The sequence below is a fragment of the Neofelis nebulosa genome, chromosome 9 (assembly GCF_028018385.1).
Source record: "Neofelis nebulosa isolate mNeoNeb1 chromosome 9, mNeoNeb1.pri, whole genome shotgun sequence".
Taxonomy (NCBI): Eukaryota; Metazoa; Chordata; class Mammalia; order Carnivora; family Felidae; genus Neofelis; species Neofelis nebulosa.
The window spans coordinates 87,552,009-87,624,097 of record NC_080790.1 but is presented as its reverse complement, the minus strand read 5'-3'; positions in this window follow the sequence as shown (position 1 = coordinate 87,624,097).

The following is a 72,089-nucleotide window of genomic DNA, read 5'->3' as shown; positions in this document are numbered from 1 at the left end:
TCTGTTTTGGATTCTGTTAGTTAATACTTCCAATAGCTTCTTAATGCAGGTATGAATTATTCCCCCTTTACCTCAGAGAAAACCGAGGCTTGGACCAACGAAATGCTTTAGCACCGTGCAGTTGGCTGAGGCAAGATGTGCAGCCTGGCTCTTGACTTCTGTAGATAGCTGTCTCCACTTCCTTCAGTTCCAAAAGACAAAAGGGATGCCAAAGGAAAACTTCAAAATGCTTATTACTTCCTGTATACTGATGTTTAGTAAATATTTTCTAAGATTTTTGAAGTCAATTACCAGTTCATTATATATATATATATATATATATATATATATATAGTAACTTACAACCCATTACATATGCAAGAATAGGTAGGTCTAAAAGCGTATTTCATAGCTACTGAGGCTGCTTTCTATTTAAAAGCAAAACCAAGGGACACCTGGATGGCTCCGTGGGTTAAGCTGCTGACTTCACCTCAGGTCATGATCTTGTGGTATGTGGGTTCAAGCCCCATATTGGGCTTTGTGCTGGCAGCTCAGAGCCTGGAGCCTATTTTAGATTCTGTGTCTCCCTCTCTCTCTGCCCCTCCCCTGTTTGCTCTTTGTCTCTCTCAAATAATAAATATTAAAACATTTTTTTAATAAAAAAATAAAAACAAAAAGAAAAAAAAATTGTCAGACGCAGTAGAGAATTGTAGTCCGGCTGCAGCCAAATGTGGCGCGGAGGTAAGGTAGCAGAGGGAAAACGCGCTGACTAAATAGCATGGAAGTACTGCGAGCCCGGCATAGTATGAGTTTATAATGAGTCAAATAGGATCCTGTTGCAGAAGGCGATTTAATGGGTAGTCTCAGTACACAGCAGTGCAGGCGTGCCTTTGGGAGGCTGATCTGTTTATCTTCTCCAATGCAGCATGCAAAATGCACCCGGCACCGCCTACAAAGCAGAGTTCCCCCTGGGGTGTGCGAGGCTGATGAAGAGAAATGACACCATCCTCAGCGCGGTGACGATGCCACCGCGCTTACATTTGAACCTTCCCACTTCCCAGATTGGCACCAACTCTGATGCAGAATTCGATGTTTTTTCAAGATTGAAGGCAAATCCTTCATCTGCAAATAGCTGTGGTTCTTAATGACTTTACACGACCCTTGTAAAGAGAATTCCCTGACAAGCACATCTCTAGGGCTTCAGTGAGTTTTCTCTTATCTGTCACAGTTCCTGAAACAAAAACTGTTGAGCTAGCTGGAGGCCCTTTGTTTCATTGCTTGTCACCACTTCACAGCGCGGGGCTTAACTGAGAATTCCCTAAATTTAGATCCAACCTAGATCACTGCAGACTGTAACCTACATAATTTGTCAATTGGGTTGAGATGTGCAAAATTGCCAATATGTGACTGTTTTTGACCTACAGAAATGGTAATTTCTTATGGTTCAACTTAACAATTTGTAAGATTCCAGTTTCCTAATTTTTTCCTCCCAATCACTAACTTTGAGACAGGCATGCTGTTGTTACAGACATTAGTGAGAAAGTCTCTGTCATCTTCCAAATCAATCTATAAAATCCCCTAACGTCCTCCCACAAGATCTTCAAGGGCAAACTGCACATGCACATGCACACTTCCTGTGCTCCTGTTTTAGGGAATATATTTATTTTTAGTCATTCAAGGCAATTTTAGCATTTGAGGTTACTGTGCCTGAGGCAGAAAGTGTCAATTTTGTATACTGTGCGTGGGCACAGAGGCCAAGGTGAGCCTGTACATTACTCAGAGACCTCAACTTAAATTTAAAATAGAAAAGCACATTCTTTCCATCAAACACATATGCTGCGTTAGGAGCAACACCTTGTCCCAGCTTAGCATCTGCTCAGGAAGAAAAAGCACCAGCAGGTCCTATTCCAGGAGAGCGTGCTTGTGAGCCTGTGCTGTTTTTTTTTCTCTCGGCAATGTGGGACACAGCAGGATTTTAAATGCAGAGGCTACAATCAGGAGTCAGCTTCCCAAGATCACATCAACCAGTTCAGGGAGGGAAAGCCGGGGGAGCCTGCCCCAGAAAGCAGCATTTTACTGTTCCTTTCATTTACACCCCTCCTGTTGTCATTCCAGTGACATTCTTCCCCTATTTTCTCTCTCCCAAACACCTCTCAACCAGATTTTTGTTGCAATTACTGTTGGAGAGAAGTGAGTCTGTGTGTCCATAGGACTGGTCACAGCAGTCCTCATTAGCAGACCAACGGCACTGACTCAGGCCTGTGTTCAGAGAAGAGGAATCCAGCTAGCCATGGTCAACGGACATGTATATCCTCAAGGATCACAGTCACTCAGACTAATGTTTTAGCAGCACATGAATAGACAACATTTTAAAACACATTAACGACAGCTTGACCTTGAACGTGCTCTGCAATGGAAAACTCCGGTTAATTTTTATCAAATTAGGATGCAATACTGTAAGAGCTCTTTCCTTTAACTCTCTTTGGAGGACCCTGTAATTTATTGAGAGTGACAGAACTCTTCTAGAAATGAAACAGCCTTAATGTGGGACTAAAAACACTGCAAAGTGAATTTATATATATAATATATATTATTATATATAATAATTATATAATATATATTTATCATATATATTATATATATTAGGATGCATTTGTCTGAGAAACATTTCTTAAAATCTTAGAAGATATAATATCCTTGGAATAACTTATCAATTGTGTCAATGACTCTGAAAAAGATTAAATTTTGTATTTTTCCTCTTTTCTACCTTGTTGGGTTGCATGTTTCTAGGAACGTATTTGATTTTTACTAAGTTGTCCAATCTGTTATTGTGTAATTGCTTATAGTAGTTCTTTATGATTTTTTTAAAAATTTCTGAGACATCAGTTCTCATGTTTCCTTTTTCATTTCTGATTTTATTTATTTGAGTTTTGTTTTCTTTGCTAGTATAGCTAAGGCTTTGATGATTTTATCTTTTGAAAAAATCAACTCCATTTTTGTCATTTTTTCTACATGGTTCTATTCTCTGTTTATTTTTGCTCTAATTTTTTAAACAAACTTTCTTCCACTAGCTTCCAGCTTAGTTCTTTTTCTCTGTCTTCAAGGTATAAATTGAGATTATTTATTTGAGATCTTTCTTCTTTTTTAATATGGGCATTTATCACTATGAATTTCCCTCCTAGTACTGTGTTGGCTGCATCACATAAGCTTGGTGTGTTGTGTTTCATTTTTATTCATTTCAAGATATTTTCTAATTCCCTTTTGATTTCTTTTTGACTCAATGATTATTCAAGAGCATATTGTTTAATTTTCATATATTTGTGAGTTCTCTCATTTTCCTTTTGTTTCTGATTTTTTGTTTCTAGTTTCATTTCACTGTGGTCAGAAAAGATACGTGGGATCATTTCAATGTACTTAACGGTGTTAAGACTTGTTTTGTGGCCTAGCATGTGATGTACCTAGAGAGTGTTCCATATGTACTTGAGAAGAATGTGTACCCTGCTGCTCTTGGGTGGAACGTTCTATATGTTTGTTAGGTCATATGGCCTCTAGTATTGTTTAAGTCTACTGTATCCTTAGTGATTCATGTCTGGATGATCTATTAATTATTTAAAGTAGGCTATTTAAACCTCTTACTATTATTGAATTATTACCTATTTCTTCTTTCAGATCTGTCAATGGTTACTTCATATATTTAAATACTCTGATATTGGGTGCATATATGTTTGTGATTGTTATATTTTTCTTTGAAATTGATCCTTTTATCATTATGTAAAGACCTTTGTCTCTTGTGACAGTTTTTTATTTAAAGTCTATTTTATTGGATATAAGTATAGTCAACTCTGCTCTCTTTGTTTTCATTTGCACAAAATATCTTTTTTCATTCTGTCACTTTCAGACCATGTATGTCCTCAAATCTAAAATGAGTCTTTTGTGGAAAACATATAGTTGGATCTTATTTCTTATTTATCAGCTTTTCTATATATTTTGATTAGTGAGTTTAACCCATTTACATTTAAAGTAATTAATAGATGAGGACTTACTCTTGCCATTTTTGTTCATTGTTTTCTAGTTTCTAGTTCTTTTTCTGTGCTTTTCCTTTCTTAATCACTTCTGTGACTTGATTTTTTGTAGTGATATATTTTGGTTATTTCCTCTTTATCTTTCTTGTGTCTACTATAGGTTTTACCTTTGTAGTCTCTATGGAGTTTACATACAACATTATTGTTGTAAAAGCCTATTTTAAGCTATTAGGAGCTTAACTTCAATGAAACTTCAAACTAAACTTTTACTTAGCCAACATGCAAATTTTATGTTGTCCATATCATAATTTACTTTTTTAATATTGTGTATGTGTATCCCTAAAAGATTTATGTGGGTTATAGTTATTCTTAATACTTCTGTCTTTTAACTTTTATTCTAGGGTTAAAAGTCATTTATGCACAACTTTTACATTGCTGCAGTATTTTGTATTAGTATATATATTTACCTTTATCACTGAAAGTTATACTCTCAAATACTCACAAGACCCCAAATAAACCAAAACAATCTTGAGCAAAAGGAACAAAGTGAGAGCCATCACACTTACTTATTTCAAAATATTATCACAAAGCTACAGTAATCAAAACAGTCAAAATGGTGTAAAAACAGGTACACAAACCAATAGACTGGAATAGAGAACTTAGAAATAAACCTACACATATACAGTCAACTGACTTTCAACAAGGAAGCCAAGATCACACAATGGGAAAATGATAGTCTCTTCAATAAATGGCCCTGGAAAAATTGGATAGTCACATGCAAAAGAATGAAACTGGACACTTACCTTACATCATACACAAAGTGTAACTCAACATGAATTAAAACTTAAATGTAAGACCTGGAACCATAAACTCCTCGAAGAAAATATAGGGAAAAAATTTCTTGACATTGGTTTTGGCAATGATTTTTTTTTTCTTGGATATGACACTACAGTCAAAGACAACAAAAGCAAAAATAGACAAGTAGGACATCAAACTAAAAAGCTTTTGCATAGCAAAAGAAACCACCAACATAATTAAAAGACAATCTTAAAAAGTGTTAATATGCAAAGTAAATAAGGAATTCCTACAATTCAATAGCAAAAAAATAAATAACTCAATTAAAAATGGGCAAAGCAACTAAAAAGACATTTTCCCGAAGAATATATACAAATAGCCAACAGACTTATGAAAAGGGGCTTAACAGTAATCATCAGGAAAATGTAAATCAATACACCAATGATATATAATTTCAAAACTTTTAGTGTGCCTATTATAAAAATAAATGAAAACAAAAACTACTGTTGGTGAGGATGTGGTATAAAAAGAACCCTTGTGCGGGGCGCCTGCGTGGCTCAGTCAGATAAGCATCTGACTTCCACTCAGATCATGATCTCACAGTTCATGGGTTCCAGCTCTGCATTGGGTTCTGTGCTGACAGCTCAGAGCCTGAAGCCTACTTCAGATTCTGTGTCTCCCTCTCTCTCTGCTCCTCCCCCACTCATGCTCTGTGTCTCAAAAATAAATAAATGTAAAAAAAATGAAAAAAAAAAGAAGAACCCTTCTGCAGTGTTGGTGGGAATGAAAACTGGTGTAGCCACTGTGGAAATCAGTATGGAGTTTTCTCAAAAAATTAAAAATAGAACTACCACATTATCCAGCAATTTCACTTCTGGATATGTATCCAAAGAATTGAAGTCAGGATTTTAAAAAAATTTTTTTGTTTTCAACATTTTTTTATTTATTTTTGGGACAGAGAGAGACAGAGCATGAACGGGGGAGAGGCAGAGAGAGAGGGAGACACAGAATCGGAAACAGGCTCCAGGCTCCGAGCCATCACCCCAGAGCCTGACGCGGGGCTCGAACTCACGGACCGCGAGATCGTGACCTGGCTGAAGTCGGACGCTTAACCGACTGCGCCACCCAGGCACCCCGAAGTCAGGATTTTAAAGAGATATTTGCACTCCTGTATCCATGTCCATAGTATTAATAGTTAAGACATGGAAACAACCTAAGTGTCCATCCATAGACACATGGAGAAAGAAAGTGTGGTATATGGGTTGAGAAGATGGCGGCGTTGGAGGATGCTGGACTCAACACATGTCCTGCTGATCACTTAGATTCCACCTACACCTGCATAAATAACCAGAAAACCACCAGAAGACCAGCAGAATGGAGTCTCTGGAGCCAAGCACAGACGAGAGGCCCACGGAAGACGGTAGGAAGAGTGGAGAGGCAGTATGCACTACACGGACTGGCGGGAGGGAGCCGGAGCAGAGGGGCGGCCCGCCGGCCAAGCAGAGCCCCCAAGTCTGGCTTGCAAAAGCAGAGGGGCCAGACGGAGTGTGTTCCCCAACAGCAAGAAGGACTTGACATCTGGAAGGTTATAAGCTAACAGCTCTGCTCAGAGAAAGGGAGGGCTGGAGGACAATGGGAGGGAGAGTTGTTGAGCCCCGGGATGACAGAGCTCAACTTGGTGGGGAACAAAGAGGCTCGCCGGTGCCATCTCCCTTGCCCATCCCCCAGCCAAAATCCCAAAGGGAACCAGTTCCTCCCAGGGAACTTGCTTGCACCACACAAACACCCAAGGCTGTGCTTCTGTGGATCCATCACTCCAGCGGGTCTGACTCCCTCCCGGTGCCACAGGGCCCCTCCCGAAGCGGATCTCCAAAGGAAAAGCGAGCTGACCTGCCCCTCCCACCCCTGTGCACCTTGCCGATCCACCCCAGCTAATACGCCAGATCTCCAGCACCACAAGCCTGGCAGTGTGCAAGTAGCCCAGATGGGCCCCACCACCTCACAGTGAATCCCGCCCCTAGGAGAGGGGAAGAGAAGGCACACACCAGTCTGACTGTGGCCCCAGCGGTGGGCTGGGGGCAGACATCAGGTCTGACTGCAGCCCCGCCCACCAATGCAAGTTATTCAAGACAGCACAGGGGAAGTGCCCTGCAGGTCCTCACCACTCCAGGGACTATCCAAAATGACCAAATGGAAGAATTCCCCTCACAAGAATCTCCAGGAAATAACAACAGCTAATGAACTGATTAAAAAGGATTTATATAATATAACAGAAAGTGAATTTAGAAAAATAGTCATAAAATTAATCGCTGGGCTTGAAAACAGTATAAAGAACAGCAGAGAATCTCTTGCTACAGATATCAAGGGACTCAGGAACAGCCAGGAGGAGCTAAAAAATGCTATCAATGAACTGCAAAATAAAATGGAGACAACTACGGCTCGGATTGAAGAGGCAGAGGGGAGAATAGGTGAACTAGAAGATAAAATTATGGAAAAAGAAGAAGCTGAGAAAAAGAGAGATAAAAAAAACCCAGGAGTATGAGGGGAAAAGTAGAGAACTAAGTGATGCACTAAGAAGAAATAATATACACATAATTGGTATTCCAGAGGAGGAAGAGAGAGGGAAAGGTGCTGAAGGTGTACTTGAAGAAATAATAGCTGAGAACTTCCCAGATCTGAAGAAGGAAAAATGCATTGAAATCCAAGAGGCACAGAGAACTCCCTTCAGACGTAACTTGAATCGATCTTCTGCATGACATATCATAGTGAAAGTGGCAAAATACAAGGATAAAGAGAAAATTCTGAAAGCAGCTAGAGATAAACGTGCTCTCACATATAAAGGGAGACCTATAAGACTCGTGACTGATCTCTCTTCTGAAACTTGGCGGGCCAGAAAGGAATGGCAGGAGATCTTCCATGTGACGAACAGAAAAAAATATGCAGCCGAGAATCCTTTATCAGGCAAGTCTGTCATTTAGAATAGAAGGAGAGATAAAGGTCTTCCCAAACAAACAAAAACTGAAGGAATTCGTAACCACTAAACCAGCCCTACAAGAGATCCTAAGGGGGATCCTGTGAGACAAAGTACCAGAGACATCGCTACAAGTATGAAACCTACGGACATCACAATGACTCTAAACCTATATCTTTCTATAATAGCACGGAATGTAAATGGACTAAATGTGCCAACCCAAAGACATAGGGTATCAGAATGGATAAAAAAACAAGACCCATCTATTTGCTGTCTACAAGAGACTCATTTTAGACCTGAGGACACCTTCAGATTGAGATTGAGAACTATTTATCATGCCACTGGAAGTCAAAAGAAAGCTGGAGTAGCCATACGTATATCAGACAAACCAGACTTTAAATTAAAGTCTGTCACAAGAGATGAAGAAGGGCATTATATAATAATCACAGGGTCTATCCATCAGGAAGAGCTAACAATTATATGTGTCTATGCACTGAATACAGGAGCCCCCAAATGTATAAAACAATTACTCACAAACATAAGCAACCTTATTGATAAGAATGTGGTAATTGCAGGGGACTTTAACACTCCACTTACAGAAATGGACAGATCATCTAGACACACGGTCAATAAAGAAACGAGGGCCCTGAATGATACATTGAATCAGATGGACTTGACAGATATATTTAGAACTCTGCATCCCAGAGCAACAGAATATACTTTCTTCTCGAGTGCACATGGAACATTCTCCAAGAGAGATCACATACTGGGTCACAAAACAGCCCTTCATAAGTACACAAGAATTGAAATCATACCATGCATACTTTCAGACCACAATGCAATGAAGCTTGAAGTCAACCACAGGAAAAAGTCTGGAAAACCTCCAAAAGCATGGAGGCTAAGGAATACCCTACTAAAGAATGAATGGGTCACCCAGGCAATTAGAGAAGAAATTAAAAAATATATGGAAACAAACGAAAATGAAAATACAACAATCCAAACACTTTAGGACGCAGCAAAGGCAGTCCTGAGAGGAAAATACATTGCAATCCAGGCCTATCTCAAGAAACAAGAAAAATCCCAAATACAAAATCTAACAGCACACTTAAAGGAAATACAGGCAGAACAGCAAAGACAGCCTAAATCCATCAGAAGAAGAGAAATAATAAACATCAGAGCAGAAATAAATAATATAGAATCTAAAAAAACTGTAGAGCAGATCAACGAAACCAAGAGTTGGTTTTTTGAAAAAGTAAACAAAATTGATAAACCTCTAGCCAGGCTTCTCAAAAAGAAAAGGGAGAGGACCCAAATAGATAAAATCAGGAATGAAAATGGAATTATTACAACCAATCCCTCAGAGATACAAGCAATTATCAGGGAATACTATGAAAAATTTTATGCCAAAAAACTGGACAACCTGGAAGAAACCGACAAATTCCTAAACACCCACACGCTTCCAAAACTCAATCAGGAAGAAATAGAAAAGTTGAACAGACCTATAACCAGCAAAGAAATTGAATCAGTCATCAAAAATCTCCCAACAAATAAGAGTCCAGGACCAGATGGCTTCCCAGGGGAGTTCTACCTGACATTTAAAGCAGAGATAATACCTACCCTTCTCAAGCTATTCCAAAAAATAGAAGAGGAAGGAAAGCTTCCAGTCTCATCCTATGAAGCCAGTATTACTTTGATTTCTAAACCAGACAGAGACCCAGTAAAAAAAGAGAACTACAGGCCAATATCCCTGATGAATATGGATGCAAAAATTCTCAATAAGATACTAGCAAATCGAATTCAACAGCATATAAAAAGAATTATTCACCATGATCAAGTGGGATTCATTTCTGGGATGCAGGGCTGGTTCAACATTTGCAAATCAATCAATGTGATACATCACATTAATAAAAGAAAAGAGAAGAACCATATGATCCTGTCAATTGATGCAGAAAAGGCCTTTGACAAAATCCAGCACCCTTTCTTAATAATAACCCTTGAGAAAGTCGGGATAGAAGGAACATACTTAAACATCATAAAAGCCATTTATTAAAGGCCCACAACTAACATTATCCTCAATGGGGAAAACCTTAGAGCTTTTTCCCTGAGATCAGGAACACGACCGGATGTCCATTCTCACCGCTGTTGTTTAAAGTAGTGATTAAGTGCTAGCATCAGCAATCAGACAACAAAAGGAAATCAAAGGCATTAAAATTGGCAAAGATGAAGTTAAGCTTTCGCTTTTTGCAGATGATATGATATTACATATGGAAAATCCGATAGACTTCCCCAGAAGTCTGCTAGAACTGATACATGAATTCAGCAAAGTTGCAGGATACAAAATCAATGTACAGAAATCAGTTGCATTCTTATACACTAAGAATGAAGCAACAGAAAGACAAATAAAGAAACTGATCCCATTCACAATTGCACCAAGAAGCATAAAATACCTAGGGATAAATCTAAACAAAGATGTAAAAGATATGTATGCAGAAAGCTATAGAAAGCTTATGAAGAAAATTGAAGAAGATATAAAGAAATGGAAAGACATTCCCTGCTCATGGATTGGAAGAATAAATATTGTCAAAATGTCAATACTACCCAAAGCTATCTACACATTCAATGCAATCCCAATCAAAATTGCACCAGCATTCTTCTCGAAACTAGAACAAGCAATCCTAAAATTCATATGGAACCACAAAAGGTCCTGAATAGCCAAAGTAATTTTGAAGAAGAAGACCAAAGCAGGAGGCATCTCAATGCCAGACTTTATCCTCTACTACAAAGCTGTCATCATCAAGACAGCATGGTATTGGCACAAAAACAGACACATAGACCAATGGAATAGAATAGAAACCCCAGAACTAGACCCACAAACATATGGCCAACTCATCTTTGACAAAGCAGGAAAGAACATCCAATGGAAAAAAGACAGTCTCTTTAACAAATGGTGCTGGGAGAACTGGACAGCAACATGCAGAAGGTTGAAACTAGAGCACTTTCTCACACCATTCACAAAAATAAACTCAAAATGGATAAAGGACCTGAATGTGAGACAGGAAACCATCAAAACCCTAGAGGAGAAAGCAGGCCTCAGCCATAGCAATTTCTTACTTGGCACATCCCCAAAGGCAAGGGAATTAAAAGCAAAAGTGAATTACTGGGACCTTATGAAGATAAAAAGCTTCTGCACAGCAAAGGAAACAACCAACAAAACTAAAAGGCAACTAATGGAATGGGAAAAGATATTTGCAAATGACATATCGGACAAAGGGCTAGTATCCAAAATCTATAAAGAGCTCACCAAACTCCACACCTGAAAAACAAATAATCCCGTGAAGAAATGGGCAGAAAACATGAATAGACACTTCTCTAAAGAAGACATCTGGATGGCCAACAGGCACATGAAAAGATGCTCAACGTCACTCCTCATCAGGGAAATACAAATCAAAATCACACTCAGATATTGCCTCACGCCAGTCAGAGTGGCCTAAATGAACAAATCAGGAGACTATAGATGCTGGAGAGGATGTGGAGAAATGGGAACCCTCTTGCGCTGTTGGTGGGAATGCAAATTGGTGCAGCCACTCTGGAAAGCAGTGTGGAGGTTCCTCAGAAAATTAAAAATAGACCTACCCTATGACCCAGCAATAGCACTGCTAGGAATTTACCCAAGGGATACCGGAGTACTGATGCATAGGGGCACTTGTACCCCAATGTTTATAGCAGCACTCTCAACAATAGCCAAATTATGGAAAGAGCCTAAATGTCCATCAACTGATGAATGGATGAAGCAATTGTGGTTTATGTTTATATACACAATGGAGTACTACGTGGCAGTGAGAAAAAATGAAATATGGCCTTTTGTAGCAACGTGGATGGAACTGGAGAGTGTGATGCTAAGTGAAATAAGCCATACAGAGAAAGACAGATACCATATGGTTTCACTCTTATGTGGATCCTGAGAAACGTAACAGAAACCCATGGGGGAGGGGAAGAAAAAAAAAAAAGAGGTTAGAGTGGAAGAGAGCCAAAGCATAAGAGACTGTTAAAAACTGAGAACAAACTGAGGGTTGATGGGGGGTGGGAGGGAGGGGAGGGTGGGTGATGGGTATTGAGGAGGGCACCTTTTGGGATGAGCACTGGGTGTTGTATGGAAACCAATTTGACAATAAACTTCATATATTGAAAAAAAAAAAAAAGAAAGCCACTATGGAATATTATTCAGTTTTTAAAAATAAGGGAATCCTGTCATTTCCAATGTAATGGATGAACTTGGAAGATATTATGTTAAGTAAACTAAGCCAGACACTAAAGGACATATACTACCTGATATCACTTATGTGAAGAATCTAAAAAAGTCAAATTCATAAAAGCAGAGAATAGAGCAATAGTTGCAGGGGACAGGGGTGGGGAAAATGGGCAAGTTTTAGTAAAGGGTACAAAGTCAGTTATGCAAGAAGAATAGGTCATAGACATGTATTGTACAGCATATTGTCTATAGTTAATATCATATTATACACTTGAGCATTTGTGAAGAGAGTAGATCTTATGTTAAATGTTTTTATAACAATAATAATAATAATAGTATATATATAAAGAAGGAAGGAGGTTCGTTTTGGAAGTGATGGATATGTTTATGTCATAGATTGTGGTGATGGTTTCACAGATATATACTTATCTCCAAATTCATCAATTTGTATACCTCAATTATGTACAGCTATTTGTGCATCAACTATATTTCAATAAAGTGAATTAAAAAAACAGAAACTGAGGTTTTGGACTTGCATTTTTAAAGAGTTACCATTGTCCTTATAGCAAACTTTTTTTCCAGTTTATCTTTGTAAAAGACATGAAGGAAATGATAAACCATGAAAGTCTCTGACCTTAGTAAGAGCTGACCAGTGCCTTTTTGTTATTAAGGTATCTACTAGTGGTTAAAAGAAAAAAAAAGCAATATTATGCCTATATTATATCACTCTTTATATTATTTACAATAAATAATCCTGATTGAATCAGATTCAATTTATGTAGAAGTTTGTAGGACACAACTACTCCCAAGCACCTTTATATTTTGGCTGTTGTCTGGGTAGTTTGTTCCATGAGACCACCCACACACCATGCAAGAAGATGCTTCAAATGCAATGCTTCCTTGATTTGAGATGGAATAGACCCAGCAGCTTTGTGAAAAGGATGCCTTATGAGTAGGAATGCTGAGCTATGCTGGCAATTATGGGGGATTTTAGTGGGATGGGCTCCTCAGCAGTGTGGCACAGGCTGTGTGTCATTCCTAAAGCACAACACCATCACAGAAAACATGCAAGTATTAGATGACCCTCTGTACTTCCTCCATGCAAGACAGAAGCCCATTTCCTATAACCTGGGACCTGAAAGGCCAACTTGGTTTATGTTCTTCTTTCTTAACTTAAATCTTTCCCTTGCCCAGTAGGATCAAAGATCTTTTTTACTTACACTAGAAATTTTATTTTATTTTTAAAGTTTATTTATTTTGAGAGAGATAGAGAGAGCATGGGTGGGGGAGGGGCATAGAGTGGGAGAGAGAGAATCTCAAGCAGTCTCCATGCTACCAGCACAGAGCACAATGCAGGGCTCAGACTCACAAAGCTGTGAGATCATGACTTGAGCTGAAATCAAGAATTGGAGGCTTAACCAACTGAGCCACCCAGGCCCCCCTCCACTAGAAATTTTAGATGTTGTCTCCACCTTGCAGAAGGCTTCATGGAGGCCTTTCAGACCCAAGTCACACATTCAATTGTGTGCGCTGAAAAAATGAGTAACTGGAATAAGAATTTTAAAATATTTGTGTGTGTGTGTGTGTGTGTGTGTGTGTGTATACACACACATACATATATATATGCATATGTATATATATATATGTATATACATACATATATATACATATGCATATGTATACATATATATACATACACATATATGTATGTATGTATATATATATATATATATAAATAAACAACATATACATTCTTATAGTTTATTTTTGCATTTTTGGAGATTTTGTGGTTGGTCTGGGCATTGGATTCTGTGAAACAGCCCCTCCTCCTCCTAACACCAAACCAGTCTGCAGTGAACCATTTATAGACGTTGTGGGGAAGAAACCACCAGTCCCTTTAACCACAATTAAGTAAAAAGTCTTTTTCATACTATTCACTGGCTTTTATTAACTTTTACTCACCACTATTTGGCCTGCAAACCTGCAGGAGATCTTTCAAACCAAAACACTTAGTTAACCCTCCAATGGAAGGATCTCATCTGAAAGAGACCCAGTGTAGTCTGAAAAAGGACTGTCATCTTCAGCACGGAGTCTGTATGCTCCAGGTAAGAGGCATGTGTGGCAGAAGACAGAGAATTTGGACACAGAATATGTTCAGAAGGGTGGCACAGAGGATGCCAGTCTGGGAGGGTCCAGCAGGGGATAGTCTAACCAGGGGAGCAGTTGAGAGTGTCCTTGGTGTGAGGCCAACAGTATCCCATTCATAGGCTCTGGCTAAGATAAGCCATACTATGCTGAGTCTTTGCAGGTCCTGCTTGGATTCTGCAAGGGCAGCAGGTAGCAGGGGGCCATAGGAAAAGGCAGTGATAGAAGACAAGATAGTGAGGGGGAGAGTGGCAGACAACTAACTGAAGAGGACAAGTTAGGACCCCAACTTGAGACTGATTTTCTCATTCTTATTCCCAAGGCTCTAAGTTGTAGGTCCTCTCCACACAGCTTGTTGTCTTGGAGTCAAGATTGGCTAAGCTGCCACTTGCAGGGAACTTGCTGCTGTGAAAAGGCATGAGGATATGACAGGAGAAACTGAAATGCGTAGTGTTCTCGCCTTGAGTTGAACAGAAAGCTGAGTGAGAGTTTCTGATTTTTTTTTAATTTTTTTTAACATTTATTCATCCTTGAGACAGAGAGAGAATGGGGGAGGGTCAGAGAGAGGGAGACACAGAATCTGAAACAGGCTCCAGGCTCTGAGCTGTCAGCACAGAGACCGACACGGGGCTCGAACTCACGGACCGTGAGATCATGACCTGAGCCGAAGTCAGCTGCTCGACCGACTGAGCCACCCAGGCGCCCCGAGAGTTTCTGATTTCAAACAACATATTGTCAGCCCCATCCACCAGAATGTGGCCTACATGCTATTCTACCAGCTCCAAGGACTGTCTGTGGCCACATGTGACACTAGATTGTTTATCATCATCATCATCATCATATCAGTATTATTATTATTATGCTAAGTAATCAAAGGATCTGCAAAGTTCTACAAAGGGGGTGTTGTATGTAAGCTTTACCAGAAAGTGGAAGCTGCCTCCATCTCTCTGGGCCCACAAGGCTCTGTGTAAGTTTGGAGGTACCATTTGGAATCCCCCACCACTCCAACCTCACATCCTGTCCTCTACTCATGGGTACTACCTGGGACCAGGACTCAGCCAAGTCGCCTGAATACACACTTGCTTTGTGATTGCCAAGCAGGCAAAGGAGAGCTACAGAGCATCACAGGGAGGCTGGCCACTGGGTAAGTTCCAAGACTATTGAGAGCTATACTTATTTCAGGAAAATTATCTTTTCTTGCTGGTAGAGGAAATGGAATAATCCCTATTGGCACCACCACTGTAAACTCGCCCACACTCCCCAGAAAGCATCCAATGTCACTATGGAATTGAGGGTAGTAGGCCAGGTTTGCACTCAAAGCAATTATTCAGCTATGAAAACTAAGTACACAGTTGGCTTAGATACACCCCATCTACTACTGGGGTCTACTGTGAGCTGGTACTGCCCATCAATGATTGTCCATTTCTTCTTAATCCTTAGTGTTTCCAGAGCAGAGATCCACAGTCCCACCATTGCTTGAAAAACCCATATCCTTTAACTTGATCTGGGATGCCATGGCCAGCATTGTCTATATTTTAGTTCCTACTAGCAAAGATAATCCCGCCTCAACATGCTCCATTATCTGAAAGGCACTGGCCCCACACTCTTTGTAAAAGGATATGCTGAGATTCTAATTCCAAATCAGAGACTCCACGTGAAATCATGAGCATTACACATGCTAGTGCTTCACAAACACTTCAGCCACTCTGGCCAGGAGCATGATGAATTTAATGAAGATAAAGAGAGAGCTCAGGATGTGTCAAAGGAAATAAATCAAAGCACTGGATGCTAAAATGAGACTTAATAACACTTCTTGAGGTTTCTTCTAACAAAATGGTTGCTCTGCCTTATCTTGACTTATATTGACTGCCTTATTACCAGGAATATTGGCAAAAGAGAATGTACCAGCAGAGGTGATATTTATGAAACTAATGATATTGTGAAACCTCTATGAAAGTGTACTTGAAAGGATATAGCTGCGCTTCTAGCTACTGATATAATATTAACTAATAATACATGTAGAATAAGTGTTTACTAAACGTATGAAAGAATATTAAAGATAAGAAGACATGCTAAACTGAAAATAATTGTCCTTTGTCTTGTTTTAGAGTTCCTGTTTGATTGCCTCTCAATTTAAGGTAGCTAATTCCATGCCACATAGATTGGACACTATAGGTTTATTGGTATTAATATCAACCAAGGTCTTTCCTGTTCGCCATGTGAGTCTGGTAGTCAATCCATACTTAAACATTAAATCCTCACCTTGTGTATCACAGAGAAAATTGAGGCTGTGTATTCCCTTTATTTATCATATCCCTATGTTCTCACTTTGAAACAGATCTACGTGACTTATCCTTACCACCCTCTGTCCTATCTCGTAGAATTTTCTCCACTTACCTAAGATACATTGCAGTGCCTTACCATGCTCTGGAAATCACTGATTTGTTATACTTCCTCTCAGCCCTCTCTTGGTCCATCAATTATGAATTCAGCTTAGTGTGTCTTTACTGTCTGCATTCTTATCTTTAGCATATCTCACATTTTAAAAAATGCCATCATATACAAAGTCATTTTTCCTCTGAGACCCTGGCTCTCTTCTTCCTTTAATATTCTAGGAAGGATTTAGTATGTTCACTGATTTCAGTTCTCCAACATCCACTCATTCCAGAAACTATTGGAACTATAAGAACGAGTGTTACATATATCTCCACTGACCTTTCTGAGGCCAAGCAAGACAAGCACATTCAATCTTTATTATTCATAGCCTCTTTGCATATTGGAAGCTGCTAATCTTCTTCTCCTTGATCTCCTTTAGATTTTTGGCATTATTCTTTTTGGATTCTTTTCTTCTAAGTCTCCATGATCTTCCTGGAACCTATTATGTATCACCTCCTGGAACCATTCCACCTCCCCCCCCCCCCACAGCACTTTTCTCTAATTCCCTCATTGTCTCATCCATCTACTGGCTTCAGACACCATCCACATACCAGTGGCTCCTAAAGCTGGATCTCCAGATCCAGTCTCTCTCCTGGATCAAATCTATGGTTCTACAACCTGTGGGGCTGAAATTTAATGCATTATCTCACCATATCTATCTCCAAAATAAAAAATATTTTCCTTCCTATCTTGATTAATGAATGATACAACCATCTATCCAGTTCTTTTCTTTATACAACTCTATATGCATTTAGTCAATTATCAGTTTTTGTTCATTCAACATCTGAAATGTCACTCAGACCTTCCTTCTTTCCCATTTACTCTGCCTAGCTGAGTCCTAACTGATCTCCTGCAATTAACAATCTGTACTACTGTTTGCCACACTATGACCAAAATTTTCTTTCTAAAACCCATATTGGGTCATGCTATGTCTACTTCTAGATAGCTTGTGAGAAGATAAAAGGCCCCTGCTGTGGCAGCTTTGGTGACTCCTTCCCTGCCACAAGAGGGCAAGAGATGTGTTTGAAGAAATTGTTTTGAGTGCGTGGGGTGGGGGGGATTATTATTGCCTTTATCTGTCTTTAAAACCTACCTAATGTCTTCAAATAGGATTTGGTTTCACCTATTGATGTTGGAAACCTCTCTCCCCAGGAATCACTTTCAGTATTCCTTTGTCACCCAGCCCACCCACTGCCTTTCCCAGTTATGGAAGCTCTATCATCCCCTCATGATACCCATTCTGGACTGTAGTCTATACCTGCTATGTTGCATATGTTGATACTAGGGCAAAGAGTAGGATTGCTAAAAATTGTCACAAATAATGAAAATCACTATACAGTCGCTATCATTAGAAGCATTTTCTGATAATCTGAAATAAATTAAGAGTATTTTATGAAAGTAATAAAATACAAAATGAATTGTAGTCTTGGATACAGCCAAGTTTCCTAAAGAAGAAAACATCTTATATTTTGATAACTAAAAGAGGCTAATAACAAAAAGTGGATTATATAATTCTAATTTCATAAAACTTGGAAATAGAGTGTGTATTTATGAGTGGCTGACTAAAATAATATAAACAAATTGTTGAGAATACTATCTCTGGGTGATAGGGTTATGGGGATTTTATTTCCTCTTTATTGTTTTGCAGATTTTCTAAATGTTCTACAAAGCTATAGTAATTGAATAATCTGTAAAAAAAACCCCAATAAATGTAAAAGAAGACTTGATTGCAATACATGAACGTGAGTTATTGATAACAATGCTTATTTGTGAATGGTGGAGTTGTGGATGACTTATAATTTCATCTTTATAATTTGGGAGGTTGTCTGATTTTTAAATGTTTATGAAGTGAGCTATTTATAATTCATTAAATGTATTTTTCAATATAATTCTAAGTTAAAAGCATTAAATATTATTTTTATACAAAAAATTAGGAGTATTTTATCCAGAGTTTCATGGAACTTCTGAGCTAATGGAACTACATAAGTTGCTAAGCCCCTTCTTAGAATTTTCTTTCCAGATCAATTACTGGGAAAAGCCCAGGAATGATGGAAAGGAAACTGAAAATGGTGAATGTGTGGCTGGCTGGGGAATATTAGGAGTCATGAGACCCAGTGAGTAGATAATTTATACCTTCTCATGTGCACCAAAACTTATGATGCCTGGAAGCTGACTTCTGGATACTGAAATTGCTCAACAGATATTCTATTCACCTGCCTTTGGCCCTTTTCTATCTACCATTCAGAAGCAAGAAAGAAGTTTTCTGCCTCTGAATGTTCCCCAGACCGGGATCTCTCCCTTACCTCGGTGCCGCAAGATTGGATATAGGAGATGAGACAATATCTCAGTGTCATTCCTAATGGGAAGGAGACACAGTACTTTCTGCCTTGTGACCAGTGACCCAAGAAGCAAGTCACATCCCCTTTGCCTATGGCGTGCTCTTCTCCTTATTGCTTTCATACATGGCAGAACACATTCATGTTTCATACATAAATCTTTTGTTGGTCTAGGACAGGGAAATCCCCATGATGATTTATCTGTGGCAGATTGTCAACCAAGGCTTGTCAACCAAGGATTGTCAACCAAGCCTTCTCCATATCACTATGCACATGTATGGGGTATCTGCACCAAGTCTGGATAGTTTAGTTATCAAGGAATGAAAATTAATTTTAATGTTTAGCTTAAGACATAACTAGAAAGGTGAGTTGGAAAATGCATCAATATATTGTATATTGATAGAATAATTCTTCTATATGGAACGTCATCAAAAAATTTACTTGTCGGTATAGATTTTCTTATAACTTTTATTTGAAGCATTTTTACTGTTCCCCACCCCCCAACACATTATCATATACAATAGTGCACAGGGAAAAAGTTAACCTTTTAATGGTCATAAAAGCATCATCATGAACATCAATCAATTCATGGACTAAGTTCTAAATCTATGTGCCTCCTTCATAGGCTATTGAAAAGGAAGAACTTTCAGTTACTGCCACATTCCCAGGGAAAGTGGAAACTTAGTCCCCCTCATGTTCATCCAATACAGCTCATTATGCATGTGAGGATGAAAGAGAAATACAGTGCTATTTGCTCCTAACATGGAGAGTTGTGGTAGTAGATTTTTTCGGTTAGTTAATGTAGACATTTTGTCTACATTAATGTAGTCAGTTCCCTCTTCCTCTACTGCAGTATCTCACCACTGCTATTACCAACAGCTTAATTTACCTTCTTTTCTTGTAATCATTTTCACTTCTGTGCCCATAAGGTCTGATCCTTGTGCTTTTTCATGTTCTCTTCCCTGTCGTCTCCACACACGTCCCCTCTGGTTATTTCTTCACATCTCTCATTCTTATCCATGTGACTTCTGCTGCCTGTCTCAGCCTTCCCCGAAGTGAATCTTCATAAAGATCTTCATATTTCCTTCCTGTCAGTGAGATCCCTTCTTTCTTAACTTAGTAAAACTAACATATATGTCATATCATGGGCTACCTTTGCCTTGCTGTTAGTTTTAACAATATTTGGTGTTTGAAGACTCTCAGTTATTCTCCTAAGGGTATAGTGGTTGGGAGTCTTAGAGGTCTGAGCTTCAAATGAAGGTGTGACCAATAAAATATTAATGTTTCACAAGTCATTGTAAGTGATATACAGAAAAGTAGGTTCATCATTGATGAATAGGTTTGGGAGGCTATGTGCATGGAAATGGGTGTGTAATGGAAAGGTTTCCCAGATCCAAGGGTGTCTGCTATGATTTTCCAACATGAATCATTGAGTTTCCCAATGTGCAATTGTGAAAGCTTGCATTTAACATCTCCAGTGCACCACTCACCATATAGTCACTAAAAGCAAGGAGGATTATGACATTTTTTCCTGGCAGATGGCAATGAAGAATTTTGAGGAAACAGAATTTTTTGCTATGTTATAGAAAGCCTTTGAATCAGGAACAAGCAGAGTTTCCCAAAATTCCTTTATCCAAGGAATATCTATGGAGAGGTGTTCTGGGGACAAAAATTTGGGAAAGTGGCTGTAATACATTTCAAAGCATATGTAAGTATTTCCCTCCTTATCTGATGGCCGTTACCATCTCCTTTAGTGGTTGGGTATGCATTTTATAGAAAAGGAATACAATAGTTATAGCAGTATTATCAACCATAGCCAAACTATAGAGAAAACCCAAATGTCCATTGACTGATGAAAGGATAAAGATGATATGATTATATATACATATACATGTACATATATATATATATATATATATATATATATATATATATGTAAAATCAAAAGCCATAAAAAATAATGAAGTCTTGCCATTTGCAATGATGTGGATGTATCTACAATGCATTATGTTAAGCAAAGTAAGTTAATCAGAAAAAGACAAATACCATATGATGTCACTCATATGTGGAATTTAACAAACAAAACAGACAAGCATATGGAAATTGGATGAGGAGAAAAGAGAGAAAAACAAATCACAAGAAACTCTAAAGATAGAGAACAGGGGTGCCTGGATGGCTTAGTTTCTTGAGTGCCCAACTTTGGTTCAGGTCATGATCTCACAGCTCATGAGTTTGAGCCCTGCATTGGGCTCACTGCTGTTAGCAGTGCAGAGACTGCTTCAGATCCTCTGTCCCCCTCTCTCTCTCATAACCCCCAACTTGTATTTTCTCTTAAAAATAAATTTTAAAAAACATAGAGAACAAACTGAGGGTTGATAAAGGGAGGTGGGTAGGAGATGGGCTAGATGGGTGATGGCACTTGTTATGATGAGCACTGGGTGTTTCATGTAAGTGATGAATAACTGAATTCTACTCCTAAAACCAACATTGCACTGTATGTTAAGTAAAATTTAAATTAAAAAAGTAAATTTAAAAAAATAAAAAGAATAGTCTAGGCAGTAACCACATTTCTTTGTGAATGGTCACAGGCATGAGGAGATCTGTTTCTCAATTCTTTCCTGTCCATTATCTGCTATCAAATTTTCTATTTGTTGCAATCTAAATCTAGCAGATTTAAATGTAGGCAACAATGGCAGCCAATGCTACCTATACCTCCTCCACTTAGAGGTTCACAAAGCACACAATCTGTATCAGAAGCTCTGAGGAATTCTGCAAAGCACCCATTTTACTGTTTTTAACCCTGGGACTTCCAAACGTTGCATTATGGAATAGTGCTATGTTCACTGTTTAATACTTCATTATAATCTGTTGCATCTGTGTTCATTTTGCAAACACTGGCACAATATATTTTTCCTCTTTTCAAATTAACTTCCTTTGTGTCCATTATCTGCAAAATGCACTCCATTCTACTGCACAGTGGCACTTCAGGATACTTTTTATGCATAAGAAGAGAAGATTTGGGAGTGCCTAGCTGGCTCAGTTGGTAGAGTATGCAACTCTTGATCTCAGGGTCATGAGTTCCAGCCCCATATTGGGTGTGGAGCCTACTTTAAAAGAAGGAGAAGGAGAAGGAGAAGGAGAAGGAGAAGAAGGAGAAGATGAAGGAGAAGGAGAAGAGGAGAAACAAAAAATATTTTAAAAGAAGCTAATTAATCTCTTTGCAGGATGATTTGAGACTATTTATGCCTGACATAGAGAGATGTGTTAGCTTTCACATCCAGAAATTTTCAAGTCCTGTTGTTTTATGGTGAGGTATTTGGGGAACATGGAAGTGAATTACTGCACAAATTTTGCTTATAAATTTAATCTGCATTTATAATTTTTGCAAGGAAAACTTCAGAAATAATAATGATTTAGAACACTGAGGAGGTAGTGTCCTGACTAATCAGTTAAGGTTTGTGGAAACAGGCAGGTTATCAATATTTCATAATGCACTTTTCATATTCAAGGCTCCAAATCTTTATAAGTATTAGTGCAGTCTTCAAAATATCTCTCTTAGATAAGGAAGTGGCAAACATGATTCAATAAAGAATTACACAGTTTGGAAGGTGAAGCCACCTAAAAGCTTATTCTTTGACTTTGGTTGTTGAGAAAAATTAGTTGCAGAGATTAATGTTGAACAGAAAATGAGGTGCAGCTCTAATGGAGAGTTGAAGGAAATTTCAAAAGAAGAAGGACGTTCATGCTCATGATACAGCAATGCTTCTCAAGGAAGGCCCTGAGTCAGGTCATCTGGGGAGCTTGCTAAAATGTGGTGCCTCATCTAATCACAAGAGCTTGATCATGTAGGTCTGGGTGTAACCTAGAGGTCTGATGATGAAACAAGATTTACAAATGATTCTCTGTTGCCTTGAAGTTTGGAAACCTGCCACTGAGAAAGAGATCAATGATCATGGTGCTTCTATTAAGTATTACGGTGGCTTTAATTTAAACACTGGCATAAAAGGAAGATGTTAGCAAAAACACAAAATATACTGTTGGATTTGTGGCCTTGGAGAAAGGTCAGCAGTAAGGACATTCTCCTGAAGGTGCAAGGTCCATTGAGGAATGGGAGTTCTTCACTGTCATCCTTCACCCCCACCAGCTTATGCTTTTCCCAATAGAAGTCATCCTGGATGAAACAACACACAGGATAAGGATTAACAAGATGTTAAAAATGAGAGTCTTTTAGAAGCATCCCAAATCTGAATGCAGAACAAGGATGCCAAATATTCCCATCATCTAAAGTGAAGTGGCAGGTAACTATTCAGGCTTTCTACATGCAGGGAGTTCTTGGAAGGCTGTGCCTCTGACAAAGGAGAAGGGCTTTACTTGGATACCTCTCCCCAGATTTCTTGAAGCTGATGCCAGGGCAGAGTCCATGGTTGGAAAACCTTCAGAGGGGCATTCTCTAGTGATAACACTGTAATGATTCAGCATGGAGGGGCTAGTGCTGGAAATGTCTTTCTCTCCCAGGGCCCTCATAGGCTATTCAAAGCTTCAGCTAACCGAAAGAATCCCATTGTAACCTTCTTAATATACCCATTTATTGCAAGCATCCTGTAAATTGGAAAGTACTGAACCTATAGTGACTAATCCTTCACAAATCAGAAAGTTAGACTCTCTTGCAGAATCTACTATTTAACTTGGCAACTATGCAACCTTGGTCTGACAGTCCTCTATAGATAAAGTAGGTGGTTGGGTTAAGTTTTTGAACCCCCTAGCTTGTCTGCAAAGCAATATAATAACCTGAAGAAGGAGTAAAACAAGGATTTTTAAAAAATATCTTTCTAGTTGACTTTAGGAACCTCAAATGTACACAGTCCTGAAAGCCACTCCCCATGCTCAAATTCTATCAACTTTTAAAATCAGATTTATTGTCCTCTGAACATACAGCTTATAAAGTGCATGGCACCAAGGAGCACAGCACACAACTTGCACGGGTCTGGATTGTGGTCAGTCTGAACATAGCATTGACCAGTTAGGACCAGTCTAAGGGTGGGGCCCAGAAGAAAGCAGGGCTGAAGGGGGCACTTCAGCTCAGCATCCCAGGACCATTCTGTTTGGTAATGTTAAAAATCATCAAGAGGGATACATGGGTGGCTCAGTTGGTTAAGTGTCTAACTTAGGCTCAGGTCATGATCTCGCAGTTCATGAATTCAAGCCCTGCATTGAAGTCTGTGCTGACAGTGCAGAGTCTGCTTGGGATTCTTTTTCTCTCTTTCTCTGTCCCTTCACCCACCCTCTCTCACTCTCTCTCAAAATAAATAGATAAATAAATATTAAAAAATTCTAAAATGGTAATTATAAAAAATTCATCAAGAAAATAAGACTATAGCATAATGTTTAGAGGAAAAAGAAGAATTCACTCTGTTTCAGCTGTGCTCGACTTGAGGTGACAGCAAGTTATCCAGAAAAACATGACTTTTGACTGGTTAAATCATTTGGACAAAGATTGGATAGGAGGGCACAAAATACCATCCTATGTAAGCCTGAGGAGGTGGCTGGGAGCCGGACATGAAGCTTTTATCCCATCTCCCACAGGGAGTCATTCCAAATTACAAAGGCTGTGCTTGCAGGGTAATATGTTTACGAAGTCTGTACTACGTGTGAGAGGTGGCCATCAGCTATGGGATGATCTGGCCCTGTGCCATCAGTGAGTGGACACTCCTGTGGATAATACAACCATATAGGAGCTTCATTCAGCCCTTATCATTGTTATGGGAAAACCTGATGGCAGAGAGGAGCCATCTAACCCAGACTGCAGAGGCCAGCAGAGTTTTCTGTGCTCCTGCTGTTTACCTGTCCTTCCTGTCCCTGTCTTGACATTTGGTCCTCTGTTAGGTATCAGGTGCTAACCAGATGAACAAGGCCTCCAGGGCCAGCCTCACACCAACAGTCTTACAGCAGGAAAACTTTTGCATTTCTCTTTTCTAATTCCCAAACCACTACATCAGCAAAAACTCATGTATGGGAATTAAAATTTGGAAACTTTTGGACAACTCAGTATACCTATCTGGGTGCTGTTTAGCGTCCAGAGGAAATTTTAATTCACTGAGAATTTCCCCTAGGCTAAGAGCACATTCTCCCTAGCTTCCCGGGACTGGTAGCCTACATTTTTATTTTCCTTTTACAAACAGGCAAGCTTTTCAAATGTCTGGGCTTATGCAAGAGTCTCTGCTCTCACTGCCTGCCTAATACAGTCAAAGCCATATCTGGTCTCCTCACATGGGCACTGAAGTCAGGCCACAGTCCTGAGGCCTGAACATCAGGGCCACCAAAAGGTCAGCTCCCTCTTACCATTTCTTATTGGCTATAGTTCCCTCTTTGATTTTGCTCTGGAAACATCTTTTTTTTTTTTCTTTCTTTCTTTCTTTATTTTTTCTTTCTTTCTTTCTTTCTTTCTTTCTTTCTTTCTTTCTTTCTTTCTTTCTTTCTTTCTCTTTATTTTTCGTGTTGATATCCACTCTGACTCTACCATTATCTTTGAATCTTTTTTCTGCTATTCATTTGTAATATTTTGGGCAATTTAAAAAATATCTCTATGCTTAAGTTGGTCATCATGGGTTTTTTGTTGCTGTTGTAGAACAGTTTTAGATTTACAAATAATTGCAAAGGTAGTACAGAGTTCACTTATGCCCCATATTTATTTTTCTTAATCATACCATCTTAGATTAGAATGGTGCATTTGTCCCAATCAATGAACCAATATAGATACATTATTATTCGCTAAGACCATATTTTATTTGGATTTCCTTAGTTTTAACCTAATTCTCAAACTACTAGAGTGTCTAAGGATCCCATCCAGAGGACTATATAACATTTAATTTTTTGTTTTTTTAAGTACTTCTTGGCTGTGACAGTTTCTGAGACTCTTTGTTTTGATGACCTTGACAGTTTTGAGGAGTGCTGGGCAACCATTTTGTAGAATGTTCCTCAGGATGGGTTTTGTTGGCTGTTTTACTCATGATTAGACTGGGTTTGTGGGTTTGGGTAAGGAAGACCACAGGGGTAGAGTGCCATTTTCATCAATCATGTCAGCAGTGCCTACTGTCAACAAGACTTAACATAGTTGATATTGACCTCGGACACCAGGCTGAGGTAGTGTTTAATGTAATGTGGTATCCTAGATGGGATGCTGAGCATAAAAAGGACATAAGATAGAAAAAATAAAGTAAGCTAAAAAAATAAGGTAATCTGAACAGAGGATGGATTCCAGTTAGTATATCAATATTTGTTTGTGACAAACACCAAAGTAAAATAATAGGAGAAACTGGGTTTGGATATATAAGAATTATCGGTATATTTTGAAGATTAAAATTTTTTTTTAAATGTTTATTTATTTTTGAGGCAGAGAGAGTGCACACAAGTGGGGAGGGGTAGAGAGAGAAGAAGACAGGATCTGAAGCAGGCTCCCTGCTGATAACAGAGACCCTAATACAGGGCTCCAACTAGTGAACCGCAATATCATGACCTGAGCCGAACTCAGATGCTTAACCAACTGAGACCCCCAGTGTCCCAGGAATTCTCTGTATTTGCAATTTTCCTGTAAGTCAGAAACTATTTTAATTAAAATAAAAAGATGTTTATTTAGTGGAAGAAATAGAGAAAATCATGAAGAAAATCTTCTTTTTTCCTCTGACTATTCTCTTTCCTCAAGGCCCTGACAATCGCTGGTCTGTTTTCAGTTCCTACAGTTTAGGATTTTTTCTGGAACATCATATATTAGAAACATACAATAGATTCTTTCACTTGGCAGTGTGAATTTAAGATTCCTCCATTCATTTCATGGATCGATAGTACATTCCTTTTTAGTGCTGAATATTATCGCATTGTATGGATTTTATCCATTCACTTATTGAAGGACATCTTGGCTTGCTTCCAGTTTTGCTTCCAATTTTTGACATTTAGGGATAAACATTTGCATGGAGATTTCAGTGTGGACATCAGTTTATAAGTCAGATAAATACCTTGGAGCATAATTGTTGGGTCATATGGTTATACTTTTTTTAGCATTTTAAGAAACTGTCTTCCAAAGAGAGTGTATCATATTGCATTCCTACTAGCAATAAGATAGTTCCTGTTTCTCCACATCCTCTCTATCAATTGGTATTTTTAGCTTTCTGGATTTTACCTATCCTATCTAATAGGAATTTAGTGAAATTTCACTGCTATTTTCATCACAGTTTTTTTTGAGAATATATAGGTGATTGACAAAAGTTTTGTTTTTATTATTGGTATTATATTTTATTCAGGATTTCTATGTATTTCAATGGATTGAGTGCCATCCAACATGTTGGATTTTCTTTCATGTAATGTTTTGCTGCCATTTAGCATGAATTTAATCAAGACCATTTATCAAAGCCAATCCTCACATCTCTCTTCACATTATTATTTCAGTACAGACATACCTGAAATTAAACATTGGGGATGTTTGCTACTCATATGGTACCCAGCTCTCTAAAAGCTTATCAATAACTGTTTGCTAAATGATCTAGTTAACTGATACAGTAATTGTGTGTGTTTTTTTAATTTATCCTATCTTCTTTCTTCAGTCCTTTGTTCTACTGAGTAATTCAGAGTATTTAGGCTTCTGAAAATTATTCAGGTGAATTACACACGTGCAGGATACAAGTGACACCATAGAATCCGCCTGCAGACATGTTCACACAATGAATGCTGTCTTTGTCTTTGAATAGTTTGTGATGAGTCACCCTCTCATCATTACAAATGACTGAGTTTGTTAAATATGTCATCTTGTCTCTGAAGTGTTAATTTAGTTGTGGCTAGTGCAATACATCACAATACATCTTACTGAAACCAGCATCAATATAACTGTCATATTCTTTTCTATGTTTTTATTCAAACAATTATTTTAAAAATGCTTTCAGTCAAGCAGGGTTTTAATCAACAACTCCAGAGCTCTGTTGAGAGTGGTTGAACTTAGAATTTGTCTACCTACATGAAAGAAATGAGAAAATTGCAACAATGTAAAGTCTCCAAGGTAAAACAGTATAGTGTCCGAGTTTATTGAGCAAACGATCATGAACATCCCTCACTCATAATAAAATATGTGGAAGCAACAGCTAAATAACATGAGGTGCTTCTGTTAGCCATGACAAAGCTTGTCATGAGAAATTCTTCTTGACCTTTCTCCAGGGAAAAATAGATGAAAATAATCTTCTGATTCACTGTAACCAAATAAACTTGGAACATCGTGTGTGTTTCTGTAGTTAATGAGAAAGCCAACGTTTCCTGCTATGTCAAGGCAGACCCATAACAGGGAGTAAAAACTAAATCTAGAGTCTACCAGGACTTTATATCCACAGCAATTCAAACTTTCTCTTCATTAAAGTCCTAGAGATATGATTTCCCAGTGTTTCAAAGAGCTCATATAAATAGAAAAGAACACTGTACTATGGGTATTAGTTAAAGCATTACTTTTCAGGTGATGAGATGAGCTTCATTCTATTAAAAGACTGAAGCCAAGAGATAATCTACTCAGAAATAACATATCAAGGAATTATCAGAAAACAAAAGATAACGAACAAAACATTGATAAGACTACATAGCCTGTCATCCACGCAAATAGCACCAAGTCTCATAAACATTTTAAAGGTGAATAGATCAAAAGCTGAAAATATAGAGGGGATTTTTATTCCAAGGAATGGTATAAGCTGGGTTGGAAGACATCAATCTATTATGTTTGAAGTAAGATCAAAAATAATTTTTATATATGCACTTTCTGAATTAACTCTGATACTGCTGATGTAACACAGAGATCTTTGAAGAAAGCAGACAACACTTCTGTCTTTAGTTTGGGTGACCTACTTTGGACCCAAGTACATGTATAACAGATGAAAAAGACAATATGTGAAGGCAGTATTATAGTTGAGATTTTGTACACACAAAACCCCAGAAAATCAAATTTATGGTTCCCATGGCAACTGTAACTCTGCCACACTGCACATTACAGTAATCACTGCAGTGAGCTCTGTAGTTATAGTTGCAAGATATTTTGGGCTGCAACTCCTTATTTTCAATTGCTTGCAATAATTTTCAGAAAAAAAATTCATTCAGGGCTCTAACTTTTAACGTTTATCTCTACAGAATGGAGAATAATATTGGAGAGTGTGAGACAAATAGTTTGAAAGACTTGTGGAAGAGAAACCTGGAAAAATTGGTTTTAGTTTTACAGTTATATATATATATATATATATATATATATATAGTCACAAACTGTAACTCTGTGTGTGTGTGTGTGAGAGAGAGAGAGAGAAAGGGGGGGACAGAGAGAGAGACAGAGAAAGAGAGAGAAAGAGAGAGAGAAGCTGAAGTGAAGGAGCCAGGAGATAAAGTTATAGAAGATGACATAATTAATATGATAAGAAAAAGTGGTTGTAAGGGGAGGGGAAATGTGAAAGACTCAATCTTAAACAAATGGCCAGTATATTTTTCTCTAAGATATAAAAAGAAATGTTAATTTCTGGTGTAGACTTGGATATATTTGTAAATTAGCGAGGAAGCTGTTGGGGAAAAAAGAGATAAAATCACCTAGGAAAACAGATAAATCCAGAATAATAGAGATGTGTGTAAAAAAAGAGATCCAATTTAAAACTAAATCAAATGCATAAAATGAATAATTTACAACACAGGCAGAAGGGGAGGCAGTGAAAGAAAATGCAGAATAGCAAGAAATGTAAGACAAACCTGTGCCATAGAACCCAAAGGAAAGGGAAAAGGGAGTTAGAGAAGGATGACATGGTCCACAGGTGAAAATGCTACAGAGAGGTCTGTTAAGGTTAGGAGAGCCAGCAGTTTGTTCATCAGAGCCAACATTAGAAGCTACTAGACAGGTGAGGACAGCCAGGTACTAATAAGTGAGAAGAGAATGGGGTAAAATTCTAGGGAAATTCAACGTGTGTACAAGTAGCTTTGTGGCAGAAGTTGGGAGACAACAGTCTGTTGTCTCCAAGAAGACATTTTCTAGATCCTTCTTCCTCCCCCTGAAAACAAGCCTAATCACTGAGAGGTTTGCCCCTCACAGATAATACATTCACATTTCAGTGAGGATCTCCAAAGGTGAAAGGAGATACACAGTGGAGGCAGGTCAGAAGAATATGAATTAATTTATATCTAAAACTCTACCAGGTGCAAGTCTATATACTACAAATAAAGAAAACATGGACTCTGTGTACATATGGGAAATACTCTGTCAACTCAACTTTTTCTTTTCAGTAAAAACCCACAACTAGGTTCTGGATCACATTCTCTATGGTTAACTCAAAAAATATTCCCAAACTTATTTATAAAATAAGTGTACCATTTTATATCCCCCCACCAACATATGAGACTTCTAATTTCTCTATATTTATCCCAACACTTAAAGTTTTCAGACTTTTAAATTTTAAGCATTCTACTGAATGTGCAGTGTTATCACACTGTGGTTTATATTTTCATTTCCTTAATGATTAATGTTGTTGAGCATATATTTATGAGTTCATTTGCCATTGATGTACCTTTGAATGTTCCAATCTTCTGCCTATTTTTATCGAGTTATTTCTTTTTTTCTTATGGAGTTGTAAGAGCTCTTTATACATCCTTGATACAAGCCTTTTTGATATGATACATACTGCAAACATTTTCTCCCAGTCTGACTGTTTTATCATTTTTTAAACGTTGTGTCTTTTAAAGGGTATAAGTTGTTGGGGCGCCTGGGTGGCTTATTTGGTTAAACGTCCAGCTCAGACTCAGGTCATGATCTCACACTTCATGGGTTCAAGCCCCACATCAGGCTCTGTGCTGACAACTCAAAGCCTGGAGCCTGTTTTGGATTCTGTGTCTCCTTCTCTCTCTGCCCCTCCCCTGCTTGCACTCTGTCTCTGTCTCTCAAAAACAAATAAACATTAAAAATTTTATAAGGGGTAAAAATTGTAACTTTTTAAAGGCTTATTTTTTTTCTTTTATGACTCCTGATTTTTACATCTGACCTATGCAATTTTACATACCCCAAAGTTACAAATATTTGTTCTATTATTTCTACTATTGTAGTTTAACTTTTATGTTTAGGGGTATGATCATTTTGAGTTAATTTTGGCATATGGTAAGACATAAGGGTCAAGGTTTATTTATTTATTGTCTGCATTGATATCCAGTTATTTCAGGACCATTTGTTAGAAAGATGATTCTCTATCGAGTTACATTTACCCCTTTGTTGGAAATCAGTTAAGTATATAAATGGTCTATTTTTGGACTCTCTATTCTTTTCTAGTGATCTAGTATTTATTCTTTTTAAAAAATGTTTATTTACTTATTTTGAGAGAGATAGAGAGTGAGGGAGGAGCAGAAAGAGAGAGAGGGAGAGAGGGGAGAGAGAAAGAATCTCAAGCAGGCTCCACATTATCAGTACACAGCCTGAAGTGGGTCTCAACACCACCAACAGTGAGATCATAGCCTGAGCCCAAATCCAGAGTCAGACTGAGCCACCCAGATGCCTCTACTATTTATTCTTATTCTGATATCACAGTTCCTTAATTCCTGTAGCTGCAAAATATGATTTGAAATACAGTAGTGAAATTCCTCCAAATTTGTTTTCTTTTTTCAAAATGTTTTTGGCTTTTCTTAATCCTTTTTTTTCATATAAATTTTAGAATCAGTTTAATAATTTCTAAAAGGAATCTGGGATTTTTATTGAATTGTTCTGGATATATAAATTAGTTTGATCAATAGATGCAGAAAAAGCATTTGACAGAATACAGCATCCTTTCTTAATAAAAAACCTCAAGAATGTCGGGATAGAAGAAACATAATTATATATATTAAAAGCCATATATAAAAAGCCCACAGCTAATATCATCCTCAATGGGGAAAAACTGAGAGCTTTTCCACTGAGATCAAGAACATGACAAGGAAGCCCACTCTCACCTCTGTTGTTTAACATAGTGGAAGTTCTAGCATCAGGAATCGGACAACAAAATGAAGTAAAAGGCAACCAAATTGGCAAAGAAGTCAAACTTTCACTTTTCACAGACGATATGACACTCTACATGGAAAGCCCAACAGACTCCACAAAAAAGACTGCTAGAACTGATACATGAATTCAGCAAAGTCACAGGGTATAAAATCAATGTATACAAATTGGTTGCATTTCTATACACCAAAAATGAAGCAACAGAAAGAGAAATCAAGAAATTGATCCCATTTACTATTCCACCAAGAACCATAAAATACCTAGCAATAAACCTAAACAAAGATGTAAATGATCTATATGTTGAAAACTATAGAAAGCTTATGAAGGAAATTGAAGAAAACACAAAGAAATGGGAAAATATTCCATGCTCATGGATTGGAAGTAAATATTGTTAAAATGTCAATACTACCCAAGCAATCTACACATTCAATGTAATCCCAATAAAAATTGCACAAGCATTCTTCTCAAAGCTAGAACAAAAAATCCTAAAATTTATATGGAACCACAAGAGACCATGAATACCAAAACAATCTTGAAGAAGAAAACCAAAGCAGGAGGCATCACAATCCAAGACTTTAGCCTCTACCACAAAGCTGTAATCATCAAGACAGTATGGTATTGGCACAAAAACAGACACATAGACCAATACAATAGAATAGAGAACCCAGAATTAGACCCACAAATGTATGGCCAACTAATTCTTTGACAAAGCAGGAAAGAGCATTCACTGGAAAAAAGACAGTCTCCTTAGCAAATGGTGCTGGGGGAACTGGACACCAACATGAAGGGGAATCAAACCAGACCACTTTCTTACACCACACACAAAAATAAAGTCAAAATGGGTAAAAGACCTAAATGTGAGATATCAAAACCGTAGAGGATAAAGCAGGCAACAACCTCTTTGACCTCAGCTGTAGCAATTTCTTGCTCAACACATCTCCAAAGGCAAGGGAATTAAAAGCAAAAATGAACTATTGGTACCTCATCAAGATAAAAAGCTTCTGCACTGCAAAGGAAACAATCAACAAAACCAAGACAACCAACAGAATGGGAAAAGATACTTGCAAATGGCGTATTAGATAAAGGGCTAGTATCCAAAATCCATAAAGAACTTACCAAATTCAATAACCAAAAAACAAATAATCCCGTGAAGAAATGGGTAGAAGACATGAATAGACACTTTTCCAAAGAAGATATCCAGATGGCAAATAGACACATGAAAAAAATGCTCAACGTCACTCATCATCAGGGAAATACAAATCAAAACCACACTGAGATACCACCTCACACTCGTCAGAGTAGCTAACATGAACAGCTCAGGAAATTACACATGCTGGCAAGGATGTGGAGAAACGGGAACCCTCTTGCACTGTTAGTGGGAATGCAAACTGGTGCAGCCACTTTGGAAATAGTGTGGAGGTTCCTCAAAAAATTAAAAATTGAACTACCCAATGACTCAGCAATAGCACTCCTAGGAATTTATCCAAGGGATACAGGAGTGCTGATTCATAGGGGCACATGTACCCCAATGTTTATAGCAGTGCTTTCAACAATAGCCAAATTATGAAAGACTAAATGTCCATCAACTGATAAATGGATAAAGAAGATGTGGTTTATATATACAATGGAATACTACTTTGCAACAAGAATGAATGACCTCATGCCATTTTAAGCAACGTGGATGGAACTGGAATGTATTTTGCTGAGTGAAATAAGTCATTCAGAGAAGGACAGATATCATATGTTTTCACTTATATGTGGATCTTGAGAAACTACCATAAGGGAAGGGGAAATAAATAGTTACAAACAAACCGAGAGAGAGAGAGAAACCATAAGAGACTCTTAAATACAGAGAACAAATTGAGGGAGTGGGGGAGAGGGGAAAATGTCTGATGAGCATTGAGGAGGGCACTTGTTGGGATAAGCACTGGGTGTTGTATATAAAAGATGAACCACAGAATCTACCCCAAAAACCGAGAGCACACTTTACACACGATATGTTAGCCAATTTGACAATAAATTATATTAAAAAAACAAAAATTTAAAAAATAAAGACTTAAATAACTCTTCAAAATAAATAAATAAATAAATAAATAAATAAATAAATAAATAAATAAATAAAATTTGAGGAAGAATTGACATCTTAAGAATGTAAATTCTTCTAGTCCATGAACTTTGTATATTTCTTTATTTGTTTGGATCTTTAATATTTTTCTCACCAATGTTATATAATTCTCACTGTATAGCTTGTGTGTATATGTGTTAAATGTATCTCTAAGTATTTTATAACGGTATTCTATTGTAAGTCTGTTCTTTCATTTCAATTTTTAATTGTTATTGCTAGTGTATAGAACACAGTCGATGTTTTTTCATGTTGCTGTTGTATCCTACTTGCTGATTTTTTAAATCCAAATAAGTTATTGTTGTTATTATTTTATACATTCAGTGATATTTAAGATTTATCTTCATATTTATCAATTATTTTGCTCTCCTTCCTCTATATGTAAAAGAATTTCATTCTGGAATTTTTACTCTTCTTGTTAAAGCACAGTTTTGGTAAGTGTTTGCTGTTGTAAACTCAATTTTAGTTTGATTAAAACTATATTTATTTAATCAGTTTCTAATGAACATCTAATTGGTTATAAAATTTAAGAATTTATTCCTTTTTAAAAAGCTTTCTACTAAAATGTATCCTGAATTAAAAAGTAAAAAAGGGATATGAATACAATTGAAGGATAGTAAAAAAATGAATGATGAATACAGGGGTTCCTGGGTGGCTCAGTCAGTTAAGTGTCCGACTTCAGCCTAGGTCATGATCTCACAGTTCAAGGGTTTGAGCCCTGTGTTGGGCTTCATGATGACAGCCTGCTTGGGATTCTCCCTCTCTCCCTCTCTCTGCCCCTCCCCCTCTTTACACTTTCTCTCTCAAAATAAATAAATAAACTAAAATAGAATTTAAAATAAGAATCCATAGAATTATTTGAAATGGAAGAAATAGAATGTTTCCAGTACCATAGGAGTCCCAGGTGTGTACCTGTTGTACTTCTCACCTTCCATCAGGCTAGGACAGACTCACACAAATGATTTTAGGGTGCTAAGTTATGCAAAAACCGAAGCCCTACTTTTCAGGCACTTTTCACACCTCTGTTTGCATTACGTTTGATAATGTTCCATTGACCAAGGCCAGATACATCCCCATCCACATTAAAAAGGTGGAGATACAGACTCATGACGTCTAAATATAAGGACTCATAAAGAATACATATATAAAGTGGAGATATAGACATATGTCTTCATGGCAGTAGAATAATTTTTGTTCACTTTTGCTAATTACCACATATTTTCATTCCTAAATACGAATATATTGAAAGTTATATATATATGTATATGTGTATATATACATACACATATGCATGGATAAGTTCAAAACATACCAAATTTATATGTATTTATTTATAGTAGTATGTTTTGCACTTCATTTATATAAAATCATGTTATATATAAGAGTCTATGATAAGCTTCTTTCACTTATATTATATTTTTAATATTTACCATACTGACTTTAGCTGTATGTCATCTTTACTTTTGCATGAAATTTAATGTTATTAACATACTTTAATTAATTTACACATTTTATTATTTATGGGTCATTGAACTGTTTCCAGTTGATTTTATTCTCACTTGGTGTTTTCAGGCAAACAAAAGTTTAATTTTTTTTTAATTGTAAAGAGCTTGAATGTACCAATCTTTTGTTTATGGTTCATATCATTTTTTATTGATGAAATCTTTCCCTATATTAAAGTCACAAAGACATTCCCTTATATTATCTAACAAGCATTGTATAGTGCATGATATAATTTTATTCTGCTATATGTAATCAGTATCATGATTATTGAATAGTCCACTGCTACTCTAGTGATCTACAGTGAGATATCAGCATGATTCAGATTTCTATTATCCATATATGTATGTACTTTATAAATCTGCTAAGAAAAAAACTTGGCTGTCAATCTTCTGTAGTATAAATATGTACTTCTGGCATTCATTTCAAATCATTATTACTTCCTTCCTTCCTCTATCTTTGCATTCATCCTTTTGCACTTTTTCTATTGTATTAACTCATTAATTTTATACCTTCTTTTCTAATAAATGATATTAAATGTATAAAGTTCTTTCTAAATGCTATTTTCCCACAACCCCCAAGTTATTTGTGTATAAATTTCAAACCGTTGTTATAAATCTTTTCCAAATTTTATTTTGATTTCTTTTATTACCTTAAATTACCACATGTATGGAACTTTGCTGTTGTGTTCTAATTTTATTGAATTATACTGTAAGAATGGATTTTTAGATAATACTTTAAATTTGTTAAGTTTAATTTTTATAAATGTTTCTTGTTTGCTTGAGAATATTATTATGCACACACCTATGTAATATGGTTGAATCTATTAATCTTTTTGAATATACATAAAGAAATAGGTAGAGGTATTCATTATTCTATACAAGTCCATGAGGCAAAGCTTCCTAACTTTCTCTTGAAATCTTTTATATTCTTACTGAAGTTTTTGGTTTGATTTTTCAATTACTGAGAGAGGCATATCAAAATATCTCACAAACAGTGATCTTTCCGTCTTGTAAATCTGTTTTTGCTTTGTATATTTTGAACGTCTGCCACATAAATAAAGAATTTCTATGTCTTCCAAAACATTGGAAAATTTTACATTGTGTAATGACCTCTTTTTATCATTATTAATTCATTTGACTTAAATCTATCTTTTCAGATATTAATATAGTTATTCCAGTTCTTTTGATTAAGTATTTGCAGGTTATGCCTCTTTTGTGTTTTAATTTTAAATATTTATCTCTTATAAAGAGAATAAATTTCTAAAATCCACAATGCTAAGCCTTGTCTTTGAAACAGAACATTCAGTCTCTTTACATTTCTAATGATGCTGATATATTTGGAATTATTTCTTTCATCCTATTATGTTTTTGCTATTTTTCCTGTAAAGTTTTCAAATTTCTTTTCTTTGCTTCTTTGCAATTGAAATATGTATTCTTTTATTTTTCTCATTCAATTATTTCTTCTTCTCTTTGCTTGGAAATTATTGTTGTTTGTACACTCTTACAGTGATTATACTAGAAAATTTACCACTCATGTTAACTAAAGTTCAGTGTTTTTACCTTACTAAGGAACAATGCGATGATCTTAGGACTTAATTCTAGTCGTCTTCAACTTATTTGCAATTCCCAGTATTTCTGTGGTAACCTTGCATTTTCTCACATTTTAGCTATAATCATTATTGTTTTATAATGTCAATAATTGTTATTCAGCACAACACAGCAGTTAGCAGCTGGATCTGCAAGCACAGTTCCTGCTTGGAATCCCTTTGCCACATATTAATTTTGCAATCTTAGACAAGTTAAACTTGTTTGATGATAGGATCTAAGTCATAGTGCAGGAGTGAGGATTAAAAGAGCTAAATCATGTAAAGGGCTTAGGATATTGCCTGTTAGAGTAACTGTGAGATCAGCATTTCTCATTGACTTTGGTATCTACATTGCTTCTTGTAAGTCAGACCTTTGATCTAGGGTTGTGCACAATTCTCCTGAAATACTTCCTTTACAAATTCCTTTGGAGAAGTTCTCTGGTGATCTCTGTTTTTATTAATTCAAAAATCTCTTTACCATTCTTGAAAGAAGGACTTACTATGAGTAGACTTCTAGGTTGACAGCTATTTATTTTTTCTCAGTACAGTTGAAGATATTGTTCTTCCATTGTCTATCTTTCAACAGATGATCAAGAGAGCAGTAAGCCTTTCCTTTGTAGGTGACTTATCTTCCCTCCCTGGCTGCTTTTACTGTCTGTCTCTCTCTGTCTTTATATGTTTTCATGTTCTGAATCTAGGTGTGGATTTCATTTTATCTGGAGTCATTACACTTTCTGAATCTGAGGATTAAGGGTTTTCTTTTTTTCCCTGCCTTTATATTTTCAAATATTTCTCCCTTATTCTTTCAATATCCTTTATCTAGAATTCCAATTAGATGTATATCCAACCTATGGATTTTATCTTCCATTTCTCTCTCATATTTTCTCTCTGCTTCTCCAAGCTTCATCATGGGCAAGTTCTTCACATCTTTTACTTTACTCTTTCCTTTTTCATCAGTTCCAATTTTATGTGTCATACACCGAGGTTTTCATTCCAATGTAAATGTGTCACTACTAGAAGTTGTATTTGAATTTTTTCTGATTATATTTAGTCATTTTGTGTAACAAATTGTGCCTGGTTTATATATCTTATTTCCTCTTTGACAGCTTTAAACATTTAATTACACTTCTTTTATTTAGTTCCACATAGTTCTAATAGCTGAATCATTTAGTCAAAGTGAGTATATGGTGTAGGCCAATGGTCCAGTTTCATTCTTTTGCATATTGCTGTCCAATTGTCCCAACACCATTTGTTGAAGAGGTTGTCTTTTTCCCATTGTATATTATTTTCTCCTTTGTGAAAGATTAATTTACCATATAAATGTGGATGGAGCTAGAGACTATAATGCTAAGCAAAATAAGCAAGGCAGAGAAGGACAAATACCATATGATTTCACTCATATGTAGAATTAAGAAACAAAACGAACCTAGCAAATGGGAAAAAAAGAGAGACAAATCAAGAAACAGACTCTTAACTATAGAGAACAAAATGATAGTTACCAGAGGAGAGGCGGGGGAGGGGATGAAATAAGTGAAGAGGATTAAGAGTACTCATCACAAGGGGTACCTGGGTGGCTCAGTCATTAAGTGACTTCAACTCAGGTCATGATCTCACCATTCCCAGTTTCCAAGTTCAAGTCCCACACCATAGCTCAGAGCTGGGAGCATGTTTCAGATTCTGTGTCTCCCTCTCTTTGCCTCTCCCCTGCTCATGCTCTGTGTATGTGTCTCTCTCTCAAAAATAATTAAACATTAATTTTTTTTAAAAGAGTACTCATCACAATTAGCATGACATAATGTATAGAATTGTTGAATTACTATATTGTACACCTGAAACTAATATAACACTATATGTTAACTATATTAGAATTAAAAATAAGAAGAAGAAAAAAAATAAAATAAGAAAAAAGAAAAAGAAAAAAGCAGTGCAGACTTTAACTCTACTGCTGTTGTTTCTTACCTGTTTCTTCCACTCATGGTGGTTTGTTCCCTTGTGTGTGCATGAGTGTGCATGAATGTATGTGTATGTGTGTGATACTGGATTCAGAGTTCATCTTATTTCTACCTCTATCTGCAAAGTCTCATTTTGAGTTGAGCACACAACTGTACAAAGGTTTTGTACCCTTCCAATCAAGGGAACTGCTCTGATCAGATGGCATGTAAATTCATATTTTAAAACCACATTAAAAAGCCTAAAGTTATAAGTCAATTCTTAGGTAAGTTTTTCCCTCCAGAGCCAAACTCAGATGGATTAATGCCATTGGAATTTCCTCACATTGGCAAGAAGATTTCTTTCTTGCCCACTCTTTCACTGAAGGTGTAGCTTATCAATGTTTCTAACTCTTTATACAGGTTTCCAATTTAAATCCCCATTTTGCTGTGTCTTAAGGTTCTGTGTCCTCTGTCCCATGCAGCCATTAAAGCCCAGTCATCTGGGGGTCACCAAAATCCTCACACATCTGAGGGCAGCAGATGTTTCAGTGTCATTTTGTGGCTCTTTGCAACAGAAAATGTTCTCAGTTCCCAGAATGGCCTTTTCCTTATTGTCTCCCTTCCAGTAAGTGGAATAATGCCTCCAGCATACTAAGTTCAAGTATTAAAGAACCTAGCTTATTAGTATGTAAGTAATAGTACCTTTCCAGATGCTTTTGGATCAGAGACTAGGAGTTTCTTAACATGAGGCTAAAAGAGTTTCTAACGATAACATTTCTTTGAGGGGAAAGAGATTTCTGGAACTCACAAATTTACTGGCTAATCCTTTTTGTACAAGTAATGTTTTACTGAAGCTATCCCTTTTATTTTTCAGACCTGCTATGGTGGAGATCATCTCTGTCTGAAATGTGAGTCTCTTCATTCATTTGTTTAATCAGCCAATATTTATCAAGTACCTGCCATGGGCCAGGCATCATGCTAGAGTAGCAGGAGAGTCATCATGAGCATAGCAGGACCAGTCCCTTCCTTCATCAGGATTATGGCTTAGGGGAAAATGAAGAATCCAATAATCAGACAAATACAAAAAACATAAAAGCACATCTGAAGGAACACTTTGAAGTAGGCACACCTGTGGCAAGAGAGGCCATGATGACAGCTGAGTCAGTGGAGGGGCAGGGAAGGTCCTGCCTGAGGAAGAGATGCCAGTGGTTGAGAGGGAGGCAGGGCTGAGGCTGGTGAGTATGGAAGGAGGCTGGGATAGCCAGCAGGAAGAGAAAAAGAACTAATGCTGCAAAAGGAGGCTGCAAAGACAGGCAGAGTCACACAATAAGAGGGGAAGGTGTTTCTCTATCTTCAGTCTATTTATTAGGAGACAAGGGTAGAATTCTCCACTAGGGAGAAAGGAGAAGGTGAAAGAATCAACGTGGCGAACATAACAGAGAATTTCTTTCCAGTGAAAATAATTTAGATGTCTTACTCATGTCTTAGCTATTGCTAAACAATGACATCCAGTGTCCCTCTCTTTTTAAATATTAAAAGCTGTTGTAAAACTAGAATCTTAAAGGAATTACATTAGCTGGTCAAAATCATTTCATATTTTTCCACATCCAAATTCTGCAAAAGCAGCCAATTTCAGCTTTGCAGAGAACTACTTGGCACCCATTTCATTCCCTCAAGTAAGGCGCAATCATCTTTGACTTTGACTTTGACTTTGGCTCTCTCTCTCAGTCAGCATCAATCCTTATGCAAACGGCAGCCAAAGTAGTCCACTGGGTGGTGGTGGGGAACTAAACTAAACTAACTCACATTTAAGGATAATAGAAGCACCAGTTCTACAATAATCGTGCACTTATTCCTTTACATAGTTAGTAAAAACTTATTAAACATCCAGTATGTGACAGGCTCTCTATTCAACAAAAATAAAATTAATTAACTTCTGATAGTTTTATTTCTGTTAGCAGAAATTATAAGGTGCTACCTGAACTGTCATCCATGCGTTAACAGCTTGTACCAAATCCCCTTCATTCCACTTTTAGTGAAACAGTAAACTAATGGACACCAGGAAGACAGGTACCAAAGCAGTTTAAAAACATATTGATGACTGGGGCACCAGGGTGGCTCAGTTGGTTGGGTGGCTGACTTCAGCTCAAGTCATGATCTCACTGTCCATGGGTTCAAGCCCTGCGTCAGGCTCTGTGCTGACAGCTCAGAGCCTGGAGCCTGCTTCAGATTCTGGGTCTGCCCCTCCCCTACTCATGCTCTGTCTCTCTGTCTCAAAAATAAATAAAAACGTTCAAAAAAAATTTAAAAAAAATGATGGCTGCTTTTCTTTCTTTCTTTCTTTCTTTCCTTCTTTCTTTCTTCTTTCTTTCTCTCTTTCTTTCTCTCTTTCTTTCTTTCTTTCTTTCTTCCTCTTTCTTTCTTTTTTGAACTGTACTATTCTGAGAGACAGTAGGGGCATTTCTGGCTAGCACGGAGGTAATTAGTGACTAATCAAGAACACCCAAGAACTGCATCAATCTGAGTTCTGCCGTCACTTCACTTTTGGAAATGCCTCAAAAATAGCCTGCAACCTGTCAATGCTCTGTGAACAAAAATTTGTACAAGGGAGGGAATAGAGTAATACAGCCTTTTATAACTCAACAAATGGGCTCAATTCTGAGTCTAGAAACTTTTAATAAAGTTTCTCCAGATGGACTTCAGCTTTACCTTATTTTTATATAAGAAATGAGTTGAAATTAATATATGGGCTGACAGCTCAGCTTACAAGCATAAAGAAGATATCCCAGGAACAAATACTGTTAAAAAAACATAGAAAGAAATGACAGTTACTTATAATTTAGCTGATTTTTTAATTTTATTTTCTTAATCCAACCAAGGAAATTAGAGATGTGGCACTACTACAACAATAGATTTGCATTTACCTACCTATTTTTCTAACTATAAGTAGCCTACATTTCAACATCTTTAATTCTGGCTATTGATTGGGGGCAGAATAGACTTTCTATAAGGATAAGTCATTTCTGTCCATGAAAATCTCACAGAATCTTATTGTTAAATCTATCTAGGTTTTTAAATCCCTTAACAATGAAAATTAAACATGAACACATCCTTTCTGATTGCCCTAAGGAAATGAAGACTTGTTGGTTCTCTGGACACATTTACAATAGAGAATGTTCTCATCTGCAGGGAATAAATTATGTAGACACATTCTTGAAGGCTGGGAGAGGGCTTGGATGACTCCTCTGAATCGTCTCCAGCAGTAACCTTCCCTGGTAAGTCTAATGGGAAACTTTTTCCTCTGTGCTACTTTGTGTGAAAGATAATAAGCTATGACACCTATGGTGATTCCAGAAATGGAATTGCTGCCCACGGAGTGTTTTCTGTCTCTTTCGGAGAGTAGGCTCTTGCCTTTGTGCCACTTCACAGTAATGCAGATAACTGCAAAGAGGCAAATGCTTACCAAGATTTTTCCCTATCACAAAGCCCTGGCCCTTGGCAAGATTATTTTCCTCCTACAGTGACGAAATAGAAAATTAAATACATATTTCAGAATGAAAAAATGATAAAATTCCCTTCCTATCTGACTGTTTATTGAAACTTTTCAGTCTGGGTGCATTAGTGATCTTTTTGTTTTTAATTAATGGCTGATAAAATTAAAGATGGAACAAACCACAGCACAGAATGTCTCTTTCTATGAAAAATGGGAGATCCAAAACTAATGGCAAGCAAAAAACAATTTCCAAATCACAGATAACACCACTCTTTAATTTTTATCTCCATAAGCTAAAAGAACTACAGAAATAGTCACTCATGGATGCTATCGGCCAGTGGACAAAAATGCTATCCAAAGAAACAGGAAAAAGATTAGGGAAAATGGAGACAATTTTCACTCTACAGTCCATATTTGAACATGAGTTTCTAACATAACATTTGTGGTGGCAGAAAAACAGCTGTACAAAGCACTGTTCCCAATGTGGGGCATTGATAAAGTTGCATGCAAGATAACTGTGACCAGGGTCAGGAAGTTGGTGTGAATTTGTGCATGTGTGCCTAAGAAAGGTGAGAAAATGACTTGGGATTAATTCTAGAACTTTAAAAACATGGACTAGTCTTTGGGGTGGTTTTTTGTTTGTGTTTTTGTTTTTGAGTCTTTAAAAGCCCAACAAAAAGCATTACTGCAGGCTCTCTACTCTTACTTCTGAGATAGAAACAAGCTTACAAAGTGGCAAAATGGATGGCCAAGAAGCTAGAACTATATGGGAAGGTGAGGTATTGGACCAGAGGTATCAATTGGAGTCACTTTGGAGTGTCCACTTACTGAGCAATGTAAAATCATGAGAGGAGTAGATTTGGGTGGGAGTTGTGGTGAGTTAAAGAGTCAAAAGTTTAATTTTTGACCAATTGTTTTAGAGATCCATATTAGCTACACAAATGAAGAGGGCATTGCTGGAGGTAGGAACTCAGGGTGGAGTTCTAGTGTGTAAATATGAATTTGGGAGTTCCTGGTTTATACAATACATCTATAGATATGACACGGAATGAAATCATCTTAGGAGAGAGAAAAAAGAAAAGGGAGGCTTGGGGACATTTACCATTGAAATGGTAGGGATATGAAAAGGAACTAGAGAAGAACACTGAGAAGAACATAACTTAAGGGAGGGAAAGAACCATGAGACAGTGTTGTGTTATCTCAAGAGAAGAATGTATTTATGGAAGGAAGGAGTGATCAGCTGTGTCATGTGCCACTGAAGACAATTCAAGTAAGTCCTGAAAATTAATGTTGGCCTTGGAAAGATGGGGGTGGCTGGTGGTCTTGACAAGGATTGTTTTTGTTGGCATATTGGGGACAGGGCCTGACAGAACTGGGCTCAAGAGACAATGAAAGAAAATGTGGAGACAGTGAGTGTACATGAATTTTTTGAGGGGCAGCATAAGTAGGAGATACAAGTAGGTGGAGACACCAAGTTCACCCAGGAAAACTACTCTTGTAGAAAATAGGGCAATTGGAAACGGGTGTTTCAGGAATTATATTTGGTTTGAAGACACAAATATACAGGTAGAGAATTCCTCAAAACAGGTATTCAGTATTATTGCATCTGAAAAACAAAGCCCATGTGAAACAAACCCCAATAGGATCAAGTTGAGGGTCCTAGAAATCAAGATGAAATATTTGTATGGGAATGGAAATACAAATAACTTGCTAGAAAATATGAAGCCAGATTTTTATTTGCAGTTTCTTCAGTAGTAAGGAAACAGGACTGAAAAAAAGAAGTTTTAATGTTACAGTCTCTCTAAAAGGATAACCCTATACTTGGCTACAGAGGGCAAATATTTATCAGATGAGATTGAAGGGTCCTAAGACAAGGTCCTATCAACAAAGAGTCCTGTTATGAATATGAATTTCAATTCACTCATTTCTGTGGACTTTGAAGCATTTCTTGGGAGAGTTAAAACCTTAACCTTTAACCAGGTAAAATCTTAATGAGGATTAAATTTGTTTTCGTGAGAAGTTTTTCTCACTCATACTAATTCCCTGGGAAGAGGTTAATCTGGAGGAAGGTAATGGGAGAAACTGAATCATCCATGTCTTAATTTTGCTGACTCTTGGTAGGATCATCCATGCTTCCACTTCCCTCAAGGGTTGGATGCATAATGAAAGCCTAGTGAAGCAGTCATTAGGGAAACTGAGTAAAAGCACCACAGAGATTTCATTGAAAAAGTACAAGAGAAAGAAATGTTTGTTTATCAAATGAAGGCTATCATTTACAGCCTTCTGGCTGGATTTTTTCCATACTTTGATATGAATCTGTCAGGAAAATAGTTAAGCTTGCATAGCATTATATTAGATGACTAGAGAATCTTCACAAATAAGAAAAAAAAATGGAGTGTTGTTCATCATTTTTTGTTTGTTTTGCTTTTCAAATTTTAATGGATTTGTTTTGAGGCTCAGAAACCTTGAACCAGAGAGAGAGAACGTGCAGTGGATATAGCACCTTTCAGTGAAAATCAAATGTTCCATACCACATAATAAACAAATATATTTTGCCTCAAAAGGAAAAAAAAATATCCAATTGTTATTTCATCTGTGGAGCTCATCAATCTATAGATCATTTTTTTCTCTGATCTCCATGTTTTTTATGAAATTTAATACTCATCTTGATTTTGCCTTTCTTTCCCCTTTTTTCTTTGGCTTCAATGTTTCTTCTTGGTTTTTCATTACTTTATCCAACTTTCATTTACTTTTCTGCATTCTGATTTTACCCCAAACTTCTGATGCTACATCAAATGATTCTAATTTATACTCCCTGTTCACAGCAGAAACTGCAAGCAACACTTCCATCGTGTTTATACTTATTTTCATCTATGATGCAGGCAGTTTCACTACTTTTTTTTATACATAGTATTTATCAAATGCCTAAAGCATTTAAATTCTTCTAGTCTACCTTGATGAAAGTACTCTTTGGAGGTAATTCTTGCCCACATGTTTCTTTCATTCGTTGGGGCTCTTTTTTCATATAGGAAAGATTAAATTTATGTCAAAACATAGAAAAAACATATTAAGAACACAAACAAGCAAAGATGAGGCAGAATGTCCAGATCTTGGATGAAAAGGTAAAATACTTCTATATTTTAATATTGGGTTCTTGTTTTTAACTAATATTGGGAAGGGTAAGCTATACTGTGTAACTTGATACTCTTCTTTCTTTTAAATGTTATGATAATTATGTTTTCCACGTTGCTTACCACATTTTTCCTGATTCCTTCATCTTCTAAAAGAATATGTTTTAAAGTTTCTGTTACTTTAAAGACTTTATTTTCTGTTTGGAAATTTTTCTTTTAGGGTCATCATCTTTCTCCTCCATCCTCCTCCATGTTTGCCTCCAGAATGAAACAAAAAATGTAGCCTTCTGGTGTAGGAGTTCTAACACTAGAAACTCTTGGTCTGGAGAAACAGTCTTAGGTGACAGAAAACCATGCGAGGTATAGGAAGACTCCCAACCTAGAGGATAAATGATTTGTGAATTCCAACTTCATTGCCATCACACTGGTCTCCTGAAATCACCAGATGTGGTATTCTTAATGTGGAGCTTTATTTCTTTCCAGGGATTGTCATTGTGAGCAAGAAAAATGACTATACTTAATAATATATTCAATTTGGACCCTTATCTACAATTTTTTTATAGATACTCAAGAATCAAACCCTAAGAAAGGGGCATAAAATACAGATAACAATAGACCAAACCCTAAGGAAATAAAATTAATGGCATGGGAAAGGAAAATCTTGAAATAAACAGTCTTTATCAAGAACTGAGATATAATCCATTAAAACATAAGCCAAGAGAGAGGAGGAAGAAAAAGAGAATGAGGAAGAAGAAGAGCAGGTGGAAGAGGAGCAGAAGCAGGTGAAGGATGAAAAGAAAGAGAGGAATAAATAGATGTAAAGGAAGCACTTAATAGGAAAAAAATCTCAAGAGTTCTTAAAGCTCTCAAGTATTGTCATGGAAACAAAAAATTAAAGACTGAGTGATATAATTAAGAGTCTTGCTGAGAATGAATTTTTTTTTAATTTTTTTTAACGTTTATCTATTTTTGAGACAGACAAAGACAGAGCATGAATGGGGGAGGGTCAGAGAGAGAGGAAGACCCAGAATCTGAAACAGGCTCCAGGCTCTGAGCCATCAGCACAGAGCCTGACGCGGGGCTTGAACTCACGAACCGCGAGATCATGACCTGAGCAGAAGTCAGATGCTTAACTGACTGAGCCACCCAGGCACCCCGAGAATGAAATTTTTAAGATGGAAACTTGTCTAAGGGAAACAAAAGATGGATATTAAAATAAAAACATTGAAACGTGGAAGACAAATCTGGAAGTTCCAAAATCCATCCCATAGAAGTTCTACAAAGGGAGTAAAAAATGTATATAAAGCATGAAATCATTACAGAAATTAGGTGGAAAATACAGCTTTAATGGTACAAAAGAAATAAGTTTACCTTTAGAATAAAAGGAGCAACGGGGTACAGAGCAGACTAATCAAATTCATATCAGTTGTGGTCTAACTACATGACAAACAATAGGATTATGAAACTTAAAACAGTTGCTATAAATAATTTCTAAGTACTTAGAGGTCTAATGCAAAAATAATTATCTAAAACTGAAATACCACTGGATTTTAAGAAAACACAGGAGGTGGTGAGGTTGGAAGCCTGTCAAAAATAGTGTCCTTTAGTGTGCAATCTGAAGAGAGACAGAAAAAGGAATATATAAATGAAACATATTTTGTTTGAAACTTCTGGAAATAATAAGCAAAGGAAAAATAACTCAATTAAAAAGGCAAATAATAGAAACTCTCAATTCACAGAAGCTCACACAGGCAACACACCAAAAAACTAGTATTCAAAGGAACTGAATGAATACAAAAAGAAATGCTATAGTACTTTCTTCAGATTTTCAAAAGTTAAAAATAATAAACTTACTAGGTGCTTACTATGTATGTGATAATGGAATAAACACTTTAAATAGATTACTTCACTCAGTTCCCATACTAAGTCAGCAGATAATGTGTTATTAATGTTAAAATCCCATCTATATAAATAGAAACACTGAGACTTAGAGAGATTGCTGGAGCCTTCTCCATGCTTATAAAAATCCTATGTCATCTTCCATAGCTAAAATTCTTGGAGGTTAATCCCCAACACATTATATACATTTTATCACTTTTTTTTCACTCATTTACTTCACTCAACAATCTACCTCGACAACTGATTATTCTGATAGCTACTATCCATCCTCATTTCCACTGGGATCGCTGGATGTTTGATATTACTGAGAACTTTGTTTTCCTTAAATACCTTTCTTCCTTTGATTGTAGCCCCAATGTTTTCAAGTTTCTTCTGGATCTCTCTTCTTAAATCTTTACATCCCTCTCTTGACTTATGACCTCCCAAGCTCCATAGTATTCTATAAGTATTAGTTATGAATGACTTTTCTTAACGTGTATAGACTCTCTTACAGAAAAATGATTGCATCCATATATAAAATGAAGTTGCATAGAAGACAAATTTCTTAAGATAAAATGATAAGTATGGCAACCATCACCCCAGTCCACAAAATTAGACTGTCTCATTTGTTCTTGTTCAAAAATTACACCCTTATTATGATGTTTGTTTGTCTGTTTTTGGTGTAAATGTGACTAGAAAAAGAGTACCTTGCAGTTAACTTCCTGATCTGCACCAGAATAATAATCTAATAAATACTGCAAGATAAAGAAGCTAATAAACAAGAAAAAACTATCCTAAAAATAATGAAGTAATCAATTTAATTCCATTTTTTCAAAACTGGTCATGGAAGTGAATCAGTCTTGTGAAATGAAAGCCTCACTGGACCATCTACTACTGTATAGTGCAATCAAGCATTCTTGAATGCTATCAAGCTTCAGAGACTTTAGAATCTTATCATGGATTATTGACTTGGGTAGAGCCATACAACTTTGATAAATAAAATCTCAAAACAAGCTTATTGCAAAATGTAGTCATTGCTTCTATCATTGATTGAACCCTAGGTTAAGTGTTGAAAAAATGTTTGAGAAGTATTACACTCCGTTGTCCTAGAAAAGAGTACAATAAATAATTTGTAAGGACAAAACTGCAGATTCAATAATTGTATATTATGTTTCCAAATCCCCAATATTAAAATTGAGGATTAATGAAAGATAAATTAAAAATCCCAGGTATTATTAATATTAAATTTTACTCATTTTTCATAACTCTTTATTTATGTGTTTTAGTATAACAAATTACCATAATAGTAAACAGAGCAAACAGGGCATCATATTCTTGTGGTAGGATTTCACTACCATTTTGTATGGTGTTATTTAGAGGTTTTCTTAAAAAGTATATACAAATGTTATATATATATATATATATATATATATATATATATATATTTAAGTGTATAATATATTATTATTAATAAATATATGTTGATATATTTCAAAATACTAAAAAACATGGAAATACACAAAATATTCAGAAATACAGAAAGTGACCGCTTCTTGACAAATACATTTAACAATACAAGCAGTAAATAGAGGGAATATTAACACAAAGAAAATTTTATAAAAATTGAAATATACTACACATATTTAACATTAAGTTAGCATTCTTAAAATAAAATTTAAAGAAACAAAGGATTAATTGCCATATTCCATAATCTTAACCTTTGTTTCATGATAACTATTCTAGATATAGAAAATGTCTTTAATTTTGTGTTGAAGTTGGTCACATCATTGTTTAATATGTTCAATAGCATCTTTTCATTGGGTTTTGTTGACTTGCTCTGATACTGGTTTTTTGGTTGAAGTAACTATTGCTTTTTTAATTCAGATTTTAGATTAGTTTCTAACTCCATGTCACAATATTTCACAACATCATCACCTTCTTTTTTTGCATCTCTTCTGTTAAAGAATTTACAAAGAATTACAGCCTATAGCTAGCAAAGTTAATAGCACACCACAGAATCTCCTTATAAAACTGCCAATTTAAGGACTTTTTTTCTTGCTTCCAAAGCTTGCTATTTGTTGGAATTCTATTTACAAGAGTTGTACAAAGTATGCTATGCATCTAAATATAAATATATAAATATATAAATATATAAATATATAAATATATAAATATATATATTTGAATTTATATATGCCATAATATATATTTGTGTGTGTGTATATATATATGTATATATATATATATATATATATATATATATATATTTTTTTTTTTTTTTTTTTTTTTACTTGCAAGCATGCCTCACTAGTAGCAGCGTCTGGACCCAAGAAAACACATATAATATGGCAACTAGTACAAGTGAGACTGATTTGAACATGCTTGCTTCTCTCCTGTATGTTTCTTTCCCGGTTAATGGAAATGATGAGCTTGACCCTTGACTGATTGTCAACCTTTCCTCTTTTGCTTTTGACTTGTCTTCAGTAGAGTCCTGTGACCTGGTTATGTCTGTTATTTGTTAAAAATTAATTCTCATATGAGAATTATATATACTTTCTGTTTTCCTGATTTCTCAAATGATTTCTTAGAAGATCTGGGATTTGGAAAAGAGTAGAAAAATCCCAGAAAATGCCAGGAAGGAATTCCTATACAGAAACATTTAACTATATTTACACATATGAGGTACAGCTGAGAGAAACATAATATTCAACTTGGAAACCACTATTATAAAAATGAATATTTCTTCCTCCTTCCCTCTCAACAAGTATTTATCAAGTTCCTGAATGTGGAAGACATTATCCTAAGTACTTACATAAAAGGAAAAAAACAGTGAATGATGCCCTGACCTCTGGTGGCTCTGAAAAAGCAAGGTGACTTAGTGTTACATAAATTAGAACATAAATTAGCATGAAGAGTCTGAACAAATAAAGAAGTAGAGATAAAACATAATAGGATATGAGTGGGAAGTGAGTTATTTCAGCTCCATGTATTCCAAATAGATTCCAAATATCTTTTTCAAACTAGATTTTAGACAAGTGATAGAAATGGTTTAAAATATTATTTTTAATTCTCTCACTTTCTCTCTCCATTTCTAATCCATTTAGTATTAACTCTAAAATGTCACCCATGGATATGCTTTTGTTTCTGTTATAGTAGCTTATAGCAAACTAACACTCCTGATGAAAACAAATAAAAAGCTGATAAAATCTAATATAATATTCATATAATATTATATATGTCATAAAATATATATTAGATAAAACTATGTAATTTATACTCTATATTATTATGTAAATCATATAATACATCATATACAACATATATGTCATATATTTGTATATATATAATATATCATTATATATTTGATATGTTATATGTTACATATTATTAAAACATATATATATGTTTTTATGTTTTATGTTTATATCATATATTTTTGTGTGTTTATATATAATATGTATATATACATATATATGTATATATATAATATATCATATATTTGATGTTATATGTTACATATTATTAAAATATATATATATATATATATATGTTTTTAGGTTTTATGTTTATATCATATATTTTTGTGTTTATATATATATATATATATATATACCCAAATCCAGATATATATATATATATATATATATATATATATATCTCCAAACTAAACAGACTAAGATAGCTGAGAGGCAAAACCATGGAGATGAGCTCATATTTCATAGCTACTTTTTCTGTAAGGATATTTCCTGATTGCAAGAATCAAGATACCAACATTCCAAGCTTTGCACAGGTAAAGGGTCACTATTTGATGGTGTGGGAAGTAGATAAATAAGCAGAGCTTTGGCAGTCATGGAGCTGAAAAGAAAAAAAAAAATGGAGAATTATCTGGCCAAGCTTTTGTTGATCACAGAAAGGTGGGAAACTAAGATTGGCATGAACCATAAAAGTACATTTCTATAAAATAGCAGCCAAAAATTGAAGATAAGATTTTTTAAATACCATTTTCAATAGTGCAAAAATAATAAATACTTAGGAATATACTTTTAAAAAGATATGTAAGAACATTACACTGAGAAAAAGAGAAAGAAACATTGGTGAAAGAAATTAAAGAAGACCTGAATAAATGAAAAGGTATACATTATGCTCATAATTTGGGAGAATCAATAATGTTAAATTATCAATTTTGGTTAAACTGATCTATAGATCTAAACCTATTCAAACTTAATCCCTCCATGTGTTTACAGCAATTGACAGGCTCTTTTAAACTCTATAGCAAAATGCAAAGAAACTAGTATATCCACCATATAAAGAAGAACAAAGTTGGAGTACTTATACTATCTGACCTCAAGACAATATAAGTCTATATTAATGAAGACAATATGATTTTTCAGCCATGAGGATTAAGAAATAAATTAATAAAGTAGTATATAAAACCCAGAAATAGAAACAAACTTAGCAATTTGATTTTCAACTAATGTACTAAAGAAACTCAAAAGTAATTGGAAGCTTGTTAAAAATGGTGATGCTTAATCTGAACATCCATAGGAAAAAAAAAAAAAAGCTTTGATTCATGCCCACTCTTTACACAAAAATTAATGTGAGGTTGATTATACAATCTAAATATAAAAGCCAAAGGTATGAAGATTTTAGAAGAAAATAGGAGAATTTCTTCATGACATGGGGGAAGGCAAGAGTCTCATAGCTAGGACACAGAAAGCAATAAACATTAAAGAAAAACATTGAGAAACTGCACTTGTCAAAACTAAAAGTTTCTACTCCTCAAAATACATCATTAAGAACATGGAATGACACGCCATGGTCTGAGAAAATATTTTCAAAAAAACATATGACAAAGGATCAGTTACTAAAATATATAAAGAGTTCCTATAGTTTAAAAATAAAAAGACAACCAAGCAAATATAAAATCTTATCAAACTATTTGGACATATATTTCACAAAAGAGGATATACAAATATTTAATGACAATGTGAAACATCAGAGGACATTAAATATAAGAAAAATGAAAATTAAAACCATAACAACATAACAACGTATACAACTCAAATGGCTACAGTTTTTTTAAGGACTGGCAGTACTAAACATAGATGAGGATATGGAATATCAGAAAATTTATACATGTAGGTGGGAGTGTAAAATAATATGCCCACTGTGAACAGGGCATGGAAATTTCTTATAAAGTTAAAGATATGAGTGGACTCGAAAGAAAGATTTCCACTGTTAGCCATAATGGAGTAACAGATGTTAAATTTATCTTTCTGCCTTAAACAACTAAAAAGGAAACAAAATATGTGACACAACAATTTACAGGTATTGGAAAACGGACAACACAAGACAGTTGATTTCTTAGAGAAGGTCAATATATGTTTCTTAAGATAAACTGTTTACTGCCTCAAGTTTCCATACCGACTTATAGAGAAAGGAAACTGAAAGCATGGCTAGCAGTCCATTTGAATTGAGGAGGTCGTGTTCACAATTTAAAGGAGACACAAAGGGCTAAAACTCACAGAGCACAATAACAGAAAGACAGCTGCACAGATAGAACTATAGAGAACCTCAGGGTCTTCCTTCTAGCACAAAGGTGAGTACCAATCAGTGCTTGTTTATGAGGAAACTAACCAAAGCTGGGAAAAGGAAATAGATAACATATAATGCTGGCAGCCAGAAAAGAGAAACCCTGCATATCTTGGGTACTCAGCTTGAGTACTCAGAATTCTGAATATCACCTCTGTAGTAAGGTCAAATTAGTCCCAGACCAAAAACTACTGTGGTATTGACACAAAATGTAAAAGCAAATCTCAAAAAAGATCAAACTAATTCTAAAAATTTTTATTGTATCTTGAAATAAAACTGAAAAATAATTCAAGGAATGAATGAATGAGTGAAAGAAACCCAGGATCAAACAGTGCAAAATTCACATCTAGTATCCAATTCCTAAAGCTACCCCCCCTAAAAAAGCTGGGAAAATGTTTCATAAGAAGGAGAAAAGTTAACCATTAAAAATGATTCATGATAAAATTGGTAGAGAAATTATTACCAACTATTATCAAAAATTACCAGCTATTATAAATATACTCTGTTATGTTCAAGAAGGTAGGATTTATAATGAGCATGGTAACAGGAAGTATATAAGATATTTAAAAGACTCAGATTGAACTTCTAGAGATGAAAATACACTGAAGCAAATTACTATGAACTATAAACTCCATAAGAAAACATTAGTACACTAGAAGGAACAATAATATAAATTATTCAAAAAACAGAAATCAAAAATACCAGAAAACAGCAAAAAAAGGAAAAAAAGATAAGCAGGCTCAGTGGGCTATAGGACAACTTCAAACACCCTAACAAGTCTATGATTAAAATTACATAAAGAAAGCAAGTGTCAGAAAAAGAGAAAATACTTGAAGAAAAACATGGCCAACATTTTCCCAAATTTGATGAAAATCAGAAACTCAGTGACCGAAAAAGTTCAGAAATTCCAAGCAAAAGGAATTCTACATCTTCTTGATATAGAAGACTACATCAAGTCCTTTCATAATCCAATTGATTAAAAGTATTTATAAAGATAAAATCTTGGGCGCCTGGGTGGCTCAGTCGGTTAAGCGTCCGACTTCAGCTCAGGTCATTATCTCACAGTCTGTGAGTTCGAGCCTCACGTTGGGCTCTGTGCTGACAGCCGGAGCCTGGAGGCTGCTTCACATTCTGTGTCTCCCTGTCTCTCTGCCCCTCCCCATTCATACTCTGTCTCTCTCTGTCCCAAAAATAAATAAAAAATGTTGACAAAAAAAATAAATAAATAAATAAATAAAATAAAAAATAAATAAATAAAAACATTAAAAAAATTTTAAAAAAAGATAAAATCTTAAAAGCAGATCAGAAAAAGACAGTTTTTGTGAACAAAGAATGACATCCAACCTCTCATCAGAAAACATAAACAGGACACTTGGGTGGCCCAGTCAGTTAAGTGTCGGACTTCAGTTCAGTTCATGATCTTGTGGTTCATGAGTTTGGGCCCTGCATCAGGCTCTGTGCAGACAGCTCAGAGCCTGGAGCCTGCTTTGGATTCTGTGTCTCTGTCTCTCTGCCTCTCCCCTGCTCATGATGTTTATTCTCTCTCTCTCTCTCTTTCTCAAAAGGACATAAACATTTAAAAAGTTTTAATAAGAAATATGAGTGATGAGGGGCATCTGGGTGGCTCAATTGGTTAAGTGTTTGACTCTTGATTTACAGCTCAGGTCTTGATCTCAGGCTCAAGAGTTCAAGCCCTGCTTTGGGCTCCACACTGGGCATGAAGCCTACTTAAAAAAAAAAAAAGAGTGATGAGAGTGTTGACATCATTATAAATCCTACGACATTAAAAGTACAATAAGGGATACTATAAACAAATTTATACAAATAAATTTCACATGTTAAATGAAATGGATGAATTCCTTGAAATACATATACTTCCAGAGCTCACAAAACAACAATAGATAATATGAAAAGCCATATCTCTATAAATAAATTGGTTTTGTAGTTAAAACATTTCTAGAAGAAAATGGCTCTTCAGGCTTCATTGCTGAATTTAACCAAGCATTTGAGCAAAAAAATATATCAATCTTATACAATTGGTATTAGAAGAATACAAAAGAAGAAACACTGCATTTTATTTTATAAGGCCTTCATTACCCAAACTAGACAAAAGGATAAAAAAAGAGAACTAGAAGCTAATATCCCTCCTAAACATAGAGGTAACAATTCCCAAGATAAATTTAGAAGTTAAATCCAAATATATACACAATATAAAATGCATCATGAGCACATGTGAGTTATCCCAGAAATTCAAGTTTGGCTTAAAATTTGGAAATCAATTAATGTCATTCATAATATCAATGAACTAATAAAAAAAAGTAAAACTATATGATCTTAATTTGTAAAACACACACACACACACACACACACACACACATTTGACAAAATCTAGCATTCATTCATAAAGAAAACTCCTAGTTTTATTCCTAATAAACTGAGAACAAAATGGTTGTTCCTTAATCTGATAGGAAGATTCTATGAAAATCATACAGCTAGCATCATACTTAGTGACAAAATAATGTGTAGTCCCTGTAAGAAGGAGAATGAGGTAATGATTCCTGACCTCACCAGTTCTATACAACATAGTCCCAGAATTCCTAACCATGGAAATTGAAGTCATACAGATTAGTAGTGAAGTCAAATGGTCTTTTTTTTTTTTTTAATTTTTTTTTCAACGTTTTTTATTTTTATTTTTGGGACAGAAGAGACAGAGCATGAACGGGGGAGGGGCAGAGAGAGAGGGAGACACAGAATCGGAAACAGGCTCCAGGCTCCGAGCCATCAGCCCAGAGCCTGACGCGGGGCTCGAACTCACGGACCGCGAGATCGTGACCTGGCTGAAGTCGGACGCTTAACCGACTGCGCCACCCAGGCGCCCCTCAAATGGTCTTTATTTGCAGACGAGATGGTCTCAAATGCAGAAAATACTAGGGAGCCTATAAGAACAACACTAGAAATAATAAGTAACTTTAGCAACATTGCAAGATATGAAGTTACTATGCAAACATTAATTCTACTTACATATCCTGGAAATGGACAATCAGAAAAAGAAATTAAAAAATTACATTTTTAGTATAATTAGAAATTATGAAATGCTTATGGATAAATTTGAAAAATTTGTACAGGACTTGTACAATCAAATCTACAAATATTTCTTAAAGAGGACAAATAAATGGAGAGATATGTTTTAGTCAAGGATCAGAAGAATCTGTATTTTAACTGTAATTTCTTCTCCAAATTTATCTATGTATCCATGGATTCAATGTTACTTTCATTTTTTTTTTTAGAGACAGAGAGAGAGAGAGTGAGAGAGCATGAGTTGGGAAGAGAGGCAGAGGAACAGAAAGGGGGAATCTTTTTTTTTTTAATGTGTATTTATTTATTTATTTGGAGAGAGAGAGAGAGAGCTTGAGATAGTGTGAGCAGGGGAGGGGCAGAGACAGAAGGAGAGAGAAAATCCCAAGTAGTCTCTATGCCATCAGTATAGCCCAATGCAGGGATTGATCCTATTAACTATGAGTTCATGACCAGAGCTGAAATCAAGAGTCAGATGTTTAACCAACTCAGCCACCCAGGTATCCCAAGAGAGAGAGAATCTTAAGCAGACTCCATGCTTAGCATGGACCCCAACATGGGGCTTGATTTCACAACTCTGAGACTATGACCTGAGTTGAAATTAAAGGTTAGATGCTTAACTGACTGAGCCACCTAAGCACCCCCCACAATGTTACTTTAATCAAAATCCCAGTGGGCTTTTGTGTAGAAAATGACAAGCTGATTCTAAAATTTACATAGAAATGCAAATTATCTGGAAAAAATTTTTTAAAAAATGACAGAATAAATATGGAAAACCTATAATACTTGATTTTAAGATTTATTTTTAAACTACAATATTCAGCACAATATAATAATGGCACAAAAATAAATCTTTAAGTCAAAAGAACATAATAGGCTCTCCAGAAATAGACCCACACATGTATAGTCATTTGTTTTGTGACAAAGGGTATTAGAAAATTAAATTGGGAAAAAATATAATATACCTCAAACTCTGCTGGAACAATTAGATAGTCATGTTGCAAAAGATCTCAACCTTTGCCTTATACAATATACAGAAATTAACTAAAAATGGATTATATATGTACATGGATGAGTTAAAACTATGAAAGTTCAAGAAGAAAACAGGAGGAAATTTTAGTAATTTTGTCTTTGACAAAGATTTCTTAAATAGAACACTGAAAACTCATAATACATACAAAAATACTTTAGGAATTGTCAAATTTAAAGCTTTTGTCCTTCAAAATACATATTTACCAAAAAATGAGAAGGTAAGCCATGGAATAAAATATTTACAAAACACACATCTCTCAAGACAAAGGTCTTGCATCTGTAATACATTATTAAGCTGTGTTCTCAGTGTGTATATACATGTGCATATATATTTAAACAAATGTTACATTTTAAATATGTGCAGTTTGTCATACATCAATTATATCCCAATAAAGCTACAAAATTATCTAAATATATGTCTACAATAAGACCCACACACATATATACACATATTGATGACTCAAAGTAAGAATAAACCAATAAAAAGCCAATAAAAGATGTATAAAATATTTAATAGACATCACACATTTAAAAAACGTATTTGGATGGGAAATAAACACATTAAGAAATGTTCAACTTCATTTGTAATGAGAAAAATGTAAATTAAAACCAAAATTTGCCACTACACATCATCCACTGCATTAGCCAAAGTTTAAAAAACAGCCCATGACAAATGTTGGTAAGCACGTGTTACAACTGATATTATACATCTAATATGGATATTATATGTGTAATATTGGTTTTGGAAATGAAATACAGTACAACCATTTTGAAAAAATATTTCTTGATGAGTTAAACATATACTCCCCATATGATTGGGTATTCAATCTACACTTCAATATTTACCTAAGAAAAATAAAATGCATGCCCACACCAGGACTTTTATACAGAACTGTACATATCAGCATTATGTGTGATACCTAAAACAATTTGAAACAACCCAAAAGTCCAACAACACATGCATGAATAAACAAATTGTAGTATATACATAGAATAGAATGATGGTCTGCAAAAAAAAAAAAAAAAAAGGAAAAGAAACTATTGATAATGCTTTGACATCACAATTGAAAATGATGATCAATATTGATACTAAGACAAACCTTAAATTATGATGAATGAAAAAAATGTCAAAAGAAGAGTACATATAGTATGATTCACTATGTAGAATTCTAGAAATTGCAAACTAATCCATAGTAAGAGAAAGTAGAGTGCCTGAGGATGGAGGAGAAAAGCAAAGGCTTACAAGAGGGGCGTAAGGAAATTTCCTGGTGTGATGGGTATGTTATCTTTATCCTAGTGACAGGTTTATTGATATACACATATGTCAAAATTTACCAAATGTTGCACTTTAAATATATGTGTTTGTCACATATCAATTCTATATAATTGTTTGTAAAACTACAATCTAAACATGTCTATCTATGACCTTCATTTCTACTCCTACCTATGTACTGTAGGCAACTACATGTATACACAAAACACTTGTATAAGAATTGCCTATCAGCTTTATTCTTTTTTTTTAATTTTTTAAAATTATTTTAAATTTTTTTAATTTTTAAAATTTTTTTTTATTTAACATTTTTATTTTTTATTTTTATTATTTTTTATTTTTTTATTTTTTAATTTTTTAATTTTTTATTTTTTATTATTTTTTATTTTTTAATATATGAAATTTACTGTCCAATTGGTTTCCATACAACACCCAGTGCTCATCCCAAAAGGTGCCCTCCTCAATACCCATCACCCACCCTCCCCTCCCTCCCACCCCCCATCAACCCTCAGTTTGTTCTCAGTTTTTAACAGTCTCTTATGCTTTGGCTCTCTCCCACTCTAACCTCTTTTTTTTTTTTCCTTCCTCTCCCCCATGGGTTTCTGTTACGTTTCTCAGGATCCACATAAGAGTGAAACTATATGGTATCTGTCTTTCTCTGTATGGCTTATTTCACTTAGCATCACACTCTCCAGTTCCATCCACGTTGCTACAAAAGGCCATATTTCATTTTTTCTCATTGCCACGTAGTATTCCATTGTGTATATAAACCACAATTTCTTTATCCATTCATCAGTTGATGGACATTTAGGCTCTTTCCATAATTTGGCTATTGTTGAGAGTGCTGCTATAAACATTGGGGTACAAGTGCCCCTATGCATCAGTACTCCTGTATCCCTTGGGTAAATTCCTAGCAGTGCTATTGCTGGGTCATAGGGTAGGTCTATTTTTAATTTTCTGAGGAACCTCCACACTGCTTTCCAGAGTGCCTGCACCAATTTGCATTCCCACCAACAGTGCAAGAGGGTTCCCGTTTCTCCACATCCTCTCCAGCATCTATAGTCTCCTGATTTGTTCATTTTGGCCACTCTGACTGGCGTGAGGTGATATCTGAGTGTGGTTTTGATTTGTATTTCCCTGATAAGGAGCGACGTTGAACATCTTTTCATGTGCCTGTTGGCCATCCGGATATCTTCTTTAGAGAAGTGTCTATTCATGTTTTCTGCCCATTTCTTCACTAGGTTATTTGTTTTTCGGGTGTGGAGTTTGATGAGCTTTTTATAGATTTTGGATACTAGCCCTTTGTCCGATATGTCATTTGCAAATATCTTTTCCCATTCCATTGGTTGCCTTTTAGTTTTGTTGGTTGTTTCCTTTGCTGTGCAGAAGCTTTTTATCTTCATAAGGTCCCAGTAATTCACTTTTGCTTTTAAGTACCTTGCCTTTGGGGATGTGCCGAGTAAGAGATTGCTACGGCTGAGGTCAGAGAGGTCTTTTCCTGCTTTCTCCTCAAGGGTTTTGATGGTTTCCTGTCTCACATTCAGGTCCTTTATCCATTTTGAGTTTATTTTTGTGAATGGTGTGAGAAAGTGGTCTAGTTTCAACCTTCTGCATATTGCTGTCCAGTTCTCCCAGCACCATTTGTTAGAGACTGTCTTTTTTCCATTGGATGTTCTTTCCTGCTTTGTCAAAGATTAGTTGGCCATACATTTGTGGGTCTAGTTCTGGGGTTTCTATTCTATTCCATTGGTCTATGTGTCTGTTTTTATGCCAATACCATGCTGTCTTGAGGATGACAGCTTTGTAGTAGAGGCTAAAGTCTGGGATTGTGATGCCTCCTGCTTTGGTCTTCTTCTTCAAAATTACTTTGGCTATTCGGGGCCTTTTGTGGTTCCATATGAATTTTAGGATTGCTTGTTCTAGTTTCGAGAAGAATGCTGGTGCAATTTTGATTGGGATTGCATTGAATGTGTAGATAGCTTTGGGTAGTATTGACATTTTGACAATATTTATTCTTCCAATCCATGAGCAGGGAATGTCTTTCCATTTCTTTATATCTTCTTCAATTACCTGCATAAGCTTTCTATAGTTTTCAGCATACAGATCTTTTACATCTTTCGTCAGGTTTATTCCTAGGTATTTTATGCTACTTGGTGCAATTGTGAATGGGATCAGTTTCTTTATTTGCCTTTCTGTTGCTTCATTGTTAGTGTATAAGAATGCAACTGATTTCTGTACATTGATTTTGTATCCTGCAACTTTGCTGAATTCATGTATCAGTTCTAGCAGACTTTTGGTGGAGTCTATCGGATTTTCCATGTATAATATCATGTCATCTGCAAAAAACGAAAGCTTGACTTCATCTTTGCCAATTTTGATTCCTTTGATTTCCTTTTGATGTCTGATTGCTGATGCTAGAACTTCCAACACCATGTTAAACAACAGCGGTGAGAGTGGGCATCCCTGTCGTGTTCCTGATCTCAGGGAAAAAGCTCTCAGTTTTTCCCCGTTGAGGATGATGTTAGCTGTGGGCTTTTCATAAATGGCTTTTATGATCTTTAAGTATGTTCCTTCTATCCCGACTTTCTCAAGGGTTTTTATTAAGAAAGGGTGCTGGATTTTGTCAAAGGCCTTTTCTGCATCGATTGACAGGATCATATGGTTCTTCTCTTTTTTTTTTTGTTAATGTGATGTATCACATTGATCGATTTGCAAATGTTGAACCAGCCCTGCATCCCAGGAATGAATCCCACTTGATCATGGTGAATAATTCTTTTATATGCTGTTGAATTCGATTTGCTAGTATCTTGTTGAGAATTTTTGCATCCATATTCATCAGGGATATTGGCCTGTAGTTCTCTTTTTTTACTGGGTCTCTGTCTGGTTTAGGAATCAAAGTAATATTGGCTTCATAGAATGAGTCTGGAAGTTTTCCTTCCCTTTCTATTTCTTGGAATAGCTTGAGAAGGATAGGTATTATCTCTGCTTTAAACGTCTGGTAGAACTCCCTTGGGAAGCCATCTGGTCCTGGACTCTTATTTGTTGGGAGATTTTTGATAACCGATTCAATTTCTTCACTGGTTATGGATCTGTTCAAGCTTTCTATTTCCTCCTGATTGAGTTTTGGAAGAGTGTGGGTGTTTAGGAATTTGTCCATTTCTTCCAGGTTGTCCAATTTGTTGGCATATAATTTTTCATAGTATTCCCTGATAATTGCTTGTATCTCTGAGGGATTTGTTGTAATAATTCCATTTTCATTCCTTATTTTATCTATTTGGGTCATCTCCCTTTTCTTTTTGAGAAGCCTGGCTAGAGGTTTGTCAATTTTGTTTATTTTTTTTTTTTTAATTTTTTTTTTTCAACGTTTTTAATTTTTATTTTTGGGACAGAGAGAGACAGAGCATGAACGGGGGAGGGGCAGAGAGAGAGGGAGACACAGAATCGGAAACAGGCTCCAGGTTCCGAGCCATCAGCCCAGAGCCTGACGCGGGGCTCGAACTCACGGACCGTGAGATCGTGACCTGGCTGAAGTCGGACGCTTAACCGACTGCGCCACCCAGGCGCCCAATTTTGTTTATTTTTTCAAAAAACCAACTCTTGGTTTCGTTGATCTGCTCTACAGTTTTATTAGATTCTATATTGTTTATTTCTGCTCTGATCTTTATTATTTCTCTTCTTCTGCTGGGTTTAGGCTGCCTTTGCTGCTCTGCTTCTATTTCCTTTAGGTGTGCTGTTAGATTTTGTATTTGGGATTTTTCTTGTTTCTTGAGATAGGCCTGGATTGCAATGTATTTTCCTCTCAGGACTGCCTTCGCTGCATCCCAAAGCGTTTGGATTGTTGTATTTTCATTTTCGTTTGTTTCCATATATTTTTTAATTTCTTCTCTAATTGCCTGGTTGACCCACTCATTCGTTAGTAGGGTGTTCTTTAAGCTCCATGCTTTTGGAGGTTTTCCAGACTTTTTCCTGTGGTTGATTTCAAGCTTCATAGCATTGTGGTCTGAAAGTATGCATGGTATAATTTCAATTCTTGTAAACTTATGAAGGGCTGTTTTGTGACCCAGCATATGATCTATCTTGGAGAATGTTCCATGTGCACTCGAGAAGAAAGTATATTCTGTTGCTTTGGGATGTAGAGTTCTAAATATATCTGTCAAGTCCATCTGATCCAATGTATCATTCAGGGCCCTCGTTTCTTTATTGACTGTGTGTCTAGATGATCTATCCATTTCTGTAAGTGGGGTGTTAAAGTCCCCTGCAATGACCACATTCTTATCAATAAGGTTGCTTATGTTTATGAGTAATTGTTTTATATATCTGGGGGCTCCGGTATTCGGCGCATAGACATTTATAATTGTTAGCTCTTCCTGATGGATAGACCCTGTAATTATTATATAATGCCCTTCTTCATCCCTTGTTACAGCCTTTAATTTAAAGTCTAGTTCGTCTGATATAAGTATGGCTACTCCAGCTTTCTTTTGGCTTCCAGTAGCATGATAAATAGTTCTCCATCCCCCCACTCTCAATCTAAAGGTGTCCTCAGATCTAAAATGAGTCTCTTGTAGACAGCAAATAGATGGGTCTTGTTTTTTTATCCATTCTGATACCCTATGTCTTTTGGTTGGCGCATTTAATCCATTTACATTCAGTGTTATTATAGAAAGATACGGGTTTAGAGTCATTGTGATGTCTGTATGTTTTATGCTTGCAGCGATGTCTCTGGTACTTTGTCTCACAGGATCCCCCTTAGGATCTCTTGTAGGGCTGGTTTAGTGGTGATGAATTCCTTCAGTTTTTGTTTGTTTGGGAAGACCTTTATCTCTCCTTCTATTCTAAATGACAGACTTGCTGGGTAAAGGATTCTCGGCTGCATATTTTTTCTGTTTAGCACACTGAAGATATCGTGCCAAGCCTTTCTGGCCTGCCAAGTTTCAAAGGAGAGATCAGTCACGAGTCTTATAGGTCTCCCTTTATATGTGAGGGCACGTTTATCCCTTGCTCCTTTCAGAATTTTCTCTTTATCCTTGTATTTTGCCAGTTTCACTATGATATGTCGTGCAGAAGATCGATTCAAGTTACGTCTGAAGGGAGTTCTCTGTGCCTCTTGGATTTCAATGCCTTTTTCCTTCCCCAGTTCAGGGAAGTTCTCAGGTATAATTTCTTCAAGTACCCCTTCAGCACCTTTGCCTCTCTCTTCCTCCTCTGGGATGCCCATTATGTGTATATTATTTCTTTTTAGTGTATCACTTAGTTCTCTAATTTTTCCCTCATACTCCTGGATTTTTTTATCTCTCTTTCTCTCAGCTTCGTCTTTTTCCATAACTTTATCTTCTAGTTCACCTATTCTCTCCTCTGCCTCTTCAATCCGAGCTGTCATCGTTTCCATTTTGTTTTGCATTTCGTTTAAAGCGCTTTTCAGCTCCTCGTGACTGTTCCTTATTCCTTTGATCTCTGTGGCAAGAGATTCTCTGCTGTCCTGTATACTGTTTTCAAGCCCAGTGATTAATTTTATGACTATTATTCTAAATTCACTTTCTGTTATATTATTTAAATCCCTTTTGATCAGTTCATTCACTGTTGTTATTTCCTGGAGATTCTTCTGAGGGGAATTCTTCCGTTTGGTCATTTTGGATAGTCCCTGGAGTGGTGAGGACCTGCAGGGCACTTCCCCTGTGCTGTGGTGTATACCTGGAGTTGGTGGGTGGGGCCGCAGTCCGACCTGACGTCTGCTCCAGCCCACCGCTGGGGCCACAGTCAGACTGGTGTGTGCCTTCTCTTCCCCTCTCCTAGGGGCGTGATTCACTGTGGGGTGGCGTGGCCCGTCTGGGCTACTTGCACACTGCCAGGCTTATGGTGCTGGGGATCTGGCGTATTAGCCGGGGTGGGTAGGCAAGGTGCATGGGGGCAGGAGGGGCAGGCTTTGCTCGCTTCTCCTTAGGTGATCCACTTCAGGAGGGGCCCTGTGGCAGCGGGAGGGAGTCAGATCCGCTGCCGGAGGTTTGGCTCCGCAGAAGCACAGAGTTGGGTGTTTGCGCGGAGCGAGCAAGTTCCCTGGCAGGAACTGGTTCTCTTTGGGATTTTGGCTGGGGGATGGGCGGGGGGAGATGGCGCTGGCGAGCGCCTTTGTTCCCCGCCAAGCTGAGCTCTGCCGTCTGGGGGCTCAGTAGCTCTCTCTCCCTTTGTCCTCCAGCCTTCCCACTTTCTGAGCAGAGCTGTTACCTTATGACCTCCCAGACGCTAAGTCACGCTTGCTGTCGGAACACAGTCCGTCCGGCCCCTCCGCTTTTGCCAGCCAGACTTGGAGGCTCTGCTTGGCCGGCGAGCTGCCCCTCCACCCCGCCTCCCTCCCACCAGTCCGTGGAGTGCGCACCACCTCGCCGCCCTTCCTACCCTCTTCTGTGGGCCTCTCATCTGCGCTTGGCTCTGGAGACTCCGTTCTGCCTCAGCTTTATTCTTAATAGCCCCAAACTGGAAACAGCTCATATGTTCATCAACAAGAGAATATACAAAAAATCCCTGCAGAGTATACATAACATGGAATACTACTGAGTAATAAAAATGAATGAACTGCTGATACATGAAACAATGTGCATGGCTCTCAGCAACATTACGCTGAATGAAAGAAACTTTTCACCAGAGCAAGTGTTTGATTACCCTTATGATTGCACCTAGTAGTAGAACACGTAAACCTTATCTATGGTGAAAAAATCAGAATAGTGGTTGCCTTTTTAGTTGTAGGAGTGGAGATTTAGGAAAAGGAGGATGAGAGAAATTTCTAGGGTGCTTGATTACCCTGTATCTTGACAGGAATTGGGGTTGGGCAGATGTATGCATTAGTGGAGAGTCGTCAGATAGCACACTTATTAACTGTGCATTCCATTGCAAATCTTACTTGAAGAGAACAAAAAGGAGCAAGGATAAATACTGATCTCTAGCTAATGATATATTTGTGAGAAGGTACATGTATGTCTGAAACTTATTTCAAAATATACCCTAAAAAAAAGAGTGTTGTATGGATAAAAGATAAGTAGATGGGCAGATGTGTGATAAAGCAAATATAGTAAAATATTAACTATAAAAACTAGGTTGTGGGTATGTGAGAGTTTGCTATAATATTGCTTTAATTTTCCCATGTTATTAATTTTTTTCCATATGGGTCTGCTATAACTTTGCCCATTCTCCTATTAGAAGGTAAAGTCTATTTATCCACCCCTTGAATCAGTACAGGGTTTGTGACTCCCCTGGCCAAAATATGTGGCAGAATAATGGTGTTCTATCTTCAACACTATGCTTCAAAGGACATTTTGTCCTTCACCTGCCTCCTTCACATGAATAGCTTCCAACTAGCTGGTTCGAGAATAACTACACACATGGAGGAAAGTCCGAATATTGCAACTAAGGCCATCAAACTGCCAACCCACCCCAAATATCTGAAAGAGTCCAGCCAAAGTCAAAAGAGCTGCTACTACTTGACCCTTAGTTGACCACATCATGAGTGAGCCCAGCCAAGACCAGGGGACCACCCAGTTTATAGCTTATCACACAGCAGTAGCTAATAATACATGTTGATCCATAGTATATTACATAACCTCTCTAACTTCCATTTTTCATGGTATGTATTACATGGGGCTATGGAGAAAACTGGATAAGACAAATCAGAGGACTTAGAATGAGTGAAAACACATACACACTTAAAATTACTGCCTATTAGTACCATCTCTACTACCTCAGAGAGCTTCCAACTCAAAACCCTGGCTGGCAAATTCTTCAGAAGTATAAAGAGAAAGTGTAGACATGATTTCATAATGTTTGCCAAACCATTACTCTTTTGTCTTGATGCCAATCCAAATTGATGCTTGTCATACAGAAGTCAAATTTAAAGTTCAGCCACTTGCCTCCATTCTGGAAAGTTAAGAGCTCTCTCAAAGAACAGCCCAGGGAATCAGGTGATTTTCTGTTATTCCATGTCATTACATTGTGTAATTTTATTTAAAAAACAAGTCATCTGAGCTGAAACCTTGTCCAAGCACCTCTCCCCACCATAGGCAAATATCTGTTTTCAAAGAACTTGGCCCCTTAAGTATGTTTTCCAAGCAAATTGATCAAGTGGCTTGGCACAGGAGTTGAGATCCCTTAAAATTATGAAAGCTCTCTGTACTTCAGACAAAGGTGACTGCCAAAACTTCTTGGGTTTATGCAAACTCTCTGTCACTCAGTTGGGGCAAATGAATGGGCCTCCTCAAACAGAAAATATTTGATATCCAAAAGATTGTCTCAAGAGAAACGCTGTTTTTACATATGGTAATGAAGAATGGGACACTCACTGGGAGCTCTGCTCCACAGAAGGCCAAGGGCAGCGATTTTATCTTGTTGGGTCAAGAATCAGTCCCCCGAAGGTTGGAATCAGCACTGGCCTGGGCTGATATTTCAATACAAATGAGGTGCTCACAATCACCTGTTTTGTTTTACAGGGTGTAATCAAAATATACTTGTTGAAAATACTGCTTTGAAAACACCTGGCAGACACTTTCCCCATTGCTTTGGCTAGGGGGTACTATGTTAAAGCTCCAAACTCATTTCTTTCTATAGATGAAGGCTAATTGAGAAGAGGTAGCAGCTGTTGGTGTTTGACCCCCTGTGGTACAAGGACACCTGAAGCCAGGCTTGTGTCCCTTGGGATGTCCTGTTGCTAAATCACCCATCCTTCCTTGGGGGTGGGATACCTAGAAGGACACCAGTCTGGCAGAAGAATATTAGAGTTCTATGGCTGGGCTCTCCACCCTGGCTAGGACATTTCTGTGAGAACTCTTTATGTTTTTTTTTTTTTAAGTAATTTCTACAACCAATATGGGGCTCCAACCTACAGCCCTGGGATCAAGAGTTGCATGCTCTGCTGACCGAGTCAGCCAAATTCTTCCTGTCATCACTCTTTAAAATAAAGATGAAAACATAACAAGGGTATCTATCCACCATTTCATGAGAGATAGTAGAGCTCTCCTGTTCTTGGCTTAGTTGAAAATTTATGTAATGAGGAGTTGGGCGTGTGATAAGCATAGGCCCCAGAGCATTTAGTGGAAACCTCCCAGTTTGGTATACACTTCGCCTCAGAGTTCAGCAGTCTCGGGGGACGATGCTAGTAATACATGAAGAAAGGTCTTACACTGCAATCTATACCCAACAAAATGTGAAGTAAACTGGGTTATATTCTACAGGAGTTCTTAGAACCTTGAAAATGCTAAACACATAATGCAGTTGAAAGGGGGAAATAGAATATGCAGTCCCACTCAACTTGTTTGATGATGGCACACATTTTTTTTTTCCATAAAGCATCACATGTGGTCCTCAGAAAGTACTGTGTGGAATACAGCTTTAAGGGGACCATGAGAAAATATCAGTGAAATAGTTAATATACTCCCAGTAATAGAAACAGGCTTTAGTCATCTCGGATGATTGAAACCACAGGCTCTCTAGCATGTCCCCCAGAACACAAGTTGGAAGCTGCCTTATATAATCAAAGGGAAAGAAAAAAAACACTGTCAAGATGAACATCTTTGGGTGGGAGTGAGGTCAAGTCTCCCACAGATGTCCAGGATTGTCATTAAGCTAACAGGTGGGGTAAGTCTACAGGTGCACTAAGCACACCCATGAAAGAGAAAAGGGGGAAAGGAGGTCCGGTTTGATCTCAAGTTCCCATACTCATCCTTCCCTGCGATTGCCAGTTGCCTAGATGCCCTCAGGGCCCCAGTTCCCTGGGTACATTCTCTCTCCTGACAGGAGGAGCACGGGGTGCTTCTGACCACTTGGATAAAAGGAAGTGCAGAGAAATAGTTATTTACTAATGATATCATAAGAAAAATAAATTATTTCCTTGGACAGCTATGTAGTGGGAACAACTCGGGACTTGGCTTTAGGAAACCAGTGATCCAGTCTCAGTAAATTATTCAGGTCTTATGTTATCACTTCCTGATATTTGTGAGGAAAGATCCATTAAACTCCAGGGTACCTCTAAGGTGAAAAACCCAGAAATCTGAATTTGTTTCAGACAACATTTGCTCACTTTCTCTTATTCAAGATCCCATTAATACTTGTTGAGCTATAGTTATCCTGTAGTCTCTTAGGAAGGGAGAAAGGGGAATGAGAAGGGTAAGCTCTTGCAAAGAATTTCTAACCTTCTCTATGCAGTATACTGCTAAGAGAAAGAGCTATTTAGTGATAGCATATTTCCAGAAAGATGGTTTAGGTGCCATGGTACTAACACTGTCTACAATTCTTGTCTACAGCCATTGCCCTTTGGGGTGCTTAGATAACCAGTGGTGGTTCCTTCCTTCCTTCCTTCCTTCCTTCCTTCCTTCCTTTCTTTCTGCCTTCCTTCCATTCTTCCTGCCTGCCTACCTGCCTGCCTCTGTCTCTCCCTTCCTTTCTTCCACGCTTCCTCTCTTTATCAAATGAATAAGATAAATCTATAGGAAGTAATCCATGTCTTTTGGTGTAATGTGAAATTTTGTATGCCCCTAGTTAAGGCTTATGTCAGGTTTTTATGTGGATTGAAGTTTTGCACTTGGTATAAGCCTCATATTTCTTATTCCCAAATACTAGAGAGCAATAGGTAATTATTACCCTCTTGATATTACCAAAAGTAGTGGACTGAGTAATCTAGAATTAGATTTAAGTGTGACAAATGGCATACAGCCTTAGAGCTTCTTGGTAATAGCCATGTCCACAACAGTGCACAATGAAATTTACCCAAACACTGTTCTTAATGATAATGAATGCTGGTAATAATACAAGTTGTGTTTCAGGATCACCTTTCATCTTGAGCCTCCACTTACTGTGAAATATAAATAGCCATATATACTTCCAAATTGTATTAGTACAATAATACTAAATCATTACCTGCTATTGTGTGTACTGTGTTGCCAACAATGTTCCCATATGGTTGGACTGTTTGTTTTGCTGTTAATATGACCATTACATACTCCACAGATAGTGCATCTTACATGATGCTTGTGCCTCTTTCCACTTTCAAGTTTAATGGGTCTGACATTCTACTTTTTAAAGGGTTATTTCCAACTGTTGGCAAAAGGAATCATATTTAAACATCTGATATAATTGCTCAATTGTATCATCCAGTAGTCTCTACGAAGATGTTTTGTAATAAGGCAGGTCATTTCCAAAAGGGTATGTGTTCTCTCTCAGGGTGACTACGTATACCATACTTACCTCAAAAAATAAAACTGAAATTGATTCTCACTAGGGAACAACATTCTTGTTGAACTTGGTGAAAGAATAAAGTGCTTGAGTCATGTGAATCTGTTACCATCAACTAAATGGCAGGACTTACCTTCTGGTTGGGGGATAGAGTAGGTGTCCACTCTTGTGAGGAGATTTGAGAAGCCACAAGATTCCCCCTGACAACCCTGAAGCAAACAGTAAATAATTATAACTCTAAAGTAACATTTATCACTTGCCATGGGATATGATTTTACATTACCAGTTCATTCTGTGAGATGAAACCACCAAGCCTTTGAAGAGATATACTTATACCAGATCAGCCATAGGTCCCCAACACTGAGGGAGATTAACTTTCCTGAGAGGAGCATGGTGGACAAAGCTCAGAAAAGGCGTGAGCTTATTGGTAGGTATTTATGAAATATGGACTCAGAGCTCTCAGACTCAAGGGGAGAGAGGGTCTTTGGGGTAACCACACATACCTTCTGACAGTGTCTATCCTAGTCTTATTAAGGGCCAGCCTTAGCCAAGGGACTGCCTTACTGTGGCTGGAAGAGAATAAATATGCAGCCAAAGGTTCTAGTGATGATCAGGAGCCACAGCTTTCCATAGCTTGCTACTTTTATCTTCTGGATTAACAGTCTATTGTAGGCATGCTTTATAATGTACACCACTCCAAAAGCACTTAGACCTATTTTGAGTAAAAATCTAAAGCAGAAGTGGAAGGCAGTCTATCCACTCACAGCTCACCCTTCTATGTGTGCATACACATACACACACACACACACATTTTAGGGCAGTGAAATTGCTCTGTATGATCCTAGAATAATGGTTTCATGTTATTATGCATATGTCCAAACCTACAGAATATATAGTGGGAAGGCTGAACCCTAAGGTAAACTATGGACTGTAGTAAATCATGTATCAATACTAGTTCATCAATCATAACAAATGTACTATACTAGTGCAAGATGTTAATAATAGGCAAATTGGAGGTGCTGATGGAGTGTGGGGAAATGCATTAAAATGTAGATTTTGTTATCACTTACATGTAGCAAGGCTAATGTTATGCCCTGAATTCGTGAACCCCAAAGACCACTAGGGAGCTGAGTCCGATGCAAAAGAAAAAGAGCCTTTATTCGAGCTAGCTTGGAGCTCAATCCCCTACCTCAATCCCCTACCTGCACCGACACAGCGGTGAGATACCAGGGAGAGAGCGAGTTTCAAAAGGACAAAGGTTTTATTGGGGCCTAGGGGCAGTTGGTGAGGTAATGGCTGTGGCCTAGGCCGATTGGCTGGGGAAGGGTCGGAGTCCTGTTATGCAGGTCACTGGGCGTGTTTTGATCAGGAAGTTTGAATGGGTGAGCGGGAGGTTACTCAAGGGGAGGAGGCGTGGTCTAGTTGAAGGACACAGAACAAGATGGAGTCAGCGGTGGAGGCCCACCCTTTCATTCTCCCCATGTCATGTAGCTTACGGACCCATTCATGGGATAGGCTGCATTTATGGTGACAAGGGGAACAGAGTTTGGAGGTTTACGCAAAGTTCTGGGAACCAAGTGTTCCTGGGGTGGCTCTGGGACGTCTGATTAAGTATTGTCCCCAAACTGGTGTCTATGATCTGCTAGGTGATGTTTTGGGGGGCGTTGGGACTCCCGGAAGTATGGGCAATGACAAGCAGAGTTAACAGAGTTACCAATATTAGGTGGGTCAAATGCGCTGTAGCTTGAGCTTGAGCGGGTTGTGTTGGTCTTGACTGATGGCCCATCGCGTGATGAAGTCCTTCCGGATCTAGGAGGGGTCCGCTGGCCGAACGTGGGTTTGATGGACCCAGGTCACGATGCCGTCTACTTTGAGAGCGGTGGGGGTTGTCAACACCACGATGTAGGGTCCCTTCCAACATGGCTTGAAGGTCTCTCGGTGGTGCCTCTTGACATAGACCCAGTCTCCCGGCCTGTACTGATGAGGTGTCGGGGTTGGGCCAGCCTCGTAGATGGCACAGAGGCACGGCCAAATGTCCTCGTCCGCCCTCTGGAGCCCTCTCAAGGAAAGAAAAAGTTCTTGATCTTTAAACTCAGCAATAAGTTCAGTTCGAAGGCTGGTAATAACAGAGGGTGGCCTGCCAAACATGATCTCGTAGGGAGTAAAACCCAGAGTGTAAGGAGTGTTTCTAACCTGGTAAAGGGTGTACAGTAGGAGAGTCACCCAGTCCCCACCAGTCTCCATGGTTAATTTGGTAAGAGTCTCTTTTAGGGTTCTATTCATTCTTTCTACCTGTCCTGAGCTCTGGGGCATATAAGCACAATGTA